The sequence below is a fragment of the Maylandia zebra genome, linkage group LG17 (assembly GCF_041146795.1).
Source record: "Maylandia zebra isolate NMK-2024a linkage group LG17, Mzebra_GT3a, whole genome shotgun sequence".
In the NCBI taxonomy this organism is placed as follows: domain Eukaryota; kingdom Metazoa; phylum Chordata; class Actinopteri; order Cichliformes; family Cichlidae; genus Maylandia; species Maylandia zebra.
The window spans coordinates 37,195,790-37,267,878 of NC_135183.1; the positions used below are offsets into that span (position 1 = coordinate 37,195,790).

At 39.3% G+C, this 72,089-nt stretch overlaps 1 protein-coding gene across 2 annotated transcripts; it reads left to right on the top strand.

The window, feature by feature from the left end:
- Positions 1-4,107: 4,107 nt before the first annotated feature.
- LOC101483203 (monocarboxylate transporter 2) lies at positions 4,108-31,074 on the top strand. Of its 2 annotated transcripts, none has more exons than XM_004553873.5 (5): positions 4,108-4,312; positions 15,411-15,657; positions 23,859-24,002; positions 25,031-25,834; positions 26,215-31,074. In XM_004553873.5, exons 2-5 carry the CDS (start codon positions 15,444-15,446, stop codon positions 26,493-26,495), a joined length of 1,443 nt encoding a protein of 480 aa, XP_004553930.1. In that variant the 5' UTR covers positions 4,108-4,312; positions 15,411-15,443; the 3' UTR covers positions 26,496-31,074. The 2 variants fall into 2 exon arrangements, with proteins under 2 accessions (XP_004553930.1, XP_004553931.1); XM_004553874.3 differs by lacking the exon at positions 4,108-4,312 and adding an exon at positions 11,598-11,690.
- Positions 31,075-72,089: the final 41,015 nt, after the last annotated feature.

Genomic DNA, 72,089 nt, shown 5'->3' on the forward strand with positions numbered 1-72,089 from the left:
TCTCAGTGCCCCATCCAATGACCTCTGGCTGCTTATGGACTTTGAAAATATAATGAGCACCCTCTCGAGCAAACTAAATGCCAGGATCACCTGAGCTGCACTTTAGATTCATTTAATTTGCCGTGGAAAAAATGCACAAAGATGAATTAAAATGACCCCAAAATTGAAAGTAATAAATGTAATGAGAAAATGCCCAAAGAAAAGCAGAACAGAAAAATTCTGTTAAGTTCACAGAATAGAGCCATATCTGTACTTTGAACAAAACTAATTATGATGTGACTGGTTGCATAAAGGTAACATGTTGCTGTTTGGCAGGTTTGGTTTTTGATCATTTGATTATAGACGAAGGCATGAAATTGACAATGTCTCATTGCAGCTTGAAGAGACGACTGATGAAATCACTTGAGATAATCTCTCGAAACATTTAGAAGAAGAACATGCAAAACCTGCAAAAATTGAAAAAGGAATGTTTTTCATTATTCATTGCATCTTTAAAGTTTCATTGAGCCTTTGCTGTTAAATGTCATCTTTACACGTGCCAAGTCAGTGCTACCATATGTAGAAGCGTCACTGTGCTCCTTTCAGATTAATCCTGTGGATTGAGGTCAAATGACCCAGATCGGGTGTGTTTGATGTCGGCCGTTTTGTACACACAAGAACATTTTAGAGAAAGACTAAAACCCTCACATCACAGAAAAAACAAAGGTCCCTGTATGCAGTAAATCAACCCTCCACTAATTTCAAATTTCAACTTGAGTTATTTAGTCATGTCTTACGTTCTTCTTTTTAGAATAATGGAATTCCACAAAAAACTATATATTATTTGATATAAACTTTTACAGATTATTCATAAACTGACATTTTTGGATTCCTTCCTCAGATTTTGGGTATATTTTTGAGGCTTTTCATCAGTACCAACACTTCCACTCCCCTCAGTAGTGACAGATATCAGCTTCTTCAGACACTGCCATTTTTAATGCCCATTGACTCTGGAACTGTTTTTCTATTGTCTCTTCAATTTGATCCACTAGTGTTGCTGATTTCAAGACCTTTGCATGCACATTTTCTGCAGTGAGCATACTTTTGTAACGTTTTGGGATTTTGTAAGATTGTCTCTCTTACAGGCTGCACAGAAAAATGAAGGGAACACTAAAACAGCTTCTAGGAGCCTGGTGAAAGCAATGTTAAAGTTAAAAATTTTTACTGATACAGAGCAAAATGTTTTAACAAAAGTTCAAATCTGAAATCACAGACCAAGCCTGTTCAGTTGTGTTCATATATGCCTGACAGCCCCTGAGCATGTTTCTGATGAGACAGTGGACGGTGTCCTGGGGAATCTCCCAGAATATTTGGCAGGGTTGACACACTGAGGCCTTTCCCTTAGAGAGAGAGCAAAGAGTTCAGTCATTTGGGAGGGTTTTAGAGTAGAGCCGTTATTGGTCCACATTGAAAGGAGGAACCATCTCAACTACCCCTGCGATCTGGCCCCCGGATAAGAGCAAGAAACTCCGGTCACACGAGGCCAGGCATTGCCCTTTGTCGGGAATCCAGGGCCCACTGCATCAGCATAAACTCTCGATGATGGATTCCATCCCAGCACCGTCGAGTACTTTACGGTGGCACCGACCTGTGAGCACTAAATGCCACCCTCATGGATTCTGTATCTGACAGTTTATTTGAATCAGGCACCTGAGTAGCCTGCTGGAGGCCATATTGTAGGTCTCTGGCAGTGCTCCCCCTGTTCCCCCCACAGTTATTACAGTTTGAAAATGTTAAGCTTTAGTTTAGCGTCTATTAGTTTGAGTCTTAGTTTTAGGCTTTAATGATTATTTTTGTATGCAGGGAATATATCAGAGGCAAAATAGTACAGGTATTACAATAAAAACACACAACCTTTTGAACGCAGTTGACTCAAAGTGTTGCAGACGTCCAAAGTCTCAATAAATATATCTGTCAAAGCCTCATCAGGCAAGTTTTAATACATGTTTTATTTATGTATTTATTTATACCAAATTAATTAAATCATTTCAGTCCAAAATTCAAAATTTTATTTGTATTTTAGTTAACAATTTTAAAAAATATATATAATTTTAGTTTTTAGTTTAGTTGTAGTTAACTGTAATAACCTTGGCTCCTCCTCACACCAAAGAGCAGAGAATGGTCCTGCTGGTGGTGACAGTAGGACAATAATGGTACATCTGATCAAACATCTTCCAGTTTCAAACTACCTGCAGGAACACAGCATTTAAACACACATCTGTGATGTATTTTATTTGTCTGCTAATTTGAAATCCAAAGGTTTGTACATATGTTTAATTATCTGTGTGTGCACTGCACTGAGCAGAGGGTGAGGACTTGGCAGTGCCTGCAAGACTGTTGGGCACATGACTGCCACCTCCCTTATCACGGCCACCACAGACTGCTTTTCTTTACAATCCTTCAAAGGCCAGAAACTTAGTCAGTTGACAGTTCTCAAAGAAGATCAGCCATAGAGTCAATTGGAATCTATTTGTTCTAGATGTTAGTAAAACTATACAAATCTAACAAATTAACTTTTCAATCATCACTATTTCTGAATACCAGTATGTGCATCATAGGTTAGTACTTACTGTGCTATGTCATCATTTTCGAATGCTTGCTTACAGTCAGCTTAAGTTGTATCAGGTAACATCAGGTAGTTTTAAATGTTAAACCATACAGTGGTAAATGGTAAGATAATGAACTGTGCTCATTTGTGTCTTTTTTAAATGATCTGTTCCCAAACTTTCTGTCAGGTCCCTTTCATCACTGCAATTTTTAAAAAAGCCAACCAAACCTAAAAACCACTGTATGCTGTAACTTCTGTTATTGGCTCTACAGTTCACCTGTTGTCATTTTCATTTGCACCTTCATTCAAATGGACATGCATGAGCTTTCTTTTTTAAAATTTTATTTTTAGGATGTAGAGCTCTTCTCTTCCTCATTCCATGTCTCCTCCATCAAAGTGACCTTTAGACTGACACAACTGTAAGTCTTAAGAAGTCAAAGTCCCAATTCCTAAAATGCGTCTGAAGGAAAGAGGGCGCACTGGTGTTATCCTTAGCAAAACTCTTTTCAGCACTACCAATTATAAAAGAGGCGTGACTTGCAAATGTAAATGTATAAGTAATAATTATATAAAATGATTTAACATTTCTGTTACCGGTGGTAGAACAATCCAAATATCGATAGTAGCAATACTGATGGTGTTGGTGTTGAATTGATCCAAGCACGATAGGATCAATACTTTGTTTCTGTCCCACTGAATTGTGTTAAGTAAATTATTTTAGGGGGAATTAAAAAATATACCTCACGCATTCATTCTGAAAAATGCCGCCTGCATCTTTTTGTGATGTCATGTCTATTTTATTTGTAGCCTGTAGCAGTTTGAACAACAGAGGTTCACCCGAAGTGTTTTAGAGACATGTACATTTACATTCCAGAGCTTCAAAGAAACAAAACCCTGTTTTAGAATACATGAATAACTGGAAGGAGTGTTTTATTCTTTGTTGTGTTGTCTATTGTGGATTTAGTGGTCATTAAAATGTGTTCAGAAACTGATGACAACTCATGTAATAAGTCCTGCCACTCTGATCTCCCCAACACAAGCTGCTTATGATGGTTATCAGTATTGGTACTGGCAATACTTACTTCAGTACTTGGCATAGATCATGCCAATATTTGCAGTAACCCACAGCACTACTCTTATCCTTCTTTGTGTGTGTGTTTGTAATAAACACACAAAAATGTATAACATCCTCATTTTTTCCTTACATTACAAAGAGGAAATATAATTAAAGCTAAATTCATAACAATGCCAAGCTCATCTGACAGAGATTAAAGTGCAGCAGTAGACCAGACAGACATTTTCAGAAGCAATCCATATGAATTTAATATAATTAAATTATAACTAATTATTAATTATAATTAATTATTAAAATATTATATAACTATTAAATTATTATATTAAAGACATGTACTTTGTTTAAACGCTTAAAACGCCAGAATCTATTGTCTTTTTCTCCGCTGTGGTGTTTCCACGCCACTCCAAATCAGGGTCTAGGGATGGTGACAAAAAACAAAAAAGCTGGGCTGCTCGGATCACGATCTAAAACGGAGACGGGGCAGGCAGCGCCGCCCTCTGTGGTGCGCAACAGCTCAACGTCAGGCAGCGGCTCACTCAGGAAATTCAAATAGCGATCTGTCCACAACACAGCCGCACGCATCTTTATGCTCCAAGGTCATCGCAGCCGGCAGCCCGCGGAGGACACGCACGCACAGCCTCCTTCAGAAGGTAAAGTAACATCCAGTGGCCGGTTGTCATTGACTGCAGTGAAGGACGCGCCGACGTTGCCGGTGAGCCCGAGGATTAACCGAGCGATGCAGGGATGCGTGTGCGCTGCGGTGAATGAGCGCTGTAGCCTGTCAAGACAGCGGCTTGCGGCGCTGCAAGTGTCCCAGTCGGATGGGTGACCGCATTTTATGATGCGTTCAGGAGCCTTTGAAGAGAGGAGAGAAGGGAAACCCATCTGCCGCTTTTCTGTCAGTTGTCGCAGGTGGAAGAGCTGAGGTGCACAGTCCTAAAATATATTTGCACAGATTTTTGGGCTGTTTTGAAGCATCCGGTTTAGCAGGCCGTGAGCATTCAGACTGGCTTCATCCGGTCAATATCCGGTCTCAATCAGCAGCATCATATGATTAGGCTGCAGTGCTGAGGAATCACTCTCCGGTTCCTGCGCCTTTCCAGCTATAGGCATTTCTGATCGAGTCGAACTTTGAAAGAGAAAAAAGTATATTATTATCTTAGGATGTCACAAGTATTTATGTCCACGTCAGGTCTGGTTCACTCCTGCTCAGTTGGTGATCTGTATGAATAACTTCACATTCTGCATGTGATGAATACCCTATGTGTATTTAGCTTAAATGGCAAAAAGCTTACACGACCCCAGTTTTAGGTTTGAGTAGAAGTGAAAAAATGAAGTCTGTAGTTTGTAATCTATGATCCTGTCGTGCAAGTTGGCTGTGACAGAGCATCTTAGCAGGTTATCAAATATGTGGTTGTAACAGCGCCCTCCGTGGTGAGATGCTAAAATGCTAAAGCACAGGCAGAGTTGTAAACTGAAGATCATTAAGTTCTAGGTGGCTTACAGTAGCTAGTATAAACCGGATTTATCAAACCACTTGTGGCCATAGGAGCAGAACTGAAATGTTCTGAGTCGAGTTTCAGTGTGTTAAATGTCTCATGAGTACAACTTTTCAGTCACAATTTGTTATTAAAAAGTAACGTCATTTTAATGACATTTTGCTAGCAGATGAAAAGGTCTTTTGCATCCATTATTTATTTGCATTAGATTTACATGGGACTATGCATAAACTTTAAAAAAAAAAAACTTTAAAAAGCTCACAATTTTTGGAAATACTGTTTTTAACTTTCTTGCTGAGAGTCTGATAATAATATTGTTACCCGCACCAAAAAAATGAAACTACCATCAGCAGCTAGTTAGCTTAGTATAGCATATAAACTGGTCAGCAGCTAGCTTGCTTTGTACCAAAGGAAAGAAAAATAAAACATGCTTCAGCTCCTCCAAAGCTCACCAGTTAACATGTCAAATCTGTACATCTGTGTTGTTTTATGAGGAGATGTGTGGGACAGTTTTTTGACCAGGTGCAAGCACGGCTAACCAGCGAAAACTTATAATTGCTATAAAGTAATACGTGTGATATTAGTCATCTGTGCTCCTTTAACTTACTTTACTGATATGTCCGGAATTTTCTTATGATTAGAATTTCCATTTTAGCTTTTTTTTTAATATCCTAAGTTTGTCATATCATGCCCTTCCATCAGAAACGAAGTTAGCATTTTTCTCTATTTAGTCTCCGTCCTATTTTTGTTGCTTTTAATGTTGTCTTGTCTGTAGATTTAACCTAAACAGTCTGCAGTTGACAATGTCCACACTGTTTGTTTCTCCGAAAGCAGTGACCTTTCTGACCATGTGGGCAGAAATCTTAAAATGTGTGTTGTTGTTTGTTTTTAACTAAGTTACTCTTTGGCTAGCATTTATGTCTTTGCCCGAGGAGATTGTTGTTGTAAATGTTATACTTACAGTTGTGGTCAGAAGTTTACATTCACTCTTCATGAGCATGAATGTCATGGTAATTTATTTGAACTTTTTTTCTGGGTGGAATGATTGTACAGCATATATCTTTAATGTCTTTTAAGAAAAACAAGAATCAGGTGAACAAATTTGAATTCATTTTATATTTGTCTCTAATGCACACAGGGCCAGTATTCATAAAGACTCAAATATATAGATTCATTTAAATCAATTAATAATTGAATTGGTTCTAGGGCTAGGTTTCAAAGGCTTATTCAGTTTATCTTTGCGAGCATAAAACGTATTTGTTTGACAGCATTCCAATACTCAAAACAATGGGGAAGTCCAGCTAACTCCACAATTTTCAAACTGACACAAATTAGGAAAGTCTCTTGAGGTTCATAAGTACAAGTTGTTTTTATGTGTCATCACTTTTCCAAAATCTGCATGAAGAGCTAAACCGTCAATCTAAAGTGAGAGGAAATTGGTTAGGAGAACCAGAAACAATCCAGGAATCACCACGGCTCCGGCTTGCCATGAATTGAAAAGTGCTGAAACCCCACCATAACTGTCCACGTAGAAGTGAGTTTTAGATGGACATGGGCCAAGGGTGCTAACCAGCAAAAGAAACCCTTGCTCCAAAATACACAACTTCAAGCTCAATTGAAATTTGCAGCTATACACATAAAAACAAAATGCCTATTATAGCTTTTTTTTTTTTTGGTCACATTAACAAGAGGTACAGTATGTTTGAATGGAGTTAAGGTGAGGCTGTCAAACCTGAGAACACTGTTCCAACTGGGATGATCTGATATCCTCGTGTCGATGTTGTTCCCAAATCATCATAATAAATGTTGTTCCAGGTTCAACATTGCAAGTGACCAATCACATTGTTGTGACGTCCCCCTTTTGTGCCTTTGAAAAATACCGCCTTAAAAAAATCTACTTCACTTGTGACAAGAGAAACCGCTTCTGTCCGCCGATCCAGGAACTTGAATTCTTTGCATTTCAGGATACTTTCCTTTAATAAACGGTAAGCATTATACATATTGTCCTTACAGAGGCGGTTTCTCTTCCCGCAAGTGAAGTAGATTTTTTGAAGGCGTTTGTGTTTTTTTCGAGGTCGCGGATGACGTCAGCAGAAGGTCACTTGCAATGTTGAACTTGGAACAACATTATTTATGATGACGAGGGAACAACACGAACACGAGGATATCAGATCGTCCGTACCAACTGTCAGGCACGGTGGTGGTATCATCATGCTCTGGGCCTGTTTTGCACAGTGGATGGAATAATGAAGAAGGACTACCTTCAAATTATTTAACTTCACTTCACATCAACAGCTGGATGATAGAAACTTGGACACAACTGGGTTTTCTAACAGGACAGGACTGTTTTGGAAACCTGCTAAACCTCTGGATTAGGTTTCATTAGTATGACCTCATGAACACTAAACATGGCGTATACTCCACACTGAGAAAATATGTTACTTACTTACTGTTAATCACTTAACATCCAGAATAGTCAAACTACAGCCAGGCCTTGGGTTTCAGCATTGTTATTTTGTCATGTAAAACCCATGTAAATGCACTCTGACAGCAGCTGCCTCCTCAACAGTGTACTGCAAATCACGAAAACACAACAGTTAAGAATAAGTAAGAGGGTCAAAGATTCCAAGTACGGAGCAAGCCTCCAGACTCCACAGATCAGCTCGATAAAACGTCCACAGGATGTCCCTAAACATGGCCTATCCAGAAGCTTAACCCACAAGACCCAAAGGATCTGGTACCACAGGTCACCCTCAGAAGTTCCATACCTTGATGGATCAGCAGTACAGTTGCAAGGGTTTGAAAAATAGTGATAGTTCACAAATGAAAAAAAGTTAGCTCCCTACATTAAAAAGAGAAAAGAAAGAGCAAAGAGCAGACTCAAACTGATTCTACCTGATTCTTATTTGAAAGATGGAAATCATGCCAGATGTGAACCCACCCATGACACACCATCACAGAACCACTCGGCACTGATCAAAAACTACAAAAACAGTTTCTTTGGACTCTTATGATGGCTAGTTAAGTTTTTTTTGTACCCTATTCGTCAAGTAATAAGGTACAAAAAGTACAAATATTCTGAGCAACAGAATTAGTATCATTACATAACATTAGTATCCTTCCCCCCATACACATTTCTAGACATGACTAACGTTTGCTGTCTGACTATTAAATATAACATGATTACAGTTCTGTGACCTTCATGACATGGTCAGAGGTGTGTAGCGGAGAGCGAGCTCAGGATTGGATGTTTAATGTGGGTGTTGGCAGCCCATATGGAAAAGTGAATAAGCCTCCCAGCATGCTCTTGTGTCCACACATGAAATTTATTTTCTAAATCAAGGCATCCCGGAGTTAGTAAAAGGCCAGAAGCTGAGGAGAAAGGGAACTACAGTGTTAGTGTACTTTATGGGGAGACCCTCTGCCTGATGGCCTTTTTAATCAGAAAGCAGATTTTAAAGGAATTATTTCTTTGTGAAAGAATATGGGCGAGTATGTTTGCCTGACTGCTGAAGTGAGATTAGATTGTTGTTGTGATGATAAGAAGATGGCATGTGTGCTTTAGTCAACATTTAGAGAGGTGTTTATTGGGTTAATAATGAACTTCTATTTTAACAATGGGTGTACTGTTACTTGGAGGTTACCTTAGAGCTAATCTTCCATTGCCATAACTTCAAGTCCCAGCATGAGGCTTTGGCGGAGTCAGGAGGAGGCGGGGGGCATGCTGGCAAGCTGAGTGTAGAGGTCAAGTTTCCTTTTGTACTTACAGGATATGTTCACCTGAATAGCTTTTAAGTGAAGCTTTTGAGTATTTCTTCTGTTCAAGGTCTTCACAAATACAGACAAATCCTACGCTTTAATTTATCTCCTCCAGGTAAAACCGGTGTCCTCTTGCTCCGTAACTCTGATTTAGTTAACCTTCTGTTGTCCTTCATTACAATTCAAGTCTTACAAGGCTCCACAAAAGCCCATTAAAAAACATTAGTAATTGACCACTGCTCAACCTTCCACTATCAGTAAAAGTGGAAAAAGTACTTCAACATATAAGAATTCAAAGAAAACTTTTAATTAGATGTGAACATGAAAATGTGGAATTGTTGCTCTTCTGAAGGATGTCTTTGCTGTTCTTTTCATCCTCCTTTAATGGCCCCTGAAGGCTACCTTTAAAAGGTGTCTGCAATATCTCTCTCAGGAAACTATAATTAACCTCCATCTAAAAATAATAACTGGATGTTGAAGTTGTGTTGGCAGAGTTTGAGAATCATGATTCCCTTAAGGAGATATTAAAGTTTAAACCTGTGGTAATCAGTGTTTTTGTAATAACAATAAATCAAGTTCTCAATGTGTTTTGTACAAGGAGTTGTTGCACTTACTGTTTTAGAGTCTTTAAGCTTTTCTAATGTGATTTTTTTATGGCCTCTAGCTTTACTGCAGAGCCGATATAGGATATTTAAGCCTGATACAGATATCAATATTAGGTAATCTGATATATGAGACAATATTATTTATTTTTGAGATACATCAAATAAACAGTTTTCACTTCAATTTGTTATGTTTAGTTATTTGTTTACTCATTTTAGCTCTGCACCATTCTGCCCGGATCATCTGGTTGTTGTGTTTTTGGTGTGGATGACAAAGTTTTCAATGTCAACACACGTGACGTGGCTGGAGGATGTTTCTCTCGTCTCGTCTGCTTCTTCATCATTCAGTTATCGGGTGTTATAAATTCAGATACTAATAGATTGGCAGAATGCTAATGTCAGATTTGGATCTACACATGATCATATGTAGTCATTGATTTGCTGCTACTACCGTTAGCAGGAAATGCAGTAGGTCTGGTGTGCCAACTCAAAGAGGGCAAAGTTCATTTATTCCTCTTTACTGACATGAAATCCAACACTGAGTCTCAGCTTTGTCCTTGTTGTGAATGAAACCTGACATTCTTCTTCATGTCTTGGCTTCCTACCAAGGCACTAAGTGATGTCTTTCTAGGACACACACATACACATTCACACAAAAACACAAACACACAGATGTGAGCAGACCTGTTTGCACGGAGAACATTTCTTGTCATAATGCACAGTTACTGTAACCTTAACCTGTCACGACTAACCAAACTCTAACCTTACCCTACAAACAAAGACTTGTAGCTCAAACAGCACACACATTCTGTCCAGTATGTAACCCAGCTTTTGCCAGTTCTATGATTTGATTATAGAAACTCTATTTTGGTTTCTGCTCCCCTTGCCGTGTCCTTGCTGCCCCCTCCACTGAGCTCTGTTGTCCGGATAAGACTCATCAAGGTGAAGTCAGGTGGTCAATTCAAGTGCACTGAGATCACACAGGCCCAAAAAAACTCAGTCTGTTCAGCTTGAGCGACTCTGTGCATGGCTCCACACTTGTTGAGAAATGCGGTTTCACAGTCGCTCTGTAGAACACTTTCTAACATGGTGACTTGTGATGGATTCTTTGGGGGATTTATTATAATGCTTGAAAAATGCGGTTAATCCAAATCAGTGCCAGTTGGCCAATCCTTCCTCTTGGGTCAGAGTGAGATATCTTTAAAAATACTTGGCAGATATTACTGGAAAATAATGAATTCAGCTCATTTTGACTTGTCTTCTATTGCCGTCTTCCAATCAAGATTTCTGTTTACGTTGGTTTCTGCCAAAACACAAAGTAAGCTTCATGTATCCTTTGTGTTATTATTAGATAGCTGTTTCATGTCACTGAGCTAATGCTAGGTAGATAACATAGCAGTCATATATATATAAAAAGCAAAAGAAGAAAAGTGCTAATATGTTTCCTAATCATGTTTCCTGAACTCAGTGGAAAACATTGCTAGGCCAAGGAAACATGCTAAAAAAACATATAATAAGAAGACATAAGAACTTCAGGAAAGATTGTGATTGAATCTTAATTCACTGACATTGGACCACTAAATAATATGACTGTGGATCTTTCTGACATGGTTCTGCTAGAAAATGGACAATGGGCTTTTCATAGGTTTGGGCTAAATGATCGATGACCCAGTGAATGTATACGCAGATGGAGGACAGAAGCTGCTCTGTGTCTAACATGCTGCTTTGGAAAGACTTCACAGCTACAGTCATATTTTATGACCACTGTAAACGAGCCCTTATTTATTATGTGAAACATACAAATACTCACCATGGCAATCAGCCCATCAGTGCTGGTACTTAGTCAAACTAGCATACTGGTCTGTAACTGCTGACCTCTGTGGAAGACAAATCTGAAAAAAATTCCAGACAGGAGTCAATAAAGTTTTATTAGCACCTTGACAATGAATTATGTTTGGTTGGTGAGTTGGAATGTTTTATTCTAAAAGTGGTCTTTCAAGTGGGTGTGGTTGTACAGTCCTGTTGTTGTCACCTGACTTGTTCCTTGGCACTGTTTTATAACCCACCAGCTTTGACCCAAGCAGCAGTCAGGGCTGTAGTAGCTGCTCTCATGATCACTGGTGTGAAGGGCACAGGGGAGACGGCACATGACACTGATCTGGAAGGAAGTAAGTGTTGACTTTGTAACGACCGAACAGTGACTTTACTTTGTTTGACTTCTTGTGTACTTATATGGTTGATCATAAACCAGATCCATCAAGCTTGTGCGGACAATTCCCTTTTTTTACCTACTAGATCTTTTATGACCAATCTGTTTGGAGCTTCATATTAACAGCCATCAATTTATAAGCTGCTTATGGGTTCTGAGGATCCTTCGTGCACTGTTGTCACGTTCAATCAATCAAAACTAGTATTTCCACCAATTGCCGCTCTGGACAGTCTGTAATCTGATTAGCACGGATTAGACCTACTATATGAAACTCCGGGAAGAAAGACTAATCTTTAACTTTGATTAAAGGGGCAATACAAGATATATATATAGAGGACAGTTTTTAGCACAAGTGATGTTTTGCTTAAATCATTCACTTATTTAAAACACAGTTCCACAACTATTGAATTCCAAAATAAAAGCAAATTTAATCATTCCCCTTTGGCTTTTAATTATTATTATCTGAACTATACAGGATTTTTAAGACCAGTACCAATACGATATCAGTTTGGATATCCAATATATCTGCCAATATGGTAAAGGAAAAACAGACAAAAGGAAGGAAAAACACAATATTCCTTTTGCTTGCTAGCCAGGTAGAGTCATTCATCCATCAACACAGTGCCTGTTTTTTATCACTTGAACACAGTGATGCACATTGAAACTAGTCAGTGCCTGTGTGGCTCATTTAGTCACAAAAGTCCATACAACATTGTTAGTATAGTTTACTTGTTATATGAGTTGAAAATCTACTTGGAGGAACTGTTCTAGTTGGCTAAAAGCGAAATGCATCTACTACACAAAATCTCTACAGACTTGCTACAGCCGCACGTCTCAGGGCCCCTGAAGTTTCTTATTTACTGGTGCGTTCCAGTTGAAGTGGAAAGTTAGAAATCCATAGACATCCAAGTCGAAATTCCCAAATGAAACACCGCTCCGATTCAGATTTCTTTCTGTGAACTTTTTAAGCACAGAACAGCAGGTATTGTGCTGTCATGCTAATAATGCACGAATGGCTCTACATTGCTAAGAAACAGAACAAATCCTGTTTGAACTTGCTTTTCCAACTTTGCTACTGTAGTTCGTTCGTTTTAAAGCCTTAAAAGTGTTCATTGTGATGTCACTCTCTGGCCTCCTGCCAAGAAATAATCTTGTCTTTTATTTCCTGCTTCCTGACTTTCTTTAGCTTTTCAAAATTATTGACAGTAGCAAATGTACGAGTCTCCACAACAATGCAGTCTGCTCATACCTGAGCTGGAACAAGGAAGCAGAGTGACATCATTTATTTACACTGGTCTTTACGAGTCATTGATGCACTCGGACAGGAGAACCATATGTTTCCTGGTTAAATCCTTTGATGTTCTTAAATGAAACTTGCTCTGGTAAGATGTCGACTCAGGGCCGGTACGTTTGGATCAGCCAGCTGAATATTTTCATGTAAAAGTTAAAAACAATGATGTTGTATTTCACTTAAAGTTGTGGTTTGAATTTTCCAGTGGTTGCCTGTTGTGTTGTAGAGGAAACTGTCAGAGCTGATGGTCGAGTCGCTTGATCAGATACAAAGCTGGATAGTGAGGTTTCGTATGATGTTTATGTTTAGTCAATTTTCTGCTTGATCAGTCAACTGGCACGGGGAAGATGTTATCATTAAGCGCACAGACAGGTGAAACTTGATATGCACTGTGCCGGTCTGAGTTTTAATCGTGACCATTGTTTTTTTTCTAAATAAATAATAAAACACTGACAATTATTTAGATGTCTGAGAAATAGCGGGTGACGGCTACCCCAGCAGCAATCTCTTCCCCTAAACAATGAATCAAATGCAGAATGCAAAAAACTGCAGTTCCTTTAATGGCCACTGGAGTCTGACTCCAAAAAGAACTCCATCCCCATAAATGCCCAACTTCAGCCACAGTCTACAACAAGAAACATTTTAGCCCTCGGTCAGAGAGGCCTAGAAACTGTCGCTAGGTAAAAATGTGGATTTCTTGGTGTGCAGCTGCTGGAGGTTGCTGGCAGATACCTGTACTGAATGGAAACTCTCTGCCTTATGCAGCATGCTTCAAAACTAGTAAACCTTACCTTGAAGCATGCTGTCCATTTTTGGTTTTGCAGCTTCACTACCACTGGACTGTAGAGGGCCATGGGTGCCAAAATGAATTAGCTAAATACATAATTAAATAATGGATTAAATTACAAATAAAAGTAGAAAATAATTAATAAAATATTAATTAATTAAATTTAAAACATTTAATAATTATGTATTTATTTTAATTGTAATTCATTATTGACACATTTAATTAATTAATTCCTTCCAGTTTGAAAGAATTATAGACACGTTTTATGGTCTATTCATGACAAGTAGCTGGTAAGTATTAGCAGTACGCAACCAAAGTGCAGCACCACATAGCTCTTTGCAACCAGTTACACCTGCCAGCAACTTCCAGCAACCGCTCACCACATGTAGGAATGCAGCTTCCTCCCTAGAGACTGGTGGTTGCCAAAGGGACGCCGACCATACTCTCGGCTTGTATGACTGAGACCTGAGGTCTTTATAGCTAATTTCCCCCTTACTAACAACTTCATGGTGGATTTAAACGCTTGGATTGTCTTTAAGCTTACAATGACTGTTCTGACTGGCAGGTATTCTAGCAACCAGCTATTGCTGATACCTGTCTGCTAGGAACAGGTCATCATTAAGCGATCAACAGGGAACCAGTTTGACTTTTAAACCTTAAAATGGGTCTCGCTCTCCAATGAAAACATAATAACACAAAGCTGAAGTGAAATCAGCGGTGCCAATTATTTCAGACTCGTACCCGGTAATCCGAGTCTGGCTGTGTTAATCTCAATAATTACTCACTTGTGATTCTGCACCGCTGACATGAGCAAACATGTTGACTCTTCGACAGGTTGCTCATTTCTGTGACGCCACACTAGCTGCCATCATCTCAGTGGGTGCCTCAAATTAATTATACAGCTGTAAATTATACAGCCTCACCTCTGACTGATGACAGAGGTGAGGCTAATGAGCTTACACAGAGCTAAAAACATAGCAGCTGGCCTTTTTGGTTTATCACGTGTCCGTCAATATAAGTGCATCTTTCTTTACTTGACTTGTAGCATCAGTACAGCGATGTGTGGCAGTAGATAGTTTCCATACTTGTTTTTTTTTTTTCCCTTACGTATAATTAGGTCAGGTTTACTCTGTATACACACCACGTGATTTTAAACTGCCACCACACTTCTGTAAGTCAAGCTCTACCCTTGTTTCATTAATGCCTGTGGGAAGGAGGTGTGCTCACGGTGAGCAGTGGGCGGGGGAGATCTGGCCCCTCAGGTATAATGAGTGCATGCCCTCTGGAATCTCGTGATCCTGTGTTTGCCCACACCCTATAAAGGATAAGGGCCTCTGGCATGTCCTCCTTGCTCTTGTGTCACATTACTGTTTGCAGCTGCGCATCTGAAAAACAGAGAGAACAAACATTTGAACCTCCTTTGTCATCCCACAGGTGTCTGTATACTGTCAATATGAGCTACAGCTTGTGATTTATCTACAGGATATACTACCCCTAATGATCGATGACATTTTCCTAGAAACAGAACTTCTCGGGTCATTTTTTCCGTAACCTTAAAGTTCTCTGTGAGTTTTGATATCCTCCTTTCTTTCTTTTTCCAGCGTTCAGCAAATCTGCATTGAGTTGGGCCAGTGATGCCAACCCCAGCCACAAGTCCTGTTGTGCCCCCACCAGATGGTGGGTGGGGGTGGGCTGTGGTACTTGGATCTTTCATCTCCATAGGATTCTCATACGCTTTCCCGAAAGCCATCACAGTCTTCTTCAAAGAAATCCAGAACATTTTCGGCGCCTCCTACAGTCAGATCGCATGGATCTCCTCCATCATGCTCGCCGTCATGTATGCTGCAGGTAAATAACTGGTTAAAACAAAGGAAAAGCTAAATGAAATTTTTCTAACATAGTTAAACCTGTTCATGTTTCGAAAGCCTCTAATAATAATTTGGTATTCTAGAGTGGGGTTGTCATGGGTTGTTGCTACAGCAACTACACGACGTAAAACATAGATCATTTAATTATTGCATAAAAGTATTATGGAAAAGTTACAAATGAATTTTGTATAAGGCGTCATATTAGTTATGCTAAAGAAGACATAAAAACAGACCTCCCACTATGAAACTGATTGAACCGGTCTCTGTCTGCATTTTCAAAATTTAACCCAGAGAACGTTTAATTAAATCATTGTTAAAGTAGAAAAGAACAGGCTTGTTCTCCATATGTCCATAATCTGCTTTATCGTGGCTGCCTGCAATAACTATTTCTCTTGGATCTAACTAAAGTCCACTTGCTGCTCCGTTAACAATAACTGATGGCTAACACAGCTATGGGTTAATTGCTAATTGTTAAACAGCGAACGTCAACATGTCTGCCAGCCAGATTAAAATTTATGATAACTGTTTAATACTTTACTGCTGTTGAAACGAGAGCTTTACTGACTTCTGAAGTTCTTTCTAAAGTGTTGTTCAGTGTAAACTAGCAGCTGTTAGCTAGCAGCCTTGCTTTGGGTTGTTGTGTGTGAGCTGACGGAGGCAAAGATGCTATTGTTGGTATTGATACAGTTGCAAATTAGTATTTTTATTCAGTAATAATTTGTTATTAATTAATATCTGAGTACTTGTGTTTTTGTCAATGCTACAACCTAATAATGCTAAATAACTTGAATCTAGATAGTTGGAGTTAGCAGATGCACCATCTGAAATCTGAAAAGCACGATATGAGGAAAGGCACATAGGATGGGACATGGTTTATTCAATAGTTTCTCTCATCATTGTCACACTGTTTCTACCTGTAAACACAATATGCAGTGACAGAATTGAAATGGAACTAGTTTGTGTCATTGGATCATGACCTGGATTTGAATCCACACGAGATGCTAGCAAAGCATCACATGCACAGCCTGCAGATAACCAGAGAAATTGAAGCCGAACAACAGCAACAACAACAAATTGTAATTCCTTGTGAGTCAGAATCACTTACAGCCTGGAAATTGGGAAAAAATTATCTATTGGTTGTTGATTGGATTTTGAAATAAATTGATCTGTCTTCTGACATGGAAAGAGGCGAATTTTCATTTCACTGAGGCAGAATTTTTATTTCCGCGTACTAGAATTTCTAATAGTTTTCAGCCTCTAATCAAATTCAGAGCACGATTCAGACAAATCCTTTATCTTCTCAAAATGCTGCCACATTGCTGCAGCTGGCCCCTCATTTTGTTTTGAAAAAAGGAACCTTTGAAGGGTTGAAATTTGTTTTCAGCAGGTCGCCCTCTCCACCATATTGCTCTGATCACCTGCTGTATTTCCCCACTTTGGCTTCAAGCCTGCAGTTTCCCGGCTCGGTAGTGCCATCTGTCCACGCTGTAATCCTCCTGTCACTCTGTCGTGTGCTGTTGTCATCGTCAGACCCGCAAAGCTCATTTCCTATGTTGTGTTCAATTGAAAACAAATTTTCATTCAGTAATTATAAGGTAAAGTCTTCTGCTCAAAATTAAGTATTGTGGTCTCATAAAGTAATTTGGGATTGTGAGTAATTCTGATTATGAGTAAACACCTTATGGACAGGTGGCGTTCATCAGGCTGAAACAAGCCAATGGTTGCTGTTCTGGTAATGACACAACCTCTCTAGTGTTCCTAGCGAAACATATTTATCAAACAGTAAAAAACTTAAGTGGTTATTGCTGATTGTCTTGGCTTTTTAACCGATCGCTAACTGCTGCTTTAGCTTAGCAGTGTCTATATGCCGCTATCACGTGGTTACGGCATCAATACATGCGCTTACTGAGCGAGCCGCTCTTGTTTCTCATTCGTTCACATTGATCGCAGCCATTCAGCTATTCATTAAACACCTGCTCTCTTGTTCTGACTCTCACGCTGATGATTCAATCAGAGTTTAACACCTTTCTAATTCCCCACTGCTGCTTTCGTGTGTGTATTGGTGTTTGCATGGCCCTGTCATTACTGTGGAGCTGCCTGGTAATGAGCCGACAGCCCCAGACACCCACAAGTAATAATCTAATTGATCCAAATGACTGAAATGACCTTTTACTTATTACCTCTACCCTGAGCTACCCTGTGTCTCTTCAACCTGCTAAGCTTTTTGATGAACAAAATACTGAAAATGATGGTTTTGGCTCAGTGGATTATAGTTTATAAGCCAGTTAGGTCACATTTGTAAAGTCCCACACGACATGAGATGTGTGTGGAAGGTTGCTGGTTTGATCCCTGGCTCCTCCAGTCAAGGGCGAGATACTAACCCCAAGTTGTTCTGCGATGCATCAATCGGCCTATGAATGCTGGTGAATGATACATAGAAAGCAGTTATAGACAATGAGGCAAGTTGGGCTATTATTACATTCACAGAGAGTTGGGGAATGGCTGCAATCACAGAGATATAGGATGGTGACAGATGGACCCTTAGGCCATCTGTCACCTCGATTCAGAGATGGTCTTTCCCTTTAAACGTAAATGGCCTCCTTGACTCCGCCCTCAAACCAGCGTTCCTCCCTGTCCAGGATGTGTCCACTGGCCTGTAGGTGTAAATAGACTGTTTAGTCCTTAGCTCTTCTGTGTTGTGCCATCTGCTTGTTTGGTTTCCTCGATGTGTAAGACCTGCTGGCACTTAACATTGTACACTACATTACTCTGTTTGTGCCACATAAGGGATCACTACAGGTTTTCACTTAGGCAGGAATTATCTTTCTTCTCTCCTGGATCAGCTGGAGCTTTCTTTAGGTGCCTTCCCAGCTTTGACAAATGTCCAGCTGAGATAATCACATTTACTCAGGGACTTCTTGATGTGATGTTCTTCTGCTTCCCTGGCCGCTGTGTCTGTGGGGATGGTGTTCGCTCTGTGTTGTAGCGTCCTGATGGCACCCAGTTTATCATCCACATCATGTCAACCTTAGCATGCTAAGCTATCCTTCTGTCAGAGGAGGTTAGCATTAGGCTTATACTTCAGTTTCACAGAACCCCGCTCCATATCGCCACTTTGGCTACTTTTTGATATTTGTATTGATCTCTTTTGTTGTTATTTTATAGGAAAAATCAAAAATAATAACTAAAATAATAAATAATAAATAATAAGCTAATCTTTCGCTGCGGGTCTATAGCCCTGAGCATTCAGTTATGGAACCAGACATTTTGAGTGGCAGTACAACTGTGTAGCTACATTTCAGTTTCAGTTTTTGCATGACAGAGCTTGCTCTACAGAAGCTCTACAGATATTGCTACTAAAAATTTGCGTAGTCATTTGCTTGCCCTGATGTGCATATCACCTGGCTGACAACATGTTTTCCAGAACAAAAGAACTATCGATGCTATTCTTTTGTTTCTCTGTAAGAGAAGGTGTGGTTAAAAGCTGGCCACTGGCCAGAGGAGCCAATGGCGCGATATGGCAGCCTCGCTTCTGTCAGTCTGCCCCAGGGCAGCTGTGGCTACAACTGTAGCTTGCCTCCAGTAGTGTGTGAGAGTGAATGAATAGTGGTATTGTAAAGCGCTTTGGGTGCCTTGAAAAGCGTTAAAAGCTGTAAACCCAACATGGGAAATCTTTTGTGACGGCCTTTGGCATACTTCAGCCCTAGAGTGCAATCCTGCCTCGTATTACATCAGGCAGCAGTGAAGCAACCGCCAATGATCCACTCAGCACAGCGAGTGTCGCACTGTGATGATGTGTTTAATCTGCATGCTGTGTGTTTATGTTGGATTAGTGTCGCTAATCCACAGTGAGAGAGAGAGAGCGCTGACCTTGGCTGTGGAAACGCTGCACACTGTATCACTCTCACGGTTAGTCTTAAAGACAGGATACAAAGGCTGGTTTCTCATAAGGAATACAGCCAAATATTTTGTTTTTAATGTTTTACCTGGTCATTTTAGAAAAATATTAACAATAATATTGCTTATGATGATGAGTAAATATACTTTTATACATTCATTTACTCTTATTTCTCAGTGGAAAAAGTCAATGGGAACCTTGTTTCTTGAACTTGAGATGTCATTTCCACCTCATTAACACCTTAAGGTTGCTGTATTTGCTGCATGTCAAAGTGATTGAGCAGTCCTTTTTACCACACTGCACAGTAGCTGAAAAGAGAACTGTTGCCAGTGACGTGCATGAATTATCATTAGAAATGTGGATATTGTGAGGAAACATGTAAGTGTTGTCGTCTCTTTAAAAATGAGAACTTATGTAACTTATTCAGAAGCACCTCTGTGGTGAAAACTTTACCCGCCCTGACTGATCATGCCAGTGAATTTCAAGTACCTTTAAAAATCTGCATTTATTTTTTTTCCGGCTTAAAGCCACCGTGTTAGCATCATCCAGGATGTTGCTGCTTACTGCTCTACAAGTGTAAACTTTACATCAAAGCCTCTTGTGAGCCCGAAAATTTGGATAAACTTTTATCACATAAATAAACTGGGTTTCGGGCTGGTTCACTCTCCGTTATTTCCCTTAAAACATCCGTGTAATGGGTCGGCGGTGAGTCACTTCAAAAAACCGCAGAACAGCTTTTAAAAGTTGTTTGCCTCCATTTCTGTCAACTCTTTATCCTGTTTGAAGTGTGATGGATAGCCGGCATCTATCGTGAGCTGAACCAGCCTCTTCGCTTGCAGCTCACATTAAAGTCTCGTGGAAAAAAAAAAAAAAAAACCTGTTAGACGCGTCTCTATATGTGTCATTCCCTTTTGGGATCTAGGTGCTTATATTTAGTTTGGGTCTTTGTCCACTGTGTAATGAAGTCCACGCTGTGTCTGGCCAGGAGATGATAAGCCCTTTTGCAAGAGAGGTAATGTGCAGGCTCAGGGGCTTCCTCATCTTGGCCGATTCGGGTCCCGCCAAGCCCCCGAGAATACCGATCACTGCTGCGGATGCAAATGAGGGGAACTTTCCTCAAGGTCGAAAAAAGATTCATGCAGAGCAAATTAAGTGAGATGACTCCTCGCCCAGTGTGGCTTTTTAAATTGCATTGGGCCTGGCAGAAATATGATACACCTTCTGCCTGGTAATGAGAGCATTATTCAAAAAAAGAAGAAGAAGAAGAAGAAAAAACATCTTTCATTACTTTTCTCTTTCTGTTCGATTTACACCTCCTGCACTTAAAATTCAGCAAAAAGGTTAGGAGACGGGGTGAGTTAAAAGATGCTTAGATTTCTCAAACAATTCTTATTGCTGCCTCATTATAAGCAGGGTGCTTTGTACAGAGAAAGCAATCAAATGTTCTCACACATCTCAAGTGGAACAAAATGTAAACAATAGAACATAAAGTGCCACAGCAGCAATATAATCTGAGTTGTTGAGTCAACCATTTTTAGCTAAAATCAGTGAAACGAGCAGCAAAGCAGAAAAATGTGAATGAAAATTCATTCCAGGCCCAACAGAGAATAACAAACAGTAAGTCATTAAGTTAGAGGAGATTTTCCCATCACTGTTATTAGAACGGAAATGGACTTTCTCTGCGTTTTTTTTTTTTTTTTAATGCAGGAAGAACTAGATTTTAATGACAGCAAGAAGCACTGCAATAGCTTTGAAGTGCACTTAAAGCAAGTGCAAGATGCAGGCTTTTGTTATATGAATCCCATTTCAACATTCTTGACATCATTTTGTATATAATTGTTATTTGTTTATGTGGATGTAGTACATTTGTAGCATTCATTTCATTGTTTAGTAAAATTATTAGTAATGTTGTTACATATTGTTGGTTACAAGCTGTTACTGTAAAGTACATAACACCTAACCCCAACCAATCACAGCAGATGGCCCCGCCCCTCCCTGAGCCTGGTTCTGCTGGAGGTTTCTTCCTGTTAAAAGGGAGTTTCTCGATCCCACTGTCGCCAAAGTGTTCGCTCATAGGGGGTCATGTGATTGTTGGGTTTTTCTCTGTATGTATTACCTTACAATATAAAGCGCCTTGAGGCGACTGTTGTTGTGATTTGGCGCTATATAAATTGAACTGAGTTGAATTAGATAATAATCATAAACAGTGTCATTTCCTATATGTTGCTAATACGAACAAAAAGGCAGAATTTATTTTAAGCATAGTTTTTAAGATAAAAGATATAAACGTTTGACCTTATTTGACCTTGACCTTGAAATGTCATATGATTTTAAATCATATTTCGGTACTTTTTACATGTTGACAATACACACCACCTGCACCAATCATAGTTTATAAGTTACAAGGCTTTTTGTAAATTTTCCACCAATAAATCATTGAGTTTATTTTGAAAACCTTGGTGGATGCAAGCCAAATTTGGATGGATTGTGACCCCACTCTACTCCCCTTCAAAGTTTTATCTGAATTCATTCAAAGATTTTCAAGCTATTGTGTTTAGAGACAGAGTGACATGCACACCAAAAACACAACCTCCTTGGCGGAGATAATACAGTAAATACCTGTGGTTATCATCCTTACTAATATTTTAAAATATTTTCATTTTAACCCTGAATAATTTGATGATTTTTTTGTGTTGTTGACCCAACTCCAGTTTCTATTAGCTTAATAGAGCGATAGCTTCAATTTCCATCTTTCAACTTGTCTTACTTTCTGACTCTATACACTACAGCTATAGCTTCATGTTTAACTCTTATGAGTTTTGCTTCCATTAGCACCAGGCATCTATTTCCATTATGGTAACTAGTAGCATACAATGAAAACTTTGTACTAACAGTTAGGACCCTGATTAAGCTGGCAAAGCGGTGAGATAGCAGTTAGCAGCTAGAGAGCCAGATATTTTCCTTCATGAGTTGCTGAACCAAGGCTGAGGGTTAATATTGGATTCAAATTTACTAGTCTACTAGTCTTATTAGATCATTATATGTCAGTAATGTGATTACATGGTGTCCTGTTGACCACAATTGTCCAAATATACTACAGCTTTAAAAATTAAAGCCTGACTGATGTGGAATTTTTGAGACTAATGATGATAATGGTGATAAAAAGAAAAAAATGATTCTTGTTCTTTCTGACACATGAAATGTAATTCGATTTCCCTAACATTTGTTATGTGTAGTTAAGCATTTGCTTGTTTACACTCTTCCCAACTCTGCTGGGATCAACTGCTTGTTACATTTGTAGCAATCTAAACAGTGCTTGAATGCTTGAAGGGTGTTTCTCCAGTCTCGACTTTTCAAAATTTCTTTGCCCACAATTTTGTTCTACATGTACAACAACAACAAAAAAAAACCTATTCTATTCAATTCTCTTCCATTATAACGTTGGCTGATAATATCGATGTGTGAATAAATCAGGCAGGCTCCACTGAAAGTCTTGCTCAGTGCTGGATTTCACATTGGAAGTGCATCCTGGCTGATGAATTCAGTGCTGAGATTCATGGATTTCATAATGAAGGTGCATTCGGAGATTTATTACAAGTCATACATACCTACAGCTCATAGCATAGTAAAACTATGGAAGTGCCTTTGTGAGATCTAATCAGTCTTTTCCTATTAACATTTGTTTAATAATATTCACACAGACCTCTGTTTTTTCTTTTCATTAAGTCATTTAGATAACATGGTTACATTAGGGATTTCTTATAACCTAATTAACCTAATTTAAGACTTTGGCTGTGAGCTTTCAGTGTCATTACATGCTGAAGTTGCATAATTAGTGACCTCACATGCTCGCAGTAGGCGACTCTTTTGTATCCCTTACAAATCTGGATTCAGTGAGTAAACTGAATGTTTTCTTAAGGCTGTTTGTTTGCACAGCCTCTAAATGTGCAGCCGGGAGAATAAAACATTAGTTAATGTATTTCGACACAATGCATTTTTTTACATAACTTAAACTTGTCAAATGGAATTTAAAAAGTAATTTTACATGCAAGTCTATTCTGTTTAATCACACTGTCACTTTACTTAAATTAATTTGACACACGATGGTGGGAGTGCCTCGTTTAAAAATTGAAACAACCTAGTTTCTGCTATTAATAGCTGCTGGGTTCTGGGTGGTGTTCGGCGCTAACAAGATTAAGTCATTATGCGCTCACTTTCAGTGATCCTGACAGCTGTAAACATGCAAACATGTGGTTTGATTTTCTGTCTTCTATATTTTGCAGGTCCCATCAGCAGCATACTGGTGAACACATATGGCTGCAGGCCCATCGTCATGATGGGGGGCTGCCTCTGTGCCCTGGGCATGATCTCAGCTTCCTTCTGCACTAACGTGTTGCAGCTTTACATCTGTATGGGAGTTGTTACTGGTAAGTCCATCTGAATCCGTTTAAATCCATTTTGGGTTAATTTGATTATTCATTGGAATCTGGTTAGAAAAGAAAATAGTTTGCTGTATATATTTAAGTCATTTTCTTTTATTTAAAATTTTGTAAGATTAATCATTTCCATATTTGGACGTGGCACTTGTTTCATGTTTTCCAGAAATCAGCTACAGTACAGTACAACAGTATCAATACAGAGCATTAAAATGTCACAAATTTACCATCTAATGATCAATATTCACATGTGGGGAACAAACCATTTAGTGTCCTGTTGTACTGTTAAACTATTTAATAGCTTTTTAAATCATTCGCTCGCAATGCATTGCATTAGGAAGGGTTTTTTTCTTACCTCTTTATGAATAAAACTCAAGTGCAACTGAAGAAAACACCATCAAATAGAAAACTGTTGCAAAAGCATGAAAAAAACATACAAAAACAACAGAAATACTAAAAACAGCAACAACAAAAAAAACCCAGCTGCACTTTCCTTATGTTTTGTGATTTGTTTTTGTTTTTTACTTCCACTGTGTTTTATTCATTTTCCATTCTGTTTTTTTTTTTTTTTAAATATATCCAGTGTTTTATTCAAATTGTTGTGCTATTGCAGCATTTTTCTATTTGCTGGTATTTTCTCTGTGCAGGCAGTGTGCACACTGCTAATGCTGTTCCACAGCAGGGATAATGATGACCTTTTTCATTTCGTGCATTAGCCTGCTAATATCAAGCCTCCTAATAAGCACAAATTATAGTTGTGGCTGACAGGAATGTCCTTAGTTTTATAGATTCAAGCCAAACTGCTGCTGTAGCATAGCTATAAGCACCAAAGCAACATCAACAAAAATCCTTTTTTGCTTAAAGCTATTCTTATAAGTCTTTTTTTTTTCAAACTTTATTTTAATTTTAGTTCTTATTTAGGTAAACAAAAAAATAAAAGTAGTATTCTGTAGTATTGATTATTGTAACTGCAGTTAAAGCACAGTTGTTTCAAGTTCAATGCCTTTCTTTCAATATAGGACTGGGGCTGGCCTTTAACCTGCAGCCAGCGTTGACTATGATAGGGAAATACTTCTTTAAGAAGCGTCCGATTGCTAATGGGCTGGCAATGGCAGGCAGTCCAGTCTTCCTCAGCACCCTGGCTCCTCTCAACCAGTATCTCTACAATCAGTTTGGCTGGAGAGGAAGCTTCCTCATCTTGGGTGGCCTGCTGCTGAATTGCTGTGTGGCAGGTTCGCTCATGAGGCCTTTAGGACCTCCACCTGGCAAGGTCAAGAAGGATGAAGAGTTGGCCGCCATTGCTACCACGAGCAAGGAGAAGCGCAGTTTTTTGCAAATAGTTAACAAGTATCTGGACTTATCTCTGTTCAAGCATCGTGGCTTTCTCATTTACCTGTCGGGCAATGTCATCATGTTCGTAGGCTTCTTCGCACCTATTGTTTTCCTTGCTGCCTATGCAAAGGACATGGGTGTAGATGAGTACTCTGCTGCCTTCCTGCTCTCAATCCTGGCTTTTGTGGACATGGGTGCCAGGCCTTCCATGGGGCTACTGGCCAACTCACGCTGGGTCAGACCCAAGATCCAGTACTTCTTCAGCTTTGCTGTACTGTACAATGGAGTATGCCATATCCTCTGTCCACTGGTTGAAAGTTACACTGGTTTGGTGGTGTATGCAATATTCTTTGGCTTTGCCTTTGGAATGGTCAGCTCAGTGCTGTTTGAGACCTTGATGGACCTGGTTGGAGCTCAGAGGTTCTCCAGTGCTGTGGGACTGACCACCATTGTGGAGTGCTGCCCAGTTCTCATTGGGCCACCATTAGCAGGTACAGTCTTTCTGTTTTTGAGCATATTTCATTCATTTACCTGTTTCCATTCAATTTAATGCTGTCAAGAACAACGAATGATAGCATCTATTTGCAGTCAATAGATCCTGGACTACTGCAGCTAGTTGAAAATGATACCAGTCCTGAAAAACACTTTAGTATTTTGCCCTCCACAAGTTAACCAGCTGATTGGTGGAATCCCAGAAATGGAAAATAAATGATTTGGCAACACAACTTTAAGGAAAACACTGACCGAACCCACAATTCAAAATTAAGTGACATTAGCTGAAACATGTTTTCGGTATAGTGTACCTCAGTTTTACATGTGATACTCTAAAATATATATTATTTATATCTTAATATTTTCTGTTGTCTTGCAGGGAAACTGGTCGATGTCACAAAAAATTACAAGTATATGTATTTTTGCTGTGGAGCTATTGTGATTCTGGCCAGTATTTGGCTCTTCATCGGAAACTTCATTAACTACAGACTCTTAGATCGTGAGCGCAGGCGTGCAGAGATGTACAAACGGACTGAGACAGAAGATCCGGACCAAACTCTGGATCAAAAGGAGGCTGATGGCGAAGCCCAGGCCACTGAAGAACTGGTCGACGAAAGTCAGAAAGACGAGCAACCTATGCAGCGGGAAACCAACATCTAGATTGTACTACTCTGCAAACACCTCACTGTCACCACTGCTGCAATCTTGCCACACCCTCCACTATGATCAGACTGAGCTCCGAGCTAAGAGGTGCCTCCCGGTGTTCCGCCAGGCTCTATCTGGGGTCCTCTACTTCTCTAAAGCCAAAGCAACAGCAGTGTTGTAGGAGAGGCTGTGAGGGATAAATTCTCTTTGACAAAAAGTAAAGTGTAACATACTGTTTGCATGTGAAGAGGCTAAAAGTCAAAATGTTTGTGGTAGTACTAACTGTATTTTCTTTTTTCCAACATTGAGCTTGTATCGGAAATACTATAAACTGCGGCGTGTGGAGAAACACTCACATGACACAGTGGCTGTTTGAGTCAGTACAAGGGAATATTGTTTCTGTCCTATAAAACTAGGACAAGTGGGAGCAATTGTAGCAGCAAATTAAAAAAAATTGGCAGATAATTTTGAAACCTTCATCAAAGATTTATCTGCTGCCGTTTATTAAAATAATAATAGTACTGACTCTGTTTTAAATAGATTTTCTGTGTGACCCAACAGAAAATATCTTTCCATTCTTCCTGCTGCGTCTTCTGACCTGAATGCATCATAATTCCAACAGCACCAGCAACCACATGTTTAAAATAAATAAGCCTCCTTAACAACATAACTGGTAAATAAGATAGGGGTTTTTTGGCATTCAAAGACATTTCCGTCACTTAAACCAGTCTCCGTTACTTGTGATGTCTTGACCACAGACTGCTGATAAAAGATGGACATAACTTCTGATTCATAAACGCAAAGCCAGTATGGAAGTGCCTTAAATATGCATTTTTTTTAATGGCCACTGGGGGGTGCAAACAGTAGTCCAGTTTAATGAAGGTCAATACAGATCACTAGATCTTATTAAAATGACATAAATTTTCATTAATTATTGTGCATATAAAACTTAAGAGTATCCTTTTGGGCATGCTTTGTGATTGACACATTGTTACATTGCAGGACTTCCTTTTTGTGGGAACCAATCCTTTCAAAGCTCAAAGGTAGCGATGGAAAAAATGCTTAGCTCAAGGCTTCGCATTGGGACTTCTTTAACTGATGCTTAATGACATGGTGGTTAAATCCATCTTTTATATACAGTCTGTTCTTGAAGTTGAACTAATTTCAACCTCTGGCTTCAGCCAACAAGCAATTTCATTGCATTTTTTTCAGCATCTGGGTTGTTTGAGGTTCTACACCCATATTGGACAAGCTAAATGGAGGGTGCTAAATTGCTAGTGCAAATAGCTTACCAGAAAAGGCAGATGAAGGAATCACCTTTGGCCATAGTAATGAATACACCCATTCTACAAGTATCAACATTTAAATGCAAAGTTGTGAAGAATGGGACTGTACCTAATTGCACTGTGCTTTATATGGCAACTGGGTGCCCTAAAATTCCAACTTCCATAAATAAGGTACAGATGTGTTCACAGCTGGCGCCTGTGTATTATGCTGTCCATCTGAGAACTCTAACTTTATGCAGTAAAACCTGCCAAAAAGTCCAAGCTCTGATCGGGTCATAAAATGCTACGTTAAATGTCTTGGGTCCCATATTCTTATACTCACATATACCGTGTGCCGCACTAAAAGTGAAATGGCCACACTTCATTCCAGACTTCATTATGAAATTGCTGCAATTCAGTGAATTTAATTATGGTTGAATGTAATTTCCTCTGTGGGCCTTAAGAAGGTATTAATGACTAAAAACCATCGATTACGAGTGGTTTTCTACATATGAAGCCCATAAGCAATATGCTCACATTGTAACACAGCTATACAGGGAAACATATTTATAGTGACCATTGCCTCTCCATACTGTGATACATTGCCTTAAATCTAGTGCAATCAGTGCAGGGGAGACAGTGAAAACTTGATGAATCTTGATAAATCTTTGTGTTAAACGTGGTCCACCTCTTTGGTTTGATTAACTTCCCAACTCATGAGAAATCAATGTAACGTGTGTATACTACGTGATAAAGCTTTAAGTAATTGTATTCTATATGCTGTAGTCATTAACAAACTAATTCACTAACAACCCGCGCACCAGTATGTTAACAAAATGAAGGAACACGTCACTAATTAAGAAAAGCTAATTGTGTCCAAGTGTGTCGTGTTCACTCAGATATTTTGGTTGTTATAAATGTCAGTGTTGTTCAGTATGATATCCATTACATGTGTATTTTTGTAAACGTCACCCTGCTGTGCTGCTGATCAGTTTTTGTCTGAAAACCTGGAGCTAAAAATGACCAAATGATATCCTGCCACAGATAAGAAAGCCAAACACATTTGCAAGTAATCATGAACATACACACTGGTCCCTTTATAAATGGTGGGATGTGTATTCAGAACTCTGAAATCCTGATATCAAGCTGTGTATCAGTGGTTCAACCATATCTTGTCTTTATCTAAGACTCATGATAATAGTGCTGTGATATCCTCTGTAGGTGGGTTTGAATCGGCTGCTGTTTTGCTTGTCTGTGTGAACTCTGGTATGAGTATTGACCACTGCTGTGTTCTTTGTTTGTTTTGTTTCTTGCAAGTAAGATTGTTCAGTTTCTTTGAGCTCTTTTTTGTCCTGGACTTAGTCTCACATATATTTTCCTTTAAGAATCACTTAATCTGAATCTCCTGTTATGGCCGCTTGTCTCCAGAAATGCACTTTAGTTCATCAGCATTTCATTCCCGTATCACACAGTATTTTTATATACTGTCATGTCTGTACCCTCCTACATTTAAAGTCTGTGAATGTTACTTTATTCAGCCTGCACTTAATTAGTGGAAAGAGGTTCACTATGAATGCTGCAAAATCACTTCTATCAAATAGCACTGCCCCCTGCTGGTTTCAAGCCACATGAAAGGTCAAGAAAGCCAGGTTGTTGTTTGTTACATTTACCTATTTATAATATCAAAAACAATTAATTTTTCATGGGATAAATGCATGAGCATTTTTCTTTTCTAAACTATATTTTCTTGATATTTATAGGTTGAATTATACACAAATAACAAAGCAAAATCTTGTCATGTGAAAATAAGGGGAATATAAATTAATTTCAGTTTCAGTTTCATTCCTATTTTTTCCAATGCCCAATTTTCCCGGTAATTAAAATGATGCAGTATGGATAATGTTATTTATGCAAAAAAAAAAAAAAATCATATACCATTAAATTTAATGTGTGATAAGGTAAATAACATGCTTGGAATGTTCTTATATTTACATATTGACATCCAAAACAAGCATTTTGTGTATTTTTTTAAATTACGTTTATTATCAATTATAAGGTGCAGCATCTCAAAGATTGTGTTTATTTTCTTTTTATGTGTGTATATTTAGAAAGAAGACATTTATTTTGAAGTTTGCTTAAAACCAATTTTAGCAGAGCGATGACATTTAAGCGAATAATAATGACTCCTCCCCCTGTGGCATTATTTTTTTAAACACAGTTAACTATTAAGCAGCTTAATTTATTATCCTGGTGTGTGGAGGAGGTGTCACTTCGCTGTAAGATATATGCAGATGCTAACGTTGTTGGACACTGGACAGCACTTTGCAGCTAACACCCTTAGCTTGTTGAAATGACAGCAGATTGGAGCTTTTCATTCATATACTAAATAATATAAAACAAATCGTGAACTGTTAACTATAATGATCTGTTTTTCTTTGAATAATGTGTATTACATTTCAATAAAATTATTTTCTTTTTGTATGAGAATTTGGGGAATTAGAGGTTTATTCTCAGTTAAATTTGTCTTTTTGTGCATTTCAAATTACCTTTAAAAAACACAAGCAAACAAAATTCCAGCTTGCAGGTGGAATCTTCCCACACGTGTATCACACTGCTTTATGTTGATGTGGATATCAGTATGTGTTGCTGCTGATTGTATAGAAGGTCATTTGCTTCTGGGAGGAGGAGGAAATGTAAGCTAACTGTGCCTTATTGTTTTAAACTGACAGATATAAACATGGACAATAGTGCAACTTCTCCCCTTGCTTATGTTGTGTGTATGTTTACACATCACTGCAGTCCTTCTTTTTACTCTAAACGATCAACTTGTGTAAAGGAAAGGAAAAAGAAATTCACTCCATATTTAAACCACATATGAACAAATACGCTGATGATGTGAGAATGTGTATGCACTGAATCTGGAAAAGTATTTTTTGTCATTTGTCTGACAGAACTCACTATGTATTGTGTTTATGGAGCTTTGTACACATAGTCACACATCCAGATATTTCTGTGTATGTACACATGTACGTTTTTTTGTGCGTGTGGTGTGTTTGGACCTTCATACTGTAGTTTGTCTCAGCAGTAATCTCAGTGTCTTTCATCCTTCGAGTACCAGATGTAATATGCGCTTTCAATCAGGGCAACTATCCTGTACAACATGATCCTTTTTCAGATTGCGTCACTTATTTCCACTACCTCTGCAACTGTCATGTCAGAGTGGGGAACAGAACCACACGGGTATAGAAAATTAAATTATGTTTTTGTAACTAATATAAAGATATCACAAATCACATTAGCTAAATAAACTATGTATGTATTCAAATGAACGATTGTCCCTGACTTTGTTTATGATTTTACGTTTTGACTGATAGCTAATGAAAGTTAAACCAAGCCACAGACTGGATATAAAGATGGACATAATGTAGCCTCCACCTGTGAGGTTTTTAGCAGTATTTTACCTGCACTCTCTCTAATGGCCAACAGGAGGCGACTCCTCTATTGTCAGAAAGAAGGCTAGTTGATCTAGAACATAGTTACCTTTCCACGTGACTTAAATTAGCTCTTCTGTAAGCAAATGCAAAGACATCATTTTATCACAAAGCTATAGATCTGTAGATATATGAAGTCTGGCAAGTGCCGAGTGATGTTAAAGGGAGTGAATGCTGACGCCAGCCGAGCAGCTGAATTCAACAGGTGACAAAAGCAGGAATGAGCAGTCATGTAGCTATAATGCTACATGTAGCATTATAGCTACATGTAGCATTATAGACTCCATTTCTGTCTGATTCTGTTGATACAAGAGTTGCTTTTCCTCCTTCTTTGGAATGTTTTTCACCAACTTTTATGTTTACTTTGTTACACTTAAGGATTGTGTGTGGCCTGATTAGGGTAGGAATTATCAGTGATTGGGACTGTAACTATATTATACTGTTAATTTTTGAATTATGCGATTTTGTATCTCAGGTCATTTTGCAGGGTGACATAAAAGTAATGTAATGAGTAGTTTAATGAATTAGGCTACGTCCACACGTACACGGGTATTTTTGAAAACGGAGATTTTCCGTTTTCGTTTTAAAAAATAATCCCATCCGCACGTAAACGCAGAAATGAAGGAAAATGCTGCTAGGAACATGCCAAAGCAACAGGTGGCGATATATTCCTAACCGTGTAGAAATGTTGGCCAATCAGAAGTCTAGAAGCCTCGGTGGGAAATAGTAAACAAAGATGGGGCATAGAAGCAGAACCGAGTCGTATGTGTGGAGGGACAGTAACTGTGTGTGTATATGTGAGCATTTAAACACTGCAGAGAGTACAAGTAACAGTATTGTAGAAATTAATTTCACCGAAACAATAACGTGGCGCACAGTGTGACGTCAAAAAAGGCGCACACCTTTGACGCTGCGTTTTCTCCGTTTTTCTCGTCCACACATAAATGCAAAAACGGAGTTTAAGAAAATCTCCACCCTGGCAGGTGTTTTTAGAAATCTCCGTTTTCAGTGACCGAAAACACCGTTTACGTGTGGACGAAAGGTGCAAACGCATAGAAAAATCTGCGTTTGCAAAAATACCCGGGTACGTGTGGATGTAGCCTTAGTGTCTATAGCAGGGCCGATATCCTGAAACTTTTCCATGTGTCCGTGCTGCAACACACCTGAATAAGATTTGTAGGTGATTAGCAAGACTTGACTGCATGCTGAGGTGGCAACACCTAACCTTACTTACACTTTTATTTAAATGTACTTAAGTTTTTTTTTTTTTTTTTTAAAAAAGCACTTCTAAAACTAGTTTTATTGAACCATATTCATTCATGAGCTGCTGTAACATGAATCAAATGGCTGAATTGCCACCTGCAGTCAAGTTCTATAGAGTCTTGCTAATCACCTACTAATTTTATTCAGGTGTGCTGCAGCAGAGACACATGGAAAAGTTTAAGGATACCGGCCCTGCTATAGACACTAATTCATTAAACTACTCGTTACATTACTTTTATGTTACCCCGCAAAATGACCTGAGATACAAAATCACATAATTCAAAAATTAACAGTATAATATAGTTACAGTCCCAATCATTAATAATTCCTACCCTAATCAGGCCACACACAATCCTTAAGTGTAACAAAGTAAACATAAAAGTTGGTGAAAAACATTCCAAAGAAGGAGGAAAAGCCACCTGTGGTCTGTAGGAAGCAAATAAGTAACATAACCCAGAACTTTTTAAATCAGCATGTCAGTGACATAGTAGTACATCTGCCTCATGATCCAAACCAGTTTCACCCAAACTGTAAAGACCACATGTGGTCTTTACAGTTTGGGTGAAGACATATTAGGCAATCATTCATTATATGCACATTTAATTAAGTTCCTTCCAATACTGCAGGAGGACTAATGATTCTCGTGACTTGTGGAAGGATGTAATTCATTACTTTCTGTTAAGTAAAACTTTAAACACTGTCCAGCACGTACAGAACATGGCATGAATATCCGTTGCAGCTGGTGGTTGCAAAAATAATAAACTGGAAAATGTTAAAAAGCTCAGAGCTTAACAGAGTGACTCTGGACACATGAACATACTGATAATTATATCAAAATATCAATTAGTGCATCTTTAATTTATTAAGTGTTACTTATATGTTTATGATAATGTTGGCTGTGGTTTTCTTTGACAATAACACAGATGTGCACTACCAGTCAAAGGTTTGGACACACTTTCTCAGGTATTGTTTTTTCTTTATTTTTACTACTTTCTATATTGTAGATACAAACTGGAGACATCAAATATATCATGCAAGATATATGGAATTATGTAGCAAAGAATAAATTCATAAATAACTCTACATATGTCTTATATTTTAGATTTGCACAAAGTGCCACCCTTTGTTGACAGCGCTGCAAACCCTTGGCCTTCTCTCAATGAGCTTCATGATGTTATCACTTGAAATGGTTTCACTTGACAGGAGCACCTTGTCAGGGGTCAATTGTGAAATTTCTTGCCTTCTTAATGGGGTTGGGACCATCAGTTGTGTTGTGCAGAAGTCAGGTTGTTTCACAGCTGACAGCCCTGTTTGACAACTGTTAGAATTCATATTATGGCAAGAACCAAATTCCATTATTACTTTAAAAGCTGAAGGTCAGTCAGTCTGGAAAATTGCTAAAACTTTGAATGTGTCTCCAAGTGCAGTCGCAAAAACCATCAAATGCTACGAGGAAACTGGCACACATGAGGACGCCCCAGGAAAGGAAGACCAAGAGTCACCTCTGCTGCTGAGGATACATCTGAGTCACCAGCCTCAGAAATCCCAAGTTAAAGGCACCTCAGATTAGAGCCCAGATAAATGTCACAGAGTTCCAGTAGCATACACATTTCTACATCAGCTGTTCAGAGGAGACTGTGTCAGACCTGAATCAGACCTTTATGGTCAAATAGCTGCTAAGAAACCACGACTAAGGAAAAGCAAGAAGCAAAAGAGATTTGTTTGGACCAAGAAACACAAGGAATGCACATTAGACCAGTGGATATCTGTGCTTTGGTCTGATGACTCCAAATTTGCTTCCATCTGCTGTGTCTTTGTGCGACGCAGAAAAAGTGAACGGATGGTCCCTACATGCATGGTTCCCACCGTGAAGCATGGAGGAGGAGGAGTGATGGTGTGGAGGTGCTTTGCTGGTGACACTGTTGGGAATTTATTCAAAATTGAAGGCCCACTGAACCAGCATGGCTACCACAGCATCCTGCATTTAGTTGGACCATCATTTCTTTTCCAACAGGACAATGAACCCAAACACACTCCAGGCTGTGTAAGGGCTATGTGACCAAGGAGAGTGATGCGTCAGATGGCCTGGCTTGCAGTCACCTAACCTATGACAATGAACCGTAGACTAACGGCAAAGGTGCCAACAAGTGTTCAGCATCTCTCCTTCAAGACTTTTGGAAAACCATTTCAGGTGATGACCTCGTGAAGCTCATTGAGAGAACGCCGAAAATGAGATGAACAGAATCAACTTTTGGGGATTTACTTACCTGGATGACTGAACATGCATCAAGACATTAATATTCCTAATTTTAATTACAAGTATAATTATATATTGATTCTAAGTTATAATCCACCAGACTCTCTTTGCTATATTAGTTTGATCCCATCAAAAAAATGATCAGTGGTCTCATTAGTCTGATGCCCAGCTTATAAATTGTAAAAGTTTTTCAAATATCAAATTTCCTGCTGACACAGAGGCACAAAAACAAACCGCCAAATGAAAACAGAACCTCCAAGGTGGAGGCAATAATGCTTCAGCAAGTCAGCAGAATGAATAATATCTCAGTGTGTCTTTCCATTAACAGTCAGCACACAAAATCACCTGGATGGGACCAACAACTCTCACTGCACTCACAGTGCAGCTCCTCCTGCATCAAACTCAATAATTAACTCACTAATAATCACGCATCATTCTCATATTAATTCTGGTTAATGGTGACCAATGAAAACTCACACTTCAAAGATGCCCCCACCCCATCCTGTCGCCCACTCCACATGGCCCGCTCCCCGCTGTCTCATTAGTATGCAATGCATCAGCGAGGCTATGCGTGCCGATGATGGCTGAAGACCCTCAGGCAGAGTTTCAGGCTAGATTTTAATGGGGCGGTGAGGGTCACCAAGCAAAGAGAGAACAATACGCCTCTCCAGTTTCCTGTGATCGCCTTTTCAGCAGGATGGGGCACCCCAGGGGGAAGGACCTGTTGGGGTTTGAATGCAGAAGAAGCTGACCTTCAAAACAGTGTCAAACCATATTCCCTGTAAAGCTGCAGAGTTTCAGGTCAGCCTCCTTTGAGTGCTGCCGGTTGGCAATTAGCTGTCATACTAGTGCTCAGGCTAAGCGCACTTCACTAACAATGTTGTGATATTAGGTTAAACACTGAAGGGACACGGGCGGCCCAGCGGATATGTAGCCATTCTTTGATGTTGCATTGAGGCTGTAACCGCAGCACATCCAGCTGCTTCCAATCCTTTTTTTATTCCTACGCTTCTCTTGTCTCTCGCCTTTTAACAGGACTCTATAAACACACTCCAACCACTTTTTTTATAACCTTATGAAAGGTAGATTTTATGCAGCAAATGTAAAATATGCCTCGAATGCGAGCAGCAGCCAAATATTTATGGAAAAATGGGGAAAAGTTAAAGATGTATAAAGCATTCACTGGTTTTATATATTATTCATGACTCTGAATGTTTTTCATGCTTTATGAAAACACTCAAGAGGAGCTTCTATCCCCAAGCCATCCGTGCCCTAAACACACACACCCGCCCTCTCACATCATCTATAATTGACTGAGACAGGACTCTTCCAGACACTAAACCAAGGCACAATGTACATTTCAAATTCCTTTAATTTTAAATATGTTTATATTGTCTATCCTGTAAAATAGTCAGATGTCTATTCATATTAATGTACAGAATTCACCTGCTTGCTGCTACTACTGCATATTCACCCAGTGTATATACTATATGTATATATATATAATGTTCTTCCTCTACACCCCCCCCCCCCCCCCCCCCCCCCAATTTTTGCACATGTCGAGGAGCGTGTCAGGCTACATTTCACTGTGTGTTATACTTGTATAACTATGCATGTGACAAATAAAGAACCTTGAACCTTGAACACTAACTACACAAGATCTGTGCTAAACGTCGCAAATCTCTCACGTCAAAACACGGTGTCACTCCTAAAACGTCCCCCTCCCTAAACAACTAAATGCCATGTTGCCATATCATTTTTTTGATTGGTTGACATGGTACATTTTTCGACCAATAGGAAAGGGTGGGGTTTTTTTGGTGTTGTTTTTGCTCACAGCGGAGCTTTGGAGCGTTTTCCTTATAAAACACAGTTTTTAGTTTCTTCCCGCAGTAAATATAAACAACGATAGTATTCAGGAAGAAAAACAAACATTGCATATAATTTTATCATAACCGATCAACACAATTTAAAAACTGGTATAAAATCCACACTGTGGTGGGGGCCGGTTTGCAGCATAATTTGCATAGTACAGTTTTCTGGTCCGTGTCATACTTTTCATAACCAAACCATGTCCATGCTGCAGAGGTAGCCCCACGTTTAGGAATAAGGTCCTCAATGTATTTGGACTGGTCCTTCTGTTTGGACCTAACTGGTTCTGCCTCATCTTTACTGGCCATGCTGGTATTCTCTGTGCCTGCATCCACGTGGTGACCATCCAAACGATGAAAAAATATTTCCGTAAACAGTGTATTTTGTGACAAACGATAGCCTATAATATGAAACAATAGATCTTTTAATTTTGTCATCGAATATATTTCGTCATATCGAACAGCCCGACCGAAATCTCAAAACTTTGTGATAAACTGATAAAGTCACACAAAAAAAGATTAGTTCACATTACTGCTGCTAAAGGCTACAAGCTACTGAACGATAGTGTACTTGGTTTTTTACAGCGCTGTAGTTCTTAGTAAGACAAAAGCATCCAACTGTGTTCATTCCTGCTCCCTCCTCTCGTCTTTACTCGCCTCATTCAAATGTTTGTTTAGGTTGTAGGAAAACATATTCATTGTTAAAGATGAGGTAGCCTTCTGTCCATGAAACAGAGAATCCAACAGCACTGAACAACTAGCACGGTGTGCAGATGTGAGAGGGACTGTTTAGAAAAGATATGAACAGTTTATCCTTCATAACTACTAGAACAACAAGTCCTTGTTTAATCAAAAATATCAGTATTTCACAAAGTCCACTGGATCATGCACACACTGAAATACCACATAAAATTTAGTATAAAATGAACCTTGATACCATTCACATGCACATCCATTAAATGTAAGGCTTTAACCAGATGCTGTTAGCTTAGCATAATGGAAGCTAGCTGTTTGCCCAGAAGCAGTGGCGTACTCTATTCAGAAATGGGAAACACATTTCCTGATTTGTCATACTTAAACCTACATACCACCAGATAAATCCTTACTTATCATGTAAAAACAGAAGCTTTACTGCAGCGTTTCCAATCAGTTTCTTTGTGTCAGCGATCCCTGAGGGACTCACATTGTATTAGATGTGGTTGATAGCAGCTGCCTGATATCTAATGCATATAAAGCCAATATTGTCTGCCCCTCATATCACAGTCTATGCATTGATGCTATATCAGAGGAAAATGTCTCTCAAAGCATCAGCTACGGAGCGAACCAAACCAATAAAAAGATGGCCCGGAGGCGTTCTGACCCAAACTGGACCTCAAACTGATATGGCCAAAAGCTACAAGCTGCTCTGGTGTCTCAACAAGACACACATTAACCTTTCCTCCGTTATTTTTCTGTGGAGATCTCCCACTTTGAAGTGCTTCCATTTAACCTTCATTTAACTTTTGTGTCATGCGCTCCCAGGCGCCCCATTTTGACAGCGGAAGCCTTTAGAAGTCAGAAAAGGCCTGCGGCTATAGATGGCATATCAGCACATCTGTCTGCTGCAGTGCCAGGTTGGGGAGTGAGGAACTGGCCTGTCATTTTCTGGCTAGATCCCTCTTTAGCTCAGTGTCAGAAAGACACTTTAAAAAGGCATAATCCTGATCTTACACTACCAAGGAGTCAGAATTTTCTAGGGCTTATTCAGACAGCATGAAGCCAGGCGAATATGAACTAAAGCTGGCATTTCTTCCAGTGGTCTATTTTAGTTTGAAACATATTTTTAAAAAGAAAACCTTTTCTGACTTGTCTGCTTGGGGGACACGACTCTAGAGTCGCCCACAGAAGGAGCAACATTAGCACATTTGACACTGTGTTTTTAATCAAGGTCAAAAGTCACTCTCATTTTAACTCTGTTTTGGTCTCCACCGATTTCCAAGGGTAAAATATTTAACTGTTGCTCACTGAGTGTTGAACAGTTAGTCAGTGACTTTTGGGGTTAGTACAAATTGTTGTATTTAGCAACTTTATCTAAAAAGAAAGACTAAAAGGCTACAAACAACGAAAGACAATCAAATGCTTTTTTAAAACTGCAGAGTGCGGTTGTAATTTTCTGAAGGCTTATTGCAATCTGGTTGTTCAGTCTGACGTCACTAGCCGTGTCTGGGTCTAAACTCCGCTGCAGGTCCATATATCAAACGATCACTATGGCATTACTGAGAGTTGAAAAACTGTCTAAAGTCTTTCATCTTTAATAAAATGATCAGCGTTCTGCTCTACCAGGTGTAACAATTGAGTTTAACATCCAGGCATCCATGAAAACGGAATTTATGACATTTAACGGAGTTAGAAGTTAGCAGGGAGTTAGCTCGCTAGCTTCTATCTAAATACAATATAGCATGTCCTGACTGCGGGGTTTTGGAAACAAATTAAAACGTACAGCTCTGTTATCACTTCCAGCATAAATGAAGACAGAAAACTAAACAGCAGTGACGTTTGTAGGGTTACTGAAGTTGGGCTAGCTGGTATATAATGATGTGCTACGTGACCGCTAGCGACACAGCTATGTTATCATAATATAAACAAGCTAACTGTTTTTCCACTCGATAAAAGTTACCGTGAGTGTTCTCGGTGGTCAGGAACAAATGTAATCGCATGGCAGGATGCTGTAAAAGGACCAAACTTCAGCCAGGAGAACAACTGAGATAATCCATCCACAATACGAGGTTAGTCATTCATATACTGCTGCATGGGCTGGGCTGTAGTTACATCCTAAGGTTTTAAAAACTGAGCTTAAATAAATGATTAGTGGTAATAAAAGCCGAGGGAGGTCAACAGTGATCACTGACTGTTTTAGGAGCTTTTTGAGATCAAATAGAAGAAAATACATAACATTAAACATGTTAACAACACAAAAGCCATATTAAACGCAGACTACTTTAGACCCGGAAGTAGGATTCGTCGCGGCATCACTGAACAACCGGATAAAGAGCTGTTTTCCGTTACACACAGTCATTAGATAACATAATTACTGACAGGTGGAGCTTTAAAAGAAGAAGAAGAAAATTCACTTCCCCCATTTTCATATATTTTGGGAAACTGACACAAGTTTTAGAGCACGAAGGTACTATTAATCCTTTAGCTTGACAATATCAGTAACCACTTTATTAGGTACACTTATCAAATCAGCTCTAATTCAGCAATTTTCCAGTATGTATTTTTATTTTGGGTTAACAAACCTGCGGTCCATGCATAGATGGCACAGTGGTGAAGTGTTTAGCACTGTCATCTCACAGGAGAAAGGTTCCTGGTTTGAACTCCAACTCTTGATTCTGCATGCTCTGTGCCTTTGCAGGTTTATTCAGTTTTCCAGCTTCCTCCTGCAGTCCAAAGGCATGCCTGTGAGGTTAACTGGTGATTCAAAATTGTCCAGCACTGAAAGGTAAATAAAGTGCTTCAAGTGTAAAGAATGAAGCATTTTACAAAGTATGAGAACAAGACACTTTTAGCCAAAGCACTTTGTGTGGTCAGTAATACTAGACAAACATTATATATGTATTTACTTATGTCTGTGTTGTTTTCTGCATGAGGACACTTGTACTGTGCCAGTATCTGTCAGTTTGACAAAGGTCATTTGCCTGAACTGAATTTGGTAAAAGAGCTTTTGTCCATTTAGCACCGTCGGCTTGGAACAAACTGCAGAACAAAAATGACTGAATTCATTTCATGAAGTGCTTTTAAATCTAAACTACGAATCCTTGAGGCCAAGTCCATAACATGCAACTGTTTCAATTCGATTGATTTTAACTGATTTTTTATTTGAACTTTATTGAATTTTATTGAATTTTATTTTTTATTTTTTCGCATGTGTGTTGTTGCTGCCTGTGCTTAATTGAGTAATTTCTGTAACTGTGAGACACTTGCTGCCTATCTTGGCCAGGTTTTTAATCTCAATGGGATCTTCCTGGTTAAATAAAGGTTAACAAGTAAATAAATAATAAAATGAAACATTTAACTCCAAATACTTTGATAATTTATAGTAATAATAATAATTTTAATAAAATGGTTTCTTTGCATTTCTTTGTTCATTTTGAAGGCATTTAAAATTTCACACATTTTTTTTATTACCTCACAAATGTCTGTTTTTTCTTGTGATTGTCTCATTAGCATGGGGCTAGTAGCCCATACAACCATGCACTCACATAAAATACATTATGTAGGCAGTTATATAGTATTTGTATAGAGTATGATCCAGTCGTGGGGGACGAAGGGAGAGGAACACTATTTCTACAAAAATGGCAATAATATAATTGCCTGTAGCGCCAGTCTTTAACTTGGCTTTAGTACAGCCAATAAATGACTGCATGTTCAGACCATTTGATTTTATTCAGCCAGCACACAGCTGTGTGACTTGGTCTGTGGCTGGTTGTACAATTCCAAAGGACACATAGTATGGTCCAACCACATCTTTAAAGACAAACAGATAATCACAAATAATATTTGATTTTTATATTCAGGAACTGAGCAGAACACACAGGTACAGGTGCATTGTTCAAAAAGTGGATTTTATTTGAAGAATACCAAACAACTGCAGGTAAAATAACCAGAACGCTGCTTTAAACAGACCGTGAACTTAAACTGACCAAACCAAAGCAAGAACTCAGCCTATGTAGCAGAGCAAACCACTGTAAACACAAAGTGATTACACCACAGCGCGAATAAGTAAACCAGGCACAAAGAACCCTCCTTCCCTCTGTCATGTCAGCTCCACCCTCACGTCCTCTTTTGTTCAGCCAGGACAGACCGGAGCACCAGATACATAATAGCACATAGAGATAAGAGTAATGGTGACAAACCAATATAAATTTAGCACCATCACTGTGCATCCACTCGCTTCTGCCTGGACCTATCCCAGCTGTCTTAGGGCGAGAGGCAGGGTACACCGTGGACAGGTCACCAGTCTGTCGCAGGGCTGACACATGGACAGAGACAACCATCGCACTCACAGTCATCTCCACTTTCACACCAGTGGGCAATTAAGTGTTTCCAATTAACCTGTCCCCACTAACTGCATGTCTTTGGAGGAAAAATATTTTTTATTTACAAATATTAATGTTGTTATCAAAATGATAGATATCACTTATTTACTAACAAGCAAACAAACAAGATTTCTATTGATTTATTCAGTACATGTGAGGTTTTTTGTTTTTGTCATTTTACATTTTCCTGTTTTTCTATACCTGGTTCATTTATTTATTTATTTATTTATTTATTTATTTATTTATTTATTTTCCCATTTGATTCACCTTTTATTGTTTATTTTATTTTCACTTACTGAACATGGGACAGACTTGACTGGGGGAAAGAAGGGGAGAAAGAAAGAGGGAAAGAGAAAAAGCTGAGAAGAGGGACGGGGGAGAAGGGCAAAAGACAAAAACCAACAGAATGAGCAGAAAAAGAAAAAAAAGAAGAAAAAAAGAAAAAAAATGCATATATCAATCACCTGGGTCACCTGCTGAGAAAGAAAAAAGAAAACAAGCAGAAGAGAACAAGAGTAATAGAATAAACAACATCACAATGATATATGGGAATATGACAGTAAATACTAAATATTAAACATTATTGTGCAGCACATAAGATCAACAGAACACAGTGTGCTTTGAGGTAGGAGCCAAAAAGGGTGTAGTTTGTGGGTGTGAGCACCCGTGTGTACACCTGTGAGCATGGACGCGCTTGTTTTTTGTTTTTTAAAAGGTTCCTTCATGTAATGATCTGCTAGAGGGTGTGGGGGGGCCACAGCCCCGTCCTCCAGGGCATGAAGCAGGTATGGAGGAGATCAAAACTCCAGACATCCAGAGGCCCCCAGAACACAAGAGACCAAGGAAGACCAACAGAGGGGCAGCCGCGCCACTGTCCCAGAAAGAGCTGAGGAGAGTCCCAGATTAATGTTGTTATCAAAATGATAGATATCACTTATTTACTAACAAGCAAACAAACAAGATTTCTATTGATTTATTCAGTACATGTGAGGTTTTTTGTTTTTGTCATTTTACATTTTCCTGTTTTTCTATACCTGATTCATTTATTTTTAATTAATCAACTTATTTGTTTGTAACCAGGTTAAGACTGTCATTTATTAAAATGTGTTGAAATATTAAAACCGTTGAAATCCATGTTAAAATGTAAACTAATAATGGTTAAAGTATTTAGTAAACCTTTAAGAGGACTACAACATAGTTTAAAAGAACATTTACATTAAATATGGCTCGTTTTTATTTTAGTGAGGTTTGTATCCTGTTTTATTGTGAAGAGGAAGTCAATGTGGTTGTGATCGGTAGTTGTGCGTATGCATGAACTGGACTATCTGCTCGACAGTCTTTATCGATGCACACATTTTGCAGACTGCCTATGAGAAGCTGGAGACGTCCACCGTGCATCTGCTCACTTGGAGAGGTCCGCTGATCAGTCTGCATTCCTTCACACATAACTGTTTCTACAGAGCATATACATGTAGAAGCATTTTAAAAATGAGTCTGAGTTTGACAATGAAAAGATATTCACAGCAACCACATCTGGACAATAAATAGCCCGCCCACTGAGCTCCTACTTACGTCAACACTAGAAGTTCAATAGACGTCAAAATCCGGTCTTCAAGTCTCACATCATTATCCATTTCCATGTCCAAACTCTGTTTCAGGTCCCAAAGTCAAACAAACGCTGCAGCTTCACTGAGAGTTAAACACTGTTATGTGAAAATGTGGTTTAAACAGCAACTTAGTCACAAATACAGCAGAACAAGATGAAGCAGAAGACTTACTACCCGCTCTTTAAGTCTGATGTCATTAGCTGTTTCTAGGTAAAAACCTTAACCTTAAACATCCACAGCAATAATATTGATCCACATAAAACTGACAGGGAAGATTTTTTTCTGCAGAACAAATAGTTTTATTTTTGATACTTTGATAGAGTTGTGATTTATATAATTAGCCAATAATGCAGTTAATTTACGGTTAGTTTAATTGCTACTATTGCTAAAGCCACCACTTGTTATTGTCAGATTTAGTACTAGATAAGCAGTAGTGCAGGACTTTCTGGATCAGGAGCATATCGTGACACTTCCCTGCCCAACTGCACTCATCTAGTAATGGAGAGCCATTCCTGAACAAGAGATCTGGATACATGTGCAGAAGACATCGTACCTCATAATAAAGAAGTTGTACATACATATATTATACTGCCAAATACACTAATTATTACTATGTAACTCCAACAAATGCAGCAAAATTAAAGTTAAATGTGGTATAAATGTGTGATAGTGTGACATATCAGCCTTTACATATGATTGAAACGTTGAGTGTGAAATGAATGAATATAATAATTATCATGACTGTGAATAGAGAAACGTATCCATGTAAAACAAAGGTAAAGAAAATTTTAATCTCTGTTCATATTTGATTCATTTCAGTGTTGAAATGAAGTAAACAGGATGCTTACTGACTGTGAAATCCTTTAGCCTCCTTCTGTTATCAATCATTACTTTTTGGTGCATTTCATTCACATTTTTGTGGTTAGAGCGCTTTCTCACAGTCTTTTTTTACATTTTTATATCAACACAATTAATTTATCTAGTGAAGCTACAGCTATGCTATAACCACTCTATACCCTTCTTAATTGAATCTACACTTAAACAGACAGCTTACTCTCTTAAATTTGCTCTTGAAAAGGCACATCTTATGATTTTTTTTTGGTAGTGCACCTGTTTCCTTGATATTTATAGCTTCTTTTCATGCGGCTCTTAATTGAAACGGTTTGTCTGCGGTTGACAAACCCTGTCTTCATCTGGCTGGAAGGAATCAGCTGGGATTTTGACACGAGTCCAGATTTTCTGTCTAATTGCAGTTTTTCTGGCCTTGTAATTGACTTATTAAGCGTTCTTCAAACGGAGCACTGATTTGAGTTACACAAGCGTGACTAGTGTGTGTACCATCATCTGGTGCTGGAGGGAATAATTAGTCTGGAAGTAAAATCGTTTTTTGAGCATCTGAGGTTGTGACAGGGTTTCTTGGGCTTTAGCAGAGATAAACTCAGACAGTGAAGATCTGCCTCGCCTCTTTGATCTGGCCTGCCTTCCACTTAACTTGTGATGACACTGCACTTAGAGAGGGCACAGTGAATGTAAAGATTTCCCTCTAACTTTTACCTCAGGTGCGCTTAATATTGAGCCCACATGGAAAAAAAGGTGCAGTGTCTCAGCTGCTTAAGAGTCCGGTAGAAAGGAAAGCATTAATATACATCAATATTTGAGCCAAGTCATTGTGCAGCAAATAAAGCTCAATATCTGGGAGACGAGCCTTATTCCTTATAGTCACTGTATATTTTGCAGCAGCTCTGCATGACTGTATGACACATTTGTAGTCATAAAGCTTCAGCCTGCACATAGAGGGCACTCTTAGCTCGGTTTTCTCTGCAGCCCCTCTATGCAATACCACTGGGAAGTTATTTATAGAGGCTGGCTTCAAAGGAAGAGAGAGCAAGTTTTTATTGAGGTGATTTTGCTTTTGTGTTAGGGAGAAAGGACGGCTTGATGTCTTTTGTCTTCAACTTTACAGACTGCCACCACATTTCCTAATCTGTGTAATTTAGCAAATTGAAATCATGCATTGCTAATTTTTGATGGCTCCATAAGTTGTGAAATGTGTCCCATTGCAGCGAAAGCCCAGGCAGTGGAAGTCCAAGCTGATTTGCTGTTGGACAGTTCAGTTAAGATGAAGAGACTCCAAAATGTGCTGTCATCACGCACATGCTTTCTTTGGCTTTATTGACAGTGAGTGGGAGACCAAAATTGTGGACTCTTGTCAGCGCTGAGGATGAATTTTCTGGTTTATGGGCAGATTCTGTGCTGCAGGACTGACAGCCTGACTATGAATTCAGATGGGGGCGTAGAGGCTCTCAAAAAAGCAAAAAGTAAATGAACTGTCATGAATCTACCACAGTTGGGCTTTATGAGCAGTATTTTTCAGTCACTAATTACAGTATGATCTTTATCAAATCAACTAATGTTCCTATTTTCGGCACCACCACAGAATCACAAACCAGCACAAGGTCTGGCAGCTTCTCCCTGAATATCGCCAAAATTTCTCTCTCAGAAATGTGCCTTCCCTTGGCAGCAAGTCCTTGTTTCGTCCTCGGTGTGCGCCGTCTCTCAGCTTCACAAGGAGATTTTGAACTTTAATAACGAACAAGCAGAGCATACAACAAAGTATGACACATTTGTTATAAAGTTATTAGTGCCGTGGGCTGGGAGAAAGAAAGATTATGCTGGAGTTTGTTGTTTATATAGAAACAAACTTTTCTTTTTTCCCAGATAAAGGTTTTTTTTCAGTGCATAATATACGTATATATTCCAGTACAAAGTTTTATCTTTGTGTTTATCTTGTGCCATAGAACAAGATGCACTCCCCCAATATTATACGTTTGTACAATTTTTAACTAACTGTCCCTTCTTTATTTAAACTGTTTTTGTTTCCATTTTAGAGACACACATTGTCTTGAACACAGACAGTCCTTTCCACCCAAGCTGAATGGAAGTGCAGACAAAACCCAAACAACAACAATATGTAGTTATGAAACTTAAAGAAGTCCAGTTGAGTTCTTTCCAGGCTTCCTGGCCAAATAGCAATAGAAATGTCTTTATTTAACTTAAAAGGAAGACAAGACATTATTCATTCACTGGGGTGAAGGGAGCTGTTAAGGCCACGGTCTGGAGATAGGTCCACTATAAGAGAGGAGAGCGGAGTTAATAATGCTGAACTAGACAACTTTTCACCTGGGCTAAAAGTGCGAGGCTCTACATTTCGAATTAGCTCTATAAACCAGGAAACTCTGTGAAACGACGTCACTTCCTTGTTACCCAGAACCAGAAGCCCGAAGGCATCAGCTGTCAGTTTGACACGAACATATTCTTTTCTTTCTTTTTATACAGTTATTACTTGCTAGAAGGCATCCAAAGCTGAAGAACCTAACACTAGTTTTGTCACGGTGGTTAGAGAGTAGACTCAGGCGCGGAGCTCAAAAATAATGACAGTGCATTTATTTACAGTGCAGCAAGGTGACAACAGTTCAAATGTGCGACAGTGGAGATAGTGCGTCCCTCCTTCCGTGTAAGCCCGTGCGTAGTAATGAGTGCCCGTCTCTCCTCCAGGTGCTTCCCTTGTGTCCGTGAATCCTCCGTCAATCCCTGGGTGAACACACACACACGACAGCAGAATGAGTATGACGATCGGACAGCACTACAATAACATTTAGCGACTCAACGACACTACCAGGCTTAGTGCAATACTCCAGCGCTGTCTGTCGCTCAGCCACACCATTAAGTAGTCCTGCTGAAGATGGAAGTTGATTGGCAGCAGCTGGTGGCTTGACTGTAGGTGTGGCAGGTCCGGGCGACAGCACCTCCGGGTTGAAGGTAGCCCGTTGCTAGGCTACCCCCCAACACATCACAGCGGAGCCGGAGGGGAAGACAGAGCGACAGGAGAGACACATACACACGCACACAGAAATACACATACACACACCGGCAGGTCGACCGGTCAGGGCACCGTCAGATCCTGACAAGTTTGCTCAAGTTTGCTATACATTGGTGGCTCACTGATCCTGCCATCTACATCCAGATAACAAGGAAATGATGTATTTCACAGACCCTAATGATTGGCAGAGCTAACATTGCTAAGTTAGCTAACTTACTAACTGAGAAGATAAACAGAAACTTTGGCATATTAACAAAATATTTTGATATTTCAAGTTATGGATGCAGATTTTTTCTTTTTTTTATGACAGAAACATAGGTGACTCCTGCGTGGAAGTAGGTGGCTGGTTTGTTGGGTTAAAGGCAGGTATGTGCTTGGAATGGAGTTGCTAGGACCAGGAGGAGAGAAGCATTAGAACACATGTGCAAGAAGATTGCAGGAGAAACATTGAAGAGCTCATTTACTATTCTGATAGAGCTGAGTGTCTGGTGAAGACTCAGGGGCCCATGCAGGTCCTTAAATACAGCTGATGAGTTCTGATGAGTCCTGATGGGAAACGGGTCAGAGCGGCTGTGGAGCAGGAATCCACACTCTGCCGCAGAGAGTGGAGGAAAACCAGTCCAACCACACCTGGTCTGTGGGTGCAAAAACATTTCCAGACCTTTCAGCCACCATCTTAGTGACTTTCATGGAGGTTATAGGCCTGGTGCTAGCTCCGAGTCATATCACATAAAATGAGTCCATGTTGAACGTTTTGGCCATTTTAAGTCTCATACAGAAGCAATATCTCCAGTGTTAAATTAACACCAGAGAGTGTCTATATGGGTCCACTCCTCTGAGTGTTAACCTCCTAAGATCTGAACTCTTCCACAGCAGCATTTTAAATTTCTCGTTGATATTTGCGCTGATTGGGACCTGATGAATGTACAAACAAAGAATCACAAGATTTTTTTTTTTTTTTTACCCGATTCTTGTTTCTAAGAGAAATGAGAGCCACATATGATGATATTCGTTTTAAATTTTCATAAAACAGAGGCAGTATGTCCTCATAAGTGGATATCAGGCCCTTGTAGAGCAAAATTTAGTATATTGGTCTAAATAACCCAAAATGTGATGTTCACATACGTGGACGGCAGGTCCTAGGAGGTTAAATATAACACTTTTGACAGTGTTATATTTTTAAAAGTAAAAAGTAACCCAACACTGGAACATTTCTAGCATTTTGAGTTATTTTCCAGTGTTAGAAAATCAGCACTGCTCAGTGTTAGTCATTGTTAATCTTCAAAACTGACTAGATTACGTTTAAAAATATAACACTGTCAAAAGTGTTCATTTAACACTCAACAGTGTTGTATTTAACACTCAGAGGCGTGGACCCATATAGACACTCTCTAGTGTTAATTTAACACTGGAGATTTTGCTGTGTATTATTTTTAATCCGAGGAATCTGAAGATTATTCTTTGCTGAGACTTAGCTTGTTGGCTAATAACTAGTGACATGTTGTTAGCAATGAGCATATGGATTCACAGCCAGTATCAAAGCATCAAGATGATCATCTCAAGGCTTCCTAACACTTCACAAATCAATGGGTGACATCATGGTAGCTACATCTATCTTTTATACTGTCTACAGAGCTAATAGCTCCTTTACCACCTAAGACTTTACATGCAATATATTTGAACAGCTTCCTCTTCAATACCTCTTGAATGTGATGGGGGTGAAAAAATCTCTCCGCATCTGAATCCGAGTAACTCAGAATTGTGTAATAAAATAAATATGTAACCATATTACATTTTTTCTGTTCTTGTAGTGAGTGACTGGTGGACAGAACAGGGAGTCTTGGCTGGATTACCTGGATGTTCACTGGCTGCACTGGAAGCCACAAAAAGAAAAACGTAAGGAAAGAAAATCAAAACGATTCAAATCAAAACTTAGAAACAGAAATGATCTGAAAACTGGAACAAAATCAGGAAGACAGCCCAGCAACACTTGCTGACAGTATAATAAAATTAATGTTAATATTGAAAGAGATGGTAAAGTAGGACACGCAGAAGCTGGCGGGACACACACCAGGAAGTGTAGCGAGCAAACAGCATAACAAATAAGACCAGAAACAACAAGGACACCATGAGCACCCGATTAAGCATAAACTATCTGCTGACGCTGAAGCGACGGGGGAAACAGAACAATCTCGACAGGTTTTGGCAGCGGAAATTCTTTTTTTTTTCAAATGCACTGACTCTGCAGCTCACAAGACTTCTTCAAAACTCCATCAAACCTCTTTTTAGCGCCGTAACAATCAATCACAGGTGTTGGAGCAAACGGGGGTTGATAGTTTTGTTTTCAGTATTTTACCACCTGATCCACGGACCTCAGAGGCTGACCGGTGGATTTTAAAAAAAATAATATATCATTTTATTTTAGACTATAGTGATAAAGACACACAGCTGGGAATAAATCACAGTGGAGACAGTGACTGTGTTTTTTGGAAAAAAAACAAAAACGTCCTGACACACATAGAAGGAAGAAGGAGGCGTAAATAAGAAAAAAAAAGTCAACAAACAGAAACAATAGATGACATAGACTTTTGTCTTCGCTTCACGCTGGGATATCATTAATCACATCCTTCAGCTCAGCTGTGCTGAGATTATTTGCCAGAGTTGGGCAGAAGTAGGCCACCAGTTTCTGTATTTAATTACAATCAAACTGCTGATGTTCAAAATATTATACTGTAAGTCGCAGCAGTTTCTCTGATGCCTGATTCTAACTTTAATTCATTTCTCAACGTGACCTTGAAAAGACACCCTGACCTAACAAAACCTTAACTCCAATTATTGTTCTTCGCAATGCTAGCAGAACATCTCGATCTTAATTGGGAGCCTCTGTACAAACACTGAAGAACATGAAGCTCTGAGCTGCCTGTCATATAATTAGAGCGGTGTGCTCTGAGGGGACGTCACGACGGGATATTTGAAACTACGGGAAGAGTTCACTTCAGGCTCAGGTGCCAGCACGTCTCCTGCCCTTTCCCCATCGCTCCTCTGCACCTCTCAGCTTGCTAAAACCCATCCGGCTTCACTTAACGTCACTTCGCATCATCGTGGGGTTTCCTGACCGGACGCTTTTTGCATGAATTCAAAATGTTCTTTTATACTGATGGTATGCAAACAGAGGTTTGAGCAGGAGATGATGATACACTTTAATCACAGAGTTGTGATTTTCTTTCTGAGGAGCAGGCCTCGTTCTGACCTATAGCTCTGTGGGCTGCTATACTTGGGCATATCCTGTCTACGGGGGCAAGGTTACCCAGAATTCATGCAGCAGCAGGGTGTATCTTTCATGCCATGACGTGAGGTAAAAAGGTCACCTGTCTGGGCACCTGGTCAGACTGCGGATGAACGCACACACACAGGCTCTTTCTAGTTTCATGAAGTGAAGCAGCACTGGATGCTTGTGATTTATCACACACCTGTTTTATTTTCATTCCTGAGTAAAGCAGCTGTAGTTGTTTATTTAAAAAAATCCTTTTGACTTCAATCAGTTGCAGTAAGTATTTAATAAAAGGCCAGAAATCTTTTTATTCTTGTCTTCAACTTTCATCAACTAGTAATAGGTTGATTTCAAATTTCACCCTTTTGCAGATTCAACAACCAATTTAGTATTTCACACCTGCTGGAGCGTAAAGATGCTACGAGGGTGAAGTAAGCAGATTTAACTGGCAAAGAGGAAGAAACTCTAAAGGCAAAACTTTCAGAAAGATGAGAGAAGCTTATCAGACTGTATCTGAAGATTATTAACAAACACAAAAAGATGACACTGACAACACACAGTTCCATGTGCAAATTTTCTTTAGTTGAAAAGATTTTGTGATATTATAAAACGATTGCTTTGTAACTTAAATCACAGACTCAGAGATGCATGATGGATGCATGAGATGGAAAAAGTTGCAGTTCTTCAATTGGCCATCACTGGTAGTGAGCTGTTGTTATGGTCCATGCTGGCTGGTTGGTCGGTTGGTTTGAGTTTGGGTTCCCGCTTTACCGTTCAGATCAGCTGTTTCCCATCAGAGTCAACAGTCTCCTGTTTCTGACTCCCCCTATTTTCGGTGTCTTCCTCTTGAATTACTCAAATTTACCTCCTTCTATGACTCTGATTCCTCTCTTCTGGTAAACCTACCCACCAGCCTGCCTGCCCTCCTGGAATCCATCTAGTCCAAAAACGAGTGGACCAGCCACTCTCCTCCACTAAGGACCACTCTCCGAGGAAGTCTCTCAGTCAGCTCATATTCTAACTGCGGACACAATTTGACCAGCTTAGTTTCACTAAACCCACTCTCGTCTCTCCTAGTGGATCCGTCTCCCGGCCATAACCAAGACAACTCTCTTCACTCAAGTGAAGAAGTTCAGCCCTGCTTTCCCTTTGAGCTACATGGAGAACTCAAAACTGCTATTGCTGTTCAGATTTTGTCTGTACTTGAGTCTTGATGTCCAATAAAGACCACGTGGTTTTTATTGTACATCAAGACTGGAAGGAGGACCAATAAACACCTTGATCCATGGTCCCCCCACCACGCAGGCTAGCATTCAAATGTGGTCACTTCTTGCTAAAATATATTTTCAATGTACAAAGTGACTCTGAAGCAGTGAGTAAGTGTGACTAATATGCTTCAGTACATTTGTGCTTTAAGATATGATTACAAAAGGAAACCAGCCAATCACAGAACATTTCCAATTTTCAAGTTGATCTTGCATTTTTTGACAATTTTTGTCAAAAAATGCAAGATCATTGAAACTACATGATAAATGTGTAAAGGTACAGAAAAAGCTTTGTTAGTTCATTGACCAAACTGTCCCGTAATTACAAAATATAAAGGTGTTGTTAATTCAAAGAAATTGTCCTTTTCTTCTCTCTGTTCAATTATTTATTAGAAAAACAGGAACTTTCTGTCATTTAATTGTTTACCTACAACTTAATTAATTTTGTGCAGTATGAATGAAGGCTTCTTTTTCAATAAGAAGAGCTGCTAAACTTAAGAAAATACAGCTAAAAGTTCAAAATCAGAGTGGAGTCTTTGCCAGAGAGATTCTGTGATTGTTAATTTAAACACACCTCGTCTTTTTTCATCTTATAAAAATGCTCTTTCTTGTCTCTTTGCATAGAGTGAGCATTACTTCTTGCAGCAGCACTGAAAGTAGTTACTGCATCTAAATCACGAGCATAATTACTGGGCTGGTGTCCAGCAAGTAGTCCTGAGAGGAGGAATAACATCAAAGCTAAAGCTTAAGGTAAGCTCAGTCTGTGGGGAAAAAAACGACTTCAAGGACAAATGTTGGCACGGGACTCGTACTCGCGAGGAGCACCATCAATACACTTCCCGTCTCAACAAGAATTGAATTTGCAGTTTAAGTGCATCTCTTTGCTAATCATATAGCCCTAATTGGCAAAAGTAGAAGCCATTTCTCTGTAATGAACACCTCTCTGCTCGTTATATAGAGAACAATAGTGTGTAAAAATAAATCACTTTCACTGTGCTCTCCAAATTACCTCGCAGCACTTTCCATCTTCCACAGCCTACAGCAGGTTCTAATGGCAGAGTCGCCGCGGTGCTGCTTCACGAGGTCAGATGGCATCAATGACTTTCTTCTCTCAAGTTTACACTCTGAGAGGAGCACCAATCTTTGCTTGAACCTTTCTGCCTTTCATGGATCTGACATGGCCTCCCTACAGACTGGTTCACACTCTACTTGGCTCAGAGAGGCCAGCTGTGGAGCGTTTGGTGCTGGTGGGAAAACTTCACCCACAGTCTGTTAAACGTGAAGGTAGTGTAAGAGCTCATTCAAAGGGTAAAATACTGACAAATACATCACACAATCCACCATTATTTGGATTCTGAATACCATAAAGTGTTTAATAAAGACCACCTGTCATAAAAACAAGACAGCTCTAATATTTTAGAACAGGGGTCTCCAATCCCAGTCCACGAGGGCCGGTGTCCCTGCAGGTTTTAGATCTCACCCTGGGTCAACACACCTGAATCACACGATTAGTTCATTACCAGGCCTCTGGAGAACTTCAAGACATGTTGAGGAGCTATTTTTTCCATTTAAATCAGCTGTGATGGATCAAGGACACATCTAAAACCTGCAGGGACACCGGCCCTCGTCGACTGGGATTGGGGACCCCTGTTTTAGAAAGTTGATCTGGCACAATCTTGGCAATATGCTCTCTTAAAAAATGAATAGAGGATCAATTTCAACCACTAAAACACTTTTTAGGAATCCAAGTAAATTATTTTTCATTTGGCACCTTAATCAAAAAAATTAGAATTTTTGACATTGCATTGCATTAAAGAAACAATTACATAACAGAAACAAAAACAATTATAATGGTAATTACTATATATATTTATATATATCCTAGCATTACAAAAATAGCTACTACTGACATGTACTAATTATACTAACTTACTTTCCATTTATCCAGGCTTGGGACCATCAGCAGGAGTACACAAGCTTGTGACCACCTGAGGTTGGGTTTGTGCCTTTCGTGTGTTCAACTTCAAGGAATTTTATTGTGAAAGGAAGGAACAGGAAGAAGCCCTTTTTCACAAACAAATAGATTTTCTGGTAAAAATCTCCAGCAGAGCCACAGACTATTATAGATGGATTATAGACATCTGGAGTGCAACCTATGTGAATGTGTTGGACACAGTAGCTAACACCCAGTTAGCATATGTATATGATTACACCAGACTCACGCAAATTATTTTCATTATTTGCTTTTTTTTTTTCTTTCTCATCCATTTATGTCTTTAAGCTGCACTGTTAGACACATGTGCTGCACCATACACTGGAAACAAGTAAAAAAGTGTGATTCAACAGATTCAAGCTCAGGTAAGGACGCTGCTGCTGTTGGTTCCAGTCTATTTGCAATATGTGACAGTGAAGTAAATACAGTGTGACCAAAGACCACAGCGGTGAGCCTTGTTAGTGCCGTAGCCTGGGGATGTGAAAAAAACTCAAAGGACAGCAAACACAGGAGGTGAAAGCAGCAAAAGAAGACATTTAATATATGCTGTTTGAAAGCCGCCTCTCTCCTCCTCTCACACAAGTCTTCTTTTGTTGTGGCAGAACTCGACGTGTCCGCAGGCCCGAATAACATTACACTACAAACTGTTTCCTCAAAGCGAGCCAAAGCTGAGGTCGCACTCTTCCTCCGAAAATGTTTCTCCACTCTGAAAGGCTTTACCTCTGTGACAGCATGGATACATACTTTCCTTACTCTTTAGCTGCCAATTTCCATCTTACTAAAAGATGCTCACTTTGTAATAGAGTTCCATCTCCTCATCTCCCTTTTCACTAAGTCCCGTGCTCATCGACAAACTCTCTGTCCTCTTATTATATCTCATGAATAATTTAAGGGCAACTGTGCTTTGTTTCCAACACACGACTGTAGCTGTGCATCTGGGCAATAAATCATCTTCAGGAGTTGATTCATGCTAATATTATGCTGGTGTTGTTTGAGCGAGATTTGTGTTAACACGCGTCCGCACTTCTTAAAGTCTGATGCATGGGTTACTTTAATCCACAAACCAGTCGGTTTTAATGTCTCTTTGTCGTGCTTTTCATAAAAGCTTTTCACCAAGAACTCTTTTAATACATCAACTAGTGATGTCTTGTGCACATATGTAAATAAATATTAATAAATGCTTTAATTAAACTTTCAGAACCGTTATATTATTCTCATGTGTTTTTGTTCTGATCTCAAAAAATTCCAATTAAATATGCCGATAGTCCCGGTCCTGCACATTGCTGCATACTTCTTTAGGAATCATCAAAATATTCACTATTAAATGACAATAACTGCTGATGGAAGAATCATTCAGACGTTTTTCTGTTTTCCGATACCCAACATCCACAATGACGGCGAAATACCAAGGGCTCAGAGAAGAGCTCGAGAGGATGTGGAGGGTGAAGGTAATGGTGGTCCCCGTGGTAATCGGAGCACTAGGTGCGGTGACTCCCAAGCTAGGCGAGTGGCTCCAGCAGATCCCGGGAATAACATCGGAGATCTCTGTCCAGAAGAGCGCAGTCCTGGGAACAGCTAAGATACTGCGCAGGACCCTCAAGCTCCCAGGCCTCTGGTAGAGGACCCGAGCTTGAAGGATAAACCGCCCGCAGGGGCGTGCTGGGTGGTTTTTTTTTTTTAATATATATATATATATATATATATAACTTGTCTGTGAAGCCTTTTCTTACTTCTGTACTTTCTTCACCTTCTGCTCTAACAATTAGCAAGAGAAAACCTACCTGTTGAAAAATATGCTAATGATAAATATCACAATTAAATGATGAATATCATTTATTCTGAGTCTGACAGTGTAAAAGATGGATGCAGTCATGGTAACATCATCCACCGGTTTTTCAAGTCGTGTTTTGAATTCTCAAAATTAGTGTTTTTGCTGTTGTCATCTGTTTAAAAACCAAAAAAAGTGCGATGCGGACTGTGAATCCACACTGACTAATAACTCGGTCTGGCCATCAGTTCTGTTGGTTATGATAAAACCGTATTCAGGAAGGATATTCTTTATATATTTGAAGATCTGAAGCTTGAATGAATATCCTGGTTCAAAGCCAGATTAGCTACTACATTATTAAAACATAGAACAGAGAGATTGAGGGCACACCTAATGTTGCTTGTCATTTATCACTAGAAACTCTTGCTCACAAGGCTGAAGCCGGTTATAATAATACGGCTTGAAAATATATGATACACGAACAACTTCCAGAAAAAATGACAGCATCCTAATATATTAAGCTCTTCACATAGATATTTCCATTCTTGAACTCTTCTATAGTATCTTTACATAATAATGTTAACAATAATACCACCCTTCATCCACATTCTGAAACAAAAATTCTTCTTTAGGAAAGTAAATGTAAAGTCTTATACAACCAAAACAAAGCTTTTTTCCCCTGTTTTTGAGAAACATCCTTATTACTGTAGAAAAACAGCTTGGTGGGGGCTGCTGTGCTGACAGCTAGAGCTGTGGTGTGTCTGAGATGTGATTCACAGCTCAAAAATAGTCCTTATACACTCTGTGGACAAAAGTACTGGGCCACCTTCAGCAGCTGCTCGGCCATGGAAACCAAAGCCATGAAGTTCCCAGTGCACAGTTTTGGTGCTGATGTTGATGCCAGAGGAGGTTTAGACGTCTGCAGTTATTGAGTTGGCACAGCGGTTGTGACTTTTACCCATGATGTGCCACAGCTCAGCACTTTGCGCTAAAATACAGTGAGAACAATCAATTCTTGCACAAATAAGACTGCATGGAGATTCAGAGGTGTGGCTGAGTGCTGTTGTCCATGTACTGTACAGTATGTTCCACAAGTATGACTGTAGCCCTTGAGTTCATACACTTAGCTCCCTCTGCCTTTCATTTAAGCCAACTTTACCCTTATTGGCTGCCACTGGCAAATGGAAGGTTTGACCAGCAAGTGGGTGGGGCTTCAGTGCTGGCAGACAGAGCTATGTATTTGAACATTTAGAACAGTAAGAATCTGAGCTTTTGGCCATGCAGTATTGTAACAGTATACACATAAGACATAAAATGAGGAAAAACATAATCCACTATGAGGCTTGATCCTGGATGGATAAGCTATTAAGAAATGGATGGATGGATACTTTTCACTGTGGCAGCACCTCTGTGGTATTTACAGCAGCTTTATGCTAACACAATGCTACGTTGCTGCAGGGTTTCAAGTGTTCAGTTTTGCAGATATCCTCAATCCAACGCCAGTGCAATAACTGGAAATGTCAGTGTATATATAGACAATACCATCAGTACAGATAGGCATATGTGCACACCCATCATTTAATAACATTACCCCTGGTGTAACTTCACTTTGTGCGTTGCTTTGTCTGTCTCCACTCTGCATTTTTCATGCCATATTAGCTCCCTCGCTTTTGTTTTCTTCCACCGCTCGCCAAACCAGACATCAATCAGCATGGTTTAACGGGCGCTGAAACACAGAAAGAACCTCTCTTCATTAAGGGATCCAATTTAAAGCATGCAAATGGACTTTAGTGAAGAGCCAACATAGCAATCAGATAAATAAGGTGACTTTTTCATGTCCTCATAATTAGTGCTGTGGGTTTGTAATAAACTTTTACCTGATGGAAGGCATTTCTTCCCTGTGGTCGTAGTTAATTTTGCTTCCACTGCATTTAAAAAGAACTTTTTGTTGAAGCTGCACCTACTATTTCTACCTCTGACATGTTTAACAACCTAAGTTAAAAAGAGGTTTGTGGAGCTGCATGTCAGGGAGCAGTTATGCCCTTGACAAGCTTCAGGCAACAGATTTCCTCACAACTGGAACAGGGCACTGGGGGCAGCACTGTCACAGGGCAGCTGAACCACTGAAGTGAAGGGACAGCTGGCAGTAACAGAGTAAATGCATATTTTAGTCTTACCCACTACTGTCAAACCGCCCAGCAATAAAAAGATAAAGAAGTTACCTTATCTTACTTTAATAAGAGTCCGAATGCCGTGGAACCCCGAATATGTTATTTTACTTTGAACTGTTTCTTAATAATTCAAGCCTAATGGTGATCAGTGTTCATAAATTCAATTTTTAAGCATTTTATAGACCTACAACTGAGTGGTAAATCTGCCAAAATCCAGCTGAAGCGAACCAAAAGTGTTAAAAATGAAAAAACCCAAAGGCTGAACGCAAAAAACAGGATGAGAGTAATTCTTTATACTGCAGATTTCAGTGAGGCATCAGCGATCCTATCGATATGTCTCTGTATGATGGACACTGGCAACTAAATCTGGACAGGCCTTGAGTGTAGAAAGACAGACACTCAGCCCATCCGTTAATGGTACCAACTGCCGTAATCCGATCAAGTCGCAACTTAAAGTGTCAAGACTCATTTCTGTCTGGTTCGTCATTGGACCGGTGCAATCACTGTGATGTACAGGTAGCTTTGTAGCAGGAACCTGAGAAGCTGAAAAGAAATGAAGGCCGCTTTGATTTCCTGAACAGCCGGTTTGTTTTTGTCTCCCTAGTTTATGTTTTTTTTTAGAGATCATGTTGTGGCTTGGTTTGCCATCTCTTTTGAAATGCTGATGTGATGTGTTAGTTGGCCTCCTGATTTAAAAAAATATCTAGCACCATTTATTGCTTGTTGTTTCTCTGAAAACACTTTCTGTAATGGTGGAGTTAATAATTCAAAGAAAAAGGCTAAAAAAAAAAGGAAAAACCTTTGATCAACTTTGCTCTGATGCCAAAGTTTGGTAAACACACTGAATGGAAATCTGAACGGTACCTTGGAGGAATAAGAACATGTTGTGCCCTTAAACAGGGGAAATAGTGAGGAGAGGTGAAAGAACGGCACAGACACGCAGCTCTCACTCTCACTCGTCTGTATTGAGTGAAGGAGGCAGCGCGCGAACCCACCTACTGGAGCCCTGAGGCATTAACAATGGATCGACGCACAATCAACCCAGGCAAAACTTTCACTACTTATCTCCCTCTATATTCCCACTGCATTTCTATTCGAAAACAGTCAAAGCAACAAATAAAACATTAATAAGGGCATGACATGAAATGTAAGGAACAGAGATGTACAACTTGAAAACTAATCAAATTATCAAATTTATGATCCACCACAAACACATATTCACTTCAAGTGTTAATCGACGATATACTATTATTATTTAAAACATGTAGTTATTATTAATAGTCAACATATCGGCATGTCCCAGTCAATGAACGCAGCTGTGTGTAAAGTTCCTTATTCTTAACCCACTTCACAATCAGTACATGGCATAAAATAATCGAAGTATTGTGTGGCTTTTTCAGATCGTTTCAGAACTTCCACCTCGATGCCATCATTCATCCTTCTCTTTGGCCTCGAAGGAAACTCTCCAGTGTGACCGTTTCAGTTTTACCACGAAGCACATGGACAGTTGGCATCTGTCTTGTGTCCAAGGCAGTAATTGACAGCTTACCTGACAAATGCTCCTAATGTTGGTTCACCATTAGCCTGTAATTGTGCATCATCGTTTTGAAACATTTCAAAACTCAGGTAACCACATGCAAAATGTAATAATTTGATAACCTGTAAGTTTTCCATGTAATTGTGCAACATATGTACAATGTGGAACATTGAATTTGATGGAATCAAGTTGATTGGTAAATATTCCCTTTATACCAAGCATATGTATCCAAGCTTTAATAACCTGCATAAATAATTGACTGCATATATGTTAATTACTGCTTCAAGTTAATGAGGGCCAAGAATCATTGAAGTCTGTGCAGAATCATGTGATACATGCTGTCATTCCAAAAGAATCAATCTGTCCATCCCATGATTATGAAACAGAAGGAATCAGGGCTGGAAAACCAAAGTGGACAGGCACAAACGATATGCTGTGGTTAAAGTTGACCGTAACATTCACCTTTATTCTAATAAATAATCAGACGATGGATGAAACATCCAGGGTACAATTGTCTGCTTCTCTTCATCATGAACATGAAATTCCACTGATGCTAAAAGTGAATTTACAGTACAAATTTAAAAGCAAACAATTAAAATTATGTCTTTAAATTGTTATATTACCATTACCACCATATATACTTACGACCAAAGCCCTTCTACCCATACTTATTATATTATGATGCCCTTTTATACATCCCCCCCCCCCCCCTCTAATGTTTCTTGTAACTTATACATTGTGTATGTAGTGTTTCTTATATTGTTGTTTTGAAACTTGTCACCTTCTTGCACCTTTGTGTTCTTGCTAGCTAATTTCACTGTGCAGGCAACTGGACAATGACAGTAAATAAAGTTCTACTGAAGAGCAGCAAAGGATGTGATGTGGCCGGTAATTTCAAATGGACTGGATTTGACATGACATTTGTGTTCCAATAATAATAATATTTACTATTATGATGATGTTATATATGTAATGATAAAATAATTAAATAATTAACAAACAAATAAAATAAAAAGAATATATTTATGTATGTTAATTATCAGTTTACATTAATATAGCACAAGGTTCAGTTAGCTTTGCACAGAAACAGAAGGAAGTATCATCTAAAAGGTTACTTTTACTTCTTATTCCGAGTTTCTACTTTTTTCACTTTTACTAAAGTAAAAATGTACTTCAGTGCTTTGGCTTTTACCAGCACATTTTTTCACACACGTATCTGTTCTTCTATTTAGGTAATGAATGTCTGTATTCTTGCCACCTCTGTTAAATTCCACAGTAAAAATGTGTGGTGTGCTACAACCCTTTGTAGAGAAGAGCCATAGTTATTGACAAGAAAACGCCAGTGATTATTAGTTCTGGATTAAAGTCGTGCACATTGTTGCTTTGATTTTACTTGGAGAACAGTGTCCCCCGCGGTGTAGCTGAACAGTGAGGACAGCGTTGCCAAGTACTCTGCCATCCTCCCCCTGCACCGGCTGTGCACATCAGACGATTACCTCTCTCTTTTCGAGTGGGGGTGAAAGGGGGAGGGAGGGCAGGTCACGTCTTTATTGCCTCTGTGTCACATTAAAGCTCATACACCAAAGCCAGTCCAGCTATTCCAAACCTGCTGCAGATAAAAGAACACCTAGAGGCCTGAATGCACTAAAAAACACAAGATATACATTCAGCCATGAGCCCCCTCACATGCACAGGTTACAGCTACACAGGGATGAGTTCTTGAAATATTCACATAAACACCAACGTGTGCAAACCCAAACTGACATAAACTGAACACATCCTCAAGTTGCTACCTGTCCTATTTGTCCTCTCTCATTTCTCCTTTCCACGTGCTATCACTCTCTCTTTTTCAAACACACACACACACACACACACACACACACACACACACACACACACACACACACACACACACACACACACACACACACACACACACACACACACACACACACACACACAGCGACACTCTCCCCAGCACTGACAAGATACATGATGAACGCATCCACAGTGATTTATAATAACTCACTTCAGTGCGATGCTGTTGCAAAGGAGGAAATTGAACAAACAGGCTATGTTATCTGTCACCAGATGACCCAGTTCAAGTTCAAGAAGCTGCCTGTCAAGTACAATTGACTGCACAAGTGATATATTAGACCTTAATGGCAGCAGAAAAAAGAGGCTCTTAACGATTGCCTTTGCTGGGCATGTGAAGGTCCCATGGAGGGCTGGATTGCAAAGAGGAAACAAATGATTTCCTGAAGTAGCATCTTTCTTCCCCAAAAAAAGAAAAAAGAGAAATCCATCTGATACAGTAGGTAGTACGGCAACCTGAGAGGAGTGGGTTGATAGTAAGAGGATTAAAGGATGTCTCGTAAGGAATTTGTTGGAAAATGGTTTATCATGTGATGAAATGCTCCGTCAAGCTTTGTTTCTTTTGAAGTTTCTTTTGATGTTAAAATAAATTTAAGCTAGAAAAAATACCCCTTAAAGAACTAAAAAAAATTGCAGTTCTTGCCGTGACCACCTGAGTCAACCCAAAGAGCGTCTAACTGCCCAACGTTAGTGGAGAAACGAGCATATCTACAGCCCAGTACACCACACAGTTAAACAGCTAAATAATGTGTTCATAACACCTGTGGGGAGTGAGATTTATGAAATCCTCATTTTAAACTTTATCAAGGCTGAAAGTTATTTAGTCGCAGTGACTGACATGACAAAATAGTAATAAATAAATACTTGGGGCCTCCTCTTAGCCTCCTAGTAGATGCACCTATGAATCTTCAGAATCCTACGTCCTCTTGTTCTCAAGCTATCGTATTCACCAGGACTCTGACCTCTAACCTGCCCGGCAGGGTCACAACAATACCCCATTGATCTGATGGTGTATTGTCAAGTATATTGATACCTGCATTGGTATTGATACTATCCATATTTGGATCGATCTGCCGCCCTCATAACCACACTTTATAGAAGAAACCAAGGACTTTTTCACAGAGTCAAAAAGACCTTTTTGCCCATGTTGAAATATTTTAGGCTATATGAATACAGATAGGTCTGTATTTGCATCAATCTGTGTCCTGATATTGCCTTTAAATATATTTGTGCCACACGAAGACGTCACTTGAACTTTGTGTTAATGCACGATTTCAAGAAGTTCAAGAAAAATGATAAAAAGTAAAAACTTTTACAGATTTAAATTCTATCCAACACAAAAACATATTGTTTTTGCATCCTAACAACTGACAACTGGCAACATTAGATAGCAAATCGATACTAGCTAACAGCAACTTCTTATTTCAAAATAACTATATAACAACTACAATTTGTGTATTTTTTGTATTATATTATTTATATAGTGCCAAAGCACAAGCACTTAATGTGCTTTATATTGTAAGAAAAAGACCTTACAATATTAATTTAATAATAAAAACATAAAAAATAGCAACAAATTTAGGCATATGTACTTTATATGAACTTTATACAATAAATAGTCCTATTGGTGAATGAATCACTACTTTTTTGTATACATTTAAAATACTCTGCCAAATTCTTTTCATTTCTTTATATTTTGCTAAGAATATGGGAAATAGGAGCAGGTAGGTAGGTAAACATACATGGAAAGACAGCATATAAGGTAAAAACACACTTTGTATAAGTGTAGTAAGTCCGTTTTTGGTATGACAACATTTGTTCTTCAGTACGGCCTGGACATTTTTTTAAGTAGTCTCCAGGCTTCATTAGATGTCGGCTCCCTTCTATGTTGAGATGATCCCAACACAGTTTCAATAATGTAGTCCGGACTCTGGGGAGACTAACCCACTGACTGACAGTCTTCGATAACGTATTTTTCGATCCATGTGTGCTGATGGAGGAATCTGCTGACAATCAGATGCTTTCCTGATGGCACTGCATGGTTGATTAAAAATCTTACAGTACATTTGTGTGCTGTACTTTTTAATTTTGACAAAATCTTCAGCAGCAGTGGCTGAAAAGCAGCCTAAACCATGACAGGACCTACACCGTGTTTTACAGGTGTTGTGTCTTTCTCAGACCTCACAGATCTCACATTTTCTCACATGATAGTCACATGACCACATCTGAAACTGGAAAAATGCATTCCTGGAAAAGAAACCGTCTCAAAGTTCATGATGTTTATTTGTCCAGTAAGAGGACTGAATTTGCTAAACAAGTTACCGGTAAGAGAAACACTTGTCAAGGATAACTCATGTGCTGGGAATATAAAAGGCTGGCCGATAAGATGACAGCATCAAAACAAAGCACAATGTATTGGCGTTATCATGAAGCCGACGAAACATATGCTGCAGCATATGGTTCGTAGGGATCAGGATCTGATTTGCTGTCAGCCGGTTTAACTCCGTGTAGAAAGTTTGAAAAATATTGCAGCGCGCAGCTGCTTTCGGAAAACACATTAACCTTTTCGTAGATTAGGAGGGAACTGAAGCGCTGTGAGGGCAGAGCAGATGCAGTAGAGGTGCATTCAGATTTGCAGTGTGTCATCTGCAGGCCACCTCTGATATGACTCCAGCAGAATCTGTGGCTTTTTTTCTTTTTTTCCCCACATCACAGCGAACCTAATCATGCACAAGCCTGCCCACAGTGGGAGAAACCTACACTAGCCTGCTGGGGAAGTAAAATTGCAATCAATTGACTTGGCATGCGATCCCAAGAGTTCAGCTTACAGTTTCATTAGAGGAGCAGCAAAAAGGAAAAAAGAGTGACACAGACTGTGAATTTCACACCACTAATGTATCTCCTGTTTAGCTGACAAAACATACTTTGGCCACTCTGGTATCAGTCACTTATTTTCCCTGTGTTGTAACGATGCCAGCTATATGCACACCATATTGCTGAACGCATGTGTAACGGCCTTATAAATAAAATCTGAATGATTCTTAATGTAAGTATATTAATTGTAAAAGCTTTAAAAGAACTAAACAAAATAAACATCACAAATTTGAGCTGTAAACTCAGAAGTATAGCTTTAAACTGAGCAGAAAATTACACTTTGACACATGCATTTAATCAAGATGATCGTAAAAAAAACAACAAGGGAATAGCTAATGCTTAAACAAACAAGCACAGTTTATTATTTTAACAGTGAGAAAATTATACCTTGTCAAATTTTATATGCAGCTGACAGAAGCTATTTAAAACCCAAGTGGGAACCGAAAACTCAAGTTAAAGGCCAAAAAAGAAAGAAAGAAAAAGGAACGGCTCCCCTGGAGTGAACAGATGAAGCGTGCTTAAAAGAAAAATAAATAAATAAATATGTATATTTAGAATTATATAGAACCAATTCCTAGAGTTGCCTCAAAGCGCTTTATATTATAAAGTAAATACTTTACAATATCGAAGAGAAAACCCCAACAATCATCTGAAAGCACTTGGTGACAGTGGGGAGGAAAAACTCCCTTCTCGGCAGAACCAGGCTCAGGGAGGGTGAAGAGGAAAAAGGAAGAAAAGACAAAAAAAAGAAGCACACAGAGAGAAAAATACATAGGATTAAGAGAGAGTGAAGACCAAAGTTAATAAACACGAAGAATGAAAAGAACAATGCTCAGTGCCACAGCAGCCTCAGCATCATAATTAAGGGATGATTCAGGGTTACTTGATTAAACAATAACTATGAGCTTCATCTAAACAAAAAGTCTGAAGAGCAGAGATGGTGACTGTCTCTCAAATCCAAACTGGGAGCTGGTTCCACAGAAGAGGAGTTTGATAGCTGAAGGCTTTGCCTCCGATTCTACTTTTGGAAATTTTAGGAACCACAAGCAAGCAGACTGAGACAGCAGTGCTGTGCTGGGACGGTATGATGCTGCGACATCTCTACGGTATGATGGAGCCTGATCATTCAGCACTTTGTAATTTAAAGAGCCAATGAAGAGAAGGATAGTTTCTTTTTCTAGTCCCTGTTAGTACAATCGACCTATTACAACAGCCTGATAACAGGCATTTATTAGGCTGTTGGTAACTGGTTTAAAAGGCTTGCTAGGTTTAGCTAAAAACTCAGCACTCCATCTGATGGATTTAAGGGTTTGGGTTTTATCTAAAGCTTATAACCTATTACCTATTATTTGCATATAAATGTTGGGTGATTTAGAAATGCAAAGTTATTACCATCAGTCCCTATAAATAGTAAGTGTACCAGTATAAGCAATAAACACTTTTAAAGCTGTGACTCTGGGCTAATCAAGCTTATTTCAATTTTATTTTGGGGGATGTGTGAACATCAGAAGCAGCTCGACCACATTTCTAACACCGACGGGATAAAAATAAAGGAAAATCAAGCCCCCCACATAACACTTTCAAATATGAGATCAATAATAAGCTCGAAAAATGAGATGAGCTCTCATCTCGTCTGTTGAACGTGATTCTGCGAGCTGTTAAAAACAAAAAGCAAAAGACTAATGCTGGTGTCTGTCAGGGATGTCAGGAACACATGCTAGATGCAAATGACATCCACTTACATTGTTTTACAGTAACACTGCTATTATTGCAGTCATTAGTCTAAATTATTGACTCATAACGCAGCATTTCTGCGTCCATGGCTGGGTCTAGGCTTTAATTTATATGTAAATGCATTAGCACCCTGTGTATTATTTGTTAGCGCATCGTTTGTTGAAATGAGATGTGGGATGTTTGGTTTGAAGGGATGTTGATTACAGCTCAGATAGTTGAACTCCAGAGAATAAGTCCAATTTCTTTAAGATTTTCGGTGGAATAAAAAGACGATTTTGTTGCCTTGACTTGAAATAAAATGAGTTCATGTTTATAGTTTATAGTCACAGCGTTAACCTGTTGGGGGCAGGCAGAGAAACAGAAAAATGCCTTGAATGTGAGAGTAGGAGAGGGCTTTATTCAGCGACGACAAATGTAAAAGCTTCCCTAGACATAGAACTCATTACCTAAATGAACACTCATTTGTACAAAATGGTAACCAATTATCTTCCGGTGTTAAGGGGGAGAAATAAAAATTTATTTACAGTTTTATACTCAATCATACGCCTAATTAAGCAATTTCTGTACGTCATTATTCCTGCTTTGAAACCTAAAGAGCCCAATGAGACTGATTATGTTATCTGAAATATAACTTGTGGCAGGCCTGTTGCTGTACGCTATCAAGGATTTCTCACAGACAGCGACACTGCAGAACTCAAACAAACAAACAAACAAACAAACAAACAAGCAAACAAACAAACAAACAAACAAACAAACAAACAAAACAAAAAGGCTGTCAAATCTGAAGCAGCGCAATAAAAGATAAAAAAGCAACTGAGGGAAATGTGCAGCTATATTGTCATTCACACGCCCACACTAAAGCTAGAATCGTTTTTTGCTCTCTCTAAAACATCGTGGCTGATGGCCTGATGCTGTGTTTGCTGACTGTTTTTGTCAAATTGTTAATTATATTCATAACATTGTGGCACAGTGGTGTAGCGGTTAGCATCGTTGCCTCACAGCAAGAAGATCCACGTGTGGAGCTCGCGTGTCTCCCTGTGCTCTCGCTGGGTTTCCGACTTCCTCCCACAACCCACAGATGTGTCTTTCGTCCTGTCGCCCTCCTCTCACCCCCCAACTGTTCGCAGCAGATGGCTGCTCCTCCCTGAGCCTGCTTCCATTGGAGGTTTCTTCCTGTTCAACAGGAGTTTTTCCTTCTCGCTGTTGCCAGGTGCTTGGTCATAGTGGGTTGTCTGCCACAGGTGGGAATGTGAATGGTTGCTTTTGTCTTTATTAAGGATAGGCTCCAGCTCCCCTTGACCCTGAATTTGATAGTTGGAAGAAAAACAGTGGATGTGAAATTACTGATATTCTACCTCCATGATTAAAGAATCCCTGTAGTAAATAAAGCAGTGGTGATCAGTGGGCCTATGATGCTAACTTTGCATGTGTCACAGTTCAATATAATCACCTTCTTTCATAAACTGGACCTTTGCTCAGCCTCTCACTTCATCTTTTGTCTTAAACGAGCTGCTTCTTTAGCTTGTCTTCTTACCGGGGTCGCCTTGCAAATATATAGTCTGGGGTGCAGGTGAGTGGAGCTGCTCGGCTCACAACCACAGACTGAATGCATAAGCAGCCCTCTCATTGACAACATGCAACACCAGGAATAGAAAAACTATTCAGGTAATTGGAAGAGTAAAAAAAGAGTTTCTCTCATCTTGTTTTGTGACCAGATATGCTATAAGGAAACTGTAACTGTACCTGAACTATAATAAAATATATAACAACAGCATCAGTATGCAGGGAACAAATGAATTCAGTAAATGTCTCTCTTTAAATTTTGTGGAAGATTTCAAGGACAGCAAACCTGCTTTTAAAAAGGAGACCGAGGACTGTAATTCTGTGGTCTCTGCAGGTTCCACCTGTCCATGACTCAGGGTCTTATGTCAATAGTCAAAAGTGTATGTATGTATGAAAACAGACCCGTTCATCGACAGTGCGCCTTCTAATCCGGTGTGCATCATAGTCCGGAAAATACGGTAAATAACAATCAATACAAGCTAAGCATCCCTCAAACTCGTTGTGCAAACAGACATCTTTTACATACTGGTCACATTCATTTCCTGGCTCCAGACTACTGTCAAAAACCAGTGACAGGCAGTGAAGGTCTCAAAACTGCATCAGCATCCAAAGCAATGTAAATGCTTTAACGTACGAGGAACCTGATGTGAGAAGCCTCTGTGGCCACTAGCTGTGCACTAGGCTGTGCCTCAGCTGATTCCAGTCACGGAGCTGGTCTTCTCTAATGTGTTTTCCACTAATAATACGGCCTGCTGCGTGGTTAATTGTACTAACAGACTAGTGTATGAATTGCTGAGTGAGAGAACAACAGATGGAGTCATCCAACTTGTACAGAAGCCTGAATTTCATGGGTGGAGCGCGTGTTGTTAGTGTGACTGATGGTTAAAAGCCACAGCAGAACTGCACATATGTCCATGTGCTGCAGCTACACAGCTGATGTGGTATATGGCCTACGAGTGTCATTAGAAATGGATTTTTGGGTGTCGGTATAACTCACTGGGCTAAGCAGGCAGCTCATATGCTGCGAGGCTGTTGCAGAGACCTGATTTCAAATCTGCCCCAAGACTATTTACTGCATGTCTTCCCTCTGCTCTCTCACCCAGCTTTACCATCTTCTCTCCGCTGTCCTGTGTCAGTAAGGGCTAAAAAGCCCCCACAAAAAGACATTTATTTTTCCCTGGTGGGTGTTTGTTTGGTGAGTTGAGGTGCGGGGTGTGTGTTCATGTTTGTAAGGCTGAATAAATAAAGAAAATCTCAGAAGCAAAACTGACATAGGATGATGTTCTTACTTTAGCTGTCCTCCAGTGTGAGCATGTGCTCTAACTTTGGAGTTAAGAGGCCTTTGACCAACCTGATAGATGAGTATAAACAGTAACAAGTAAGGTTAGTGGTTCCTTTTTGCCACAAAAATGACATTATCAAGTGACATGAAGGAAATGTTTAGCTTTTTGTAACTCCCATTGGTCCTCTGGCTGCCGCATATGTCTGCTGAAGGCTGTCCACACAGAATAATCAAAGTTCTTTCCAGAAATCTTTGGGTGCAGCCAGTGATACAGACTGTCAGTGATTCACCATGAAGAAGAGGCCTCTAACAACAAACTGCTACTGCTTAGCTGCTCCAAAGTAGCCCCCTGGCAGCGAACCAAACCTGGCATTCCACTTTAATCTCTACTGACTCTGATGCTGCACCAACAGCCCACTTTGATTTCAGACAGAGCAAAGACTCCAGAGAGCAGGTCAGGCAGACACTGCAGATGTGTGTGTGTGTTTGCATAAGTGCATTTATGCTTGTGTGTTTGACTGCCTAATAAGCGTTTTAAAGCCTTTTCAGACGTATCGTCAGCCTGATGTGGTGTAATCATCGCAGGCTATAATAAGGGTCTGACCCAACACAGCAGTAGTGACCAATGGGGAGAAAAGAAGTGTTTATTGAAGGAATACCAATGGAAAATAATCACTCAGAGTATGACTAGAAAATAAATGAATTCATTAATTAACAGAAATAAAACTGATACTCAAATTCACCAATGGTTTGTTGAATTAACGACCTGGCCTCTAAACCTTTAATTGCCCTGAAATGAATAATTAATTGAAAAAGACCTTTTTAAAGACAGACTCACGTACTGAGTGGATTTCAAGGAATCGCCTACCAGTTCTATGCAGATGATTCACAGCTCTACGTCTCTGTTAACCCTACTAACCTCTCCTGCCTCGGTGAATGCTTCTCTGCTACTACTAATTTCATGTATTAAATTTCCCTGCATCTCAAGTCTAGTAAAACTAAGGTTTGAGTGTTTTGTTCTGACAGTTTCTCTAAGGATTGCTTTTCTCTTGTCCTTCCCCTCATCCCTAACAGGTTCCCCTAGATGACTCCCCGTCCCTTAACCTCTTAAACACCCACGCACCGAAAGATGGGAGGACATCGCGTTTAATCGGTTATAACACGGGTCAGAAATATAAATCCTGACATGGGTAGTATCCACAGAAACCTCTGAATCTCAGCTAAAATTTCATATAAACCATTTTACAGCCACCAAACAGTTAAAAGAGCAGTTACGTGATTTTTCTGGAGTTAAATGTGAACCAAAGCTGTTCTATGCTATAAAATACTTTTAAAAATTAGGCGAGGGAAACAAAAAAACCCAAATTTTTCTATGTTTGAGTCACAGTAACTTTGACATAGTAACATCTGCAGTGCTGCTTACACCTCTGATGAAATCTGAAAAGTGTTAGCTTTATTTTGATACCAAGACTGTACACACAGAGTTTGTAATTGCGAGAAATACTCCATTTATTTTGGGCATTTTATTTTCAAGCAGGAAGCTAAAGTTACATTTTTTTTCGCTCCTGTATTTTTATACATTTTTATGCACCAAACAGTTTTTGAAAAATATCCTATTCATGAAGCTGGACTTAAAAAAATTTGTGCTTAATCAGTGTTTATTTAGGTTTGACTATACGCATTTGTAACACTTTTGAGACACATCTCTCTCCACAGTAAAGCATCAATCAAATCATCTGCTAAGTAGCTTGGTGTCATGTTTGACCAGTGACAGGCCCTCTGCTTGTATATCGGAGCTTCTGAGACCTCATAACTGTGACGGACTTTTCTGATCTTCTCAGCAGATCCTCCTAACTGACTTTCAAACCAGGGGCCACTGTGCTTTTGTGGTGCCTAAACTTTGGAGCAGCCTTCCTCAACCTATGGGGTCACCTGAATCAAATTATTTTAAAACCACATTTTTGTGTCTATTTATGTCTGTAGGTTTGGAAAATGTATCGTTTTCTGTAATTTGTGGCTTTTATTCAAACTGTGAAACACTCTGTAACTCTTTTTTTGAAAAGAGTTATACAAATAAACTTATTATTATTATTATTATTATCATTATTAGAGCATTTAGGTCTAGCTAACACTTACACACATTGACTACTGTATATTTTCTGAGCGGCTGAACTGAGCATAAGTGCAACGTTTCTCCCTCCATCGTTGTCTTGCTTTTTTTCTCCGTTTGGAAGGCTCAATATTCAGCTCTCAAACATAACCTTTCAGATGTCGATAAATGTTGAGGTTGTGTAACATAGTCAGACCGGGACAGAGAAGAGGAGAAACTGAGAGAGCATCTGACCTGTACTTGCCCCAAAAGTTAAGAATGACCTTTTGCCCTGTCAGTATCTGCACTGTTACCTAACCTCACAAATGCTTCACATGCAGCAACCAGCCAGAGCCTGCAAACCAGCTCGTGACCCCGTTACGCAGCCTGCGCGATTATCTGAACTTAAAAAAGGTCCAAGAGGCTTTTCTAATCAATTCCTTATTGTTTCCTCCCGGACGTAAAATCGATGCGCGGCTCATCATGAAAGCTGCGCTACTGTAATATCAGGGCACGACACTGAGAACGTTTGATTATCGGCCACTAAGTGAAGGACCTTCAGAGGGGCTGTTGAACGATGGAGGTGTTTTTCAATTAAAACAATTAACGTTCTAAAAGTATCAGAGAGCATCAAAAGGTGTGGACTGTGGTAGCAAAGGACCAAACATTGATTTCATTTTTTATCTCTATAAAGAGGGGTCGTGGTGAACTTTGAACACCACGCAACAGGATACATTTTCATCTTTTGTAAGCATAGAGAAAAATATTGCTATACTTAAGCTGTAATGAAGACTATGCTACAACCAGTGAAATGGTGAGTATAATAAAATGGAATTGACTAATTCCATAAAGTACACATTTCAGTGGTTATATATTACTCCAGCTGAGATAAGATAATAAGTAAGAATGAATAAAGCTCAAAAATACTGCTAAAAAGCAGAAAATCCCCACAGGCTACTTTTTTACACGAAGCTTAAAGCAACTGACAGTTTTATTGTTATAAGAAGCTCTTGTGGTTTTATTTAAGTTCACATCAAGCAGTAAACTTTTGGGCTGTTTGAGGGAGTGTAGAGCAAGTGGTAAAGAAAGTGATAAGTCGACAGCATCAGCAGACTGGTCACATTTCTTCTAAGTGTACTTTATTACTATATTTCTTAAAACAACCCTGGTTGTCAAAAACTCACGTTTTAAAAAGTTTTACACACACCTGAACCTCATTAGTCTCTACAATTAAGAAATAGGTTAGCCCAAAAACTGCGATGTAAACAAAGAGACAGGAATTCATCCAACTGACAGACTCGTTACAGTTAAATGGTTTGAAAAGTACAGTACAACTCAAAAGGATACTTTAAAGAAAATAAAATATGCTATACAAAAGGAAAAACCCTTCTTTGGTTGTACCCAGTGATGCCGTCAATGACCTCATGACTCTATATAAACAGGAAGTGCTGGGTCGGCCCCTCCCACACACCTGTTTT

Coding starts and splice junctions, on each gene's coding strand:
- LOC101483203 (XM_004553873.5), top strand. CDS start 15,444: ATGCCAACCCCAGCCACAAGTCCTGTTGTGCCCCCACCAGATGGTGGG. Junction 15,658..23,858: donor CGCCGTCATGTATGCTGCAG/GTAAATAACTGG, acceptor TATATTTTGCAG/GTCCCATCAGCAGCATACTG. Junction 25,835..26,214: donor CATTGGGCCACCATTAGCAG/GTACAGTCTTTC, acceptor GTTGTCTTGCAG/GGAAACTGGTCGATGTCACA.